Genomic DNA, 63,492 nt, shown 5'->3' with positions numbered 1-63,492 from the left:
CAAGTTCGACTTTTAGAATTCAAGTAAAATTCAAAATTTAAGCATTTGTTTAAGAATGGTTCAAAACAGCTTTTCAGCAATAGGTAGTCAAGTTTCTTCCTTTAGTTTGCTATTTTCTTGCTTAAACTTCCTCAATTCAAGGTACATTTTACTATCATTCTGTTATAGGTCGTTTTTGGTTAAGGCTTAGCTAAAATTTTCAGAAAAACTCAACAATACAATCGAAATCATCCAATCAACCCAATCTACCAAAACAGTTCTGCATGCTTGATTAGCTCCCCTTTTCTTTCTCTAAGATTCAATTATTTCCTCTCAAATCAGGACAATCACAATATTCAGAGTAAAACAGAGGAGTAGGGATGTTTTTATCAATATATGCATATATTCCAGGTTACAAGATGAAATTTAAGTTTGAGAAAACACAAGAGCATTCTTGGTTCAAATCTGGGATTTCCAGCCATATATCTTTACCAAAATTTCATTTAATGCATCAAACATTAACCAAATTTGACATGCATTCATCATTGAACATAATATATAATCCCTAGTAGGATTTCCATCAAGAAATTCACCAAAATCAACATTTAAAAGCTATCTAACTATCCAAGTTTCAACATAAGCAAAGCTGGAAGGAAATCCAGCAAACATTCGGTCCAAGTGAGGGATTTTCCCAACAAATTTTATCAAATCCATCCCAAATCGACATGCAATCTCATAACCACTGAAATGAGAACATGTAACTTCTAAATCGAGCAAAATTTTAGAGAAAAGAGCCAAAAATGGCAGCTTTTCTCTCGTTCTGTTGTCAAGAAAATTTTCCAGCTGAAGAAGCACTGAACTTCCCCGGACCAAGATGACCTGATGAGCTCGGCGCGCTGATGAGGAGCGCGTGTCCCAAGCCTGCAAAACAATCGAGAGGGTGATCTGATAGGGGAGCCCCGAGGGCACTCCGACGATCAAGTTAGTTTTCCGGTGGGTGAGATTCACGGGAAGTAAAGCAGTCGGGAGTAATTGGCGTATGGTGAGCGTACCTTGTGCAGTTGATGTGTGTTACCATTTATACCTGCTGGGAGTCCGACCTCCGTACGTTTCGGGACCTGCCCAGAATAGCCTCCATCCCGCACTGAGGGGGAGCAATCCCGACCTAGGCGGGATGGTTCTCTGGAGCCCCTTGGAGCCCTAGCGGCGGGGGGTCGCTTGGACGGTTCCCGTGTGTGACGGCCCCACCACCCCCTAAGGCGAACCAGAGGGTTCGGCGGGCCGCCTGCCCGGCTCTCGCCGGGACTCAGTCGTTCACTAAAGTCCTCAAATGAATTACAAGAATAAACCTCAAATATACATCACATGGTCCACAAATATACATCCAAGTCTCCAATAATTACATGTCACAATTGCAGCGGAAACAATTTCCAACTATAAATAAAATGATTCCAAATCCAAATTGTACAAAATAAAGGCCATCCATTCACGTGAATAAGCACAACAAGTCCTGCCTTCGCCTTGAGCCCTGTGGAGGGGAATAAAATATTTTTGGGGTGAGCTAGAAGCTCAGCGAGTAACCAGCAAAATCATTAAGCAAATATATTTCACAATGTTACATTTCGATGATGTCATGATTCAGAGATCAAATGTCCGTTTAGTGCTCTCGTGAGCCGGTGAAATCATAGCACTTGAACACCCAACGCTCAAATATTTCATTTAACATTAACTCACGAACTCACGAAAGTGGGAGCAACATCGGTGCTCCAGATAACCATGAACATGAACCATAACAAGGTGGATACGTTGGTGTCCAGCACAAGACTTTCCCAGAACTCATTGAAGCCAAATCATGTCATGAATTCACATGCAAGCACGCATGATATGCAATCGAATAATTAATGCAAGAAACATTTCACAAGTACTTTGGAAATAGTTTAGGGTCACTCACCTCCACGGCTCATAAACCATCCATCCAATATAGCCAATTCCATCATTCAAGTCCAAGCCTTTCACATGAAACTTAAGGTAACCAACGCTATTAAAAATCGGACAGAATTTCCCCATAAATTCATCCTTTCCATCCTACAATACCAAACAATCAATGCAATTAAACACAATTGCTCAAAACCAGAAAACAGTTTTGACGTCCTTTTGCGGTAATGGCACCAAAGGTACTACGAGTATCGGATGGAGGTCCAAGACCCACCGTTTCGAAGCTAAGAACCAGGGCTACAACAATGTAGAGGTCACTCAGTCCAAATCCTAGCACAACTAGGTCAAATATGCAGAATACCAAACCAGAATCGTAATTGCAGGTTCCCAAATCACACAATGCTGTAATTCGTCCAACTCAGTCTACACAGGTCCAAATGCATTGATTCCAAAGGCATATGATAGCTAAGGCATCAAGATACATTTCATCAGAAGACAAATCAGCAAATCAATAAATTCCAGTTCAAAATGCCACTAATCGAGTTTGACATTCTGAACGCAGAGCAGAACAGTAAAAAGACATAACTCACTCTACACTATAAATGCCTGAAAATTTGCAGGCACTTCAACTCTCAATACCTACAACTTTCATTTGAGACAAGGCATTGCTCTAATCATATGATAAAACGGGGACATGAAAAGGGTTGAAGAACCTTAATTTTTTTCAAATTCAATCCAACCAAAATTGGTTGCTTCTATCTTACATTCACTAGAGTATAGCTTATACAACCATATAAACACAAAGAATGATCAACATTAAATCAAAATTTCAAAAAATATAAAACTTTCACAATCATTCAAAAAGAAATCAATTTCAAACAAGCCCATTAGGCATAATTCAACATCATTAGGTGTAAGAGGATAGTCAATAACTATTATGATGAAACAAGAGAGAGGAAGTGGTAGAGTTGCTCTCCAAAACTCACTAAGCAACTCATAGCACTAATGAAAGCTTCTTATGGAGTAGAAACTATTGATGCAATTGGTTTGGAAGATGAGTAAATGGAAGCTTGAAATTTGAAGCAATTCTCTTCTTTTGAGCTTAAGAGGCCGGCATTGGAGAGTAAAATGAGTGAATTTTGAGCAATTTTTAAGATATTTAATTGGTCAAAAAGCAAAAAGTTGAAATAGTAAATCTTAAAATCCTATTCAAGATATGAACTTGCACTCATTATGCATTCCATCCTTTCTTTTCTCTTACATATCATTACACACTCTATTTATCCTTAAACCGATATTGTACACAGTATCGAAACTAACCTTATGCGAGTTTGATTTTGCACTAGTGGGTCCCACGGTCCGATATAGTTTATTTTTCAAACTAACGATACTAGAAAAATCATTTAATAAGTTTGCTCATAATTATTGGGATTTTTTAACAAGAAAATGTAAGAAAAGGGCGTAAAAAATAAACCCTAGAAAAGTAGAAAATTTCCGGGTTCTCAAACTCATTTTTTTTTTCGGGGCGTCACACCGTGGGCCTGAGGGTCTAAGCCCAGCTCAGGCACCCCTGGGCTGCCACGTGTGTGGGCCCAGGACGGGGCCTTTGCACTAGCCCCCTAGATTAGGTAGGGCTTCCAGGCCGACCTGATCTACATCCTTGCCACGTGGGAGCCCAGTTTCGCACTGCACTGCCGCGGTCACCTCCGGCACAGTGCTGTCATTGGAAAGCTGCGCCCGCGTCCTTTCAGTTGTCGCGTCCCCTTGGTCTTCGTACCGCTCTTAAATGCGTTCACATGGGGCGGTTCAAATTCAAGCAACCGTTTTCCCCCCATTCCACTCCCTATAAATAGGGATTCCCCAACTTTCTCAGACTCTATTTGCCATTTTTCCTCCCTTCGTGCATTTTCAATTCCCAGCAACAAGACTTCCGGCTTCCAGTACCCAGATTCCGGCGACTCCTTCATTCTTTTTTCCACCCCACTTACCAGTAAGTCTTCTTTTTCTCCTCCTTCGCATTTTCTTTTCCTCCTTTGCCATTTTCTGCATTTTATGTCAGATCGCTCCGGCGTTGCTTCCACCGCCTCCTAAATTCCGGCCCGTCGTAGAGCCCCCAGAATCCTCATTTCTTCTTCATCTCCGTCCTCATCTTCATCTTCACCTTCTCCTCCCCCTCTCTCTTCTTCCTCTGCTTCCAATCCCAACTTCTTCATCCTTGACTTGTTCGAACCCATTGACATCATGAGCTCTCCATCTGCCCATTCTCCTTCTGCCCGACTCCAGGAGGAGGTGGCCGAGCTTGATGCCTTCATCGAGCAGCAAGCCACTTCTATCCCCTCCCCCAAGTCTCCACATGACTCCCCTGACGGAGTCTAGGGGGGAGCTAGGGAGGACAGGGACTCCTCCGAGGGGACCCCCGCTTCCGAGCAGGGGGATGATTCTGAGTTCAACTACGGTCACCCCGATCGGGAGGAGGTCACCCTCTCACTCGGGGCGGTGGCCGAGCTGGCTGGGTCTTTTTCCATCCCTCCGGCCTTCGAGCCGCGAGCCGCCGGATCCACCGATCGAGCCTGCCGACCTCCCCCTGGCTTTGTAGCCATTTACAGGGAGCAGCTGCTCGCTGGGCTTCGGCTCCCCATTCCTCCAGCCTTGGCGGAGATCCTGAGCTACTGGGGACTCCGAATCACCCAAGTCCATCCCAACTCGATCAGGATCATCATTGGATTCCTGATCTACTGCCAAATCTGCTCCATCCCCTACTCACTTTCCCTCTTCCGGGCCTCTTACATCCTCAAGCTATCCCTCCCTGGGTGGTACTACTTCTCCCGCCGAGGGACTAGCAAAGTCCGGGGGGGAAAGGGCACCCAGGATCTATTCTATGGGGTCCCCTCTTCCATAAAAAATAGGAAGGGGGACTTCCTCTTTGTAAAATCCACGAGCTTTCCCCCGAACGTGTGGAAGGTCGGGGAGGTCGACTCCGACCCCTATCCGGAGGACCTGGACCCCGAGGCCCTTGGCCAGCTGATGAGCTCCAAGGTGAAACTCTTCGCCGCCAAGTTCTCCACCGAGCAGATCTCTGCGGCCGGGCTGATGGAGACGTTGTCCGGGTCCCCTGGAGAGGTGGTGGCCTCCCCTACTGACCCTGAAGCTTGTAACGTCGACTCTGTCCCTGTAGCTCGTTGTATTTGCATATATACTGCATTTCTTTCCTACTGACTTGCTTTGGTTGACCTGGCTATGTTTGTCGCAGTGAGGAAGCTCTCCAGGCTACTGGGCGCGCCAATCGAGGAGGCAGCTCCCACCAAGCAGCTTGAGGCAGCGACGAAGGCCTCCGAGGCCTCTCCGACCCCTGGGAGCAGTTCGGCCCCCCAGAAAGAGGCCTCCCAGTCTCAGTCCTCAGGCAGGCCGCGCAAAAAAGAAGGGCCAGCTGGAAAGAAGGCCAACGCAGCCAGCAAGCGCTCTCTGTTGACGTGGGGGGCCCTACCGGGGTTGGCTCGGGTAGGAGCACACTTGGGAGAGCGGTCGCGAGCTTGTGGACTTCCGCACGTGCCCCACTGAAGGGGGAAGCCCATCATGCACGACCTGCCTTCTGCCCGTTCTGGGAGCTCTCATCATGAGAGCCTGTTCCCGAGGGACTCGCGGAGTGGTATGGTTTAAAGTCTCCACGCTACAGAAAGTGGATGGAATGGCAGCCGCCAAGCTCAGAGTGTACTGTATCGCCCAAGCCCAAGTAAGCCCCTTTTCCGCTTAGGCCCCTTGGGTCCCTGTTCTTTCCCTTGATGAAGTGCTCATGTTTACTTTCTTTTCCTTAGACCAACGCCGCCGGTGTTGCCCTGGGGACCCGCTTCTCCGAACTGTCTCCTGATTTGGAGAAGTTGCAGAAGAAGCATCGGGAGACCGAGCAGAAGCTTGCCCAGGCCCTTAAGGGGCGGACTCCCTTAAGGCCAAACTGGGCAAGACCGAGAAAGGGCTGGAGGAGGCCCAGGTCCAGCTTGCTGCCACCCGGTCCGAGCTGGACCAGGAGAAGAAGGGCGTGGCGAAGTTGAGGGAGGACCACGCCATTGAGCTCTCCGGCACCATCAGCCGGGAGCGCAAGAAGGCTGTTCGGGAGTTCATCTCCTCTGACCAGTTCGCCGAGGACGTGGTTCTCAACAGCCACCTCTAGGTCGGCGTCAGCGGGCTCTGGCAGGTGAAGGGCCTCAACCTGCCTGGCTTCAACTTGGCTGACTTCAAGGACTACAACCCCGCAGTCGAGGGGAAGCTGGACTGGCTCTTCGACGGGTACTGCAAAGGGCATGCCCTGAAGGACCTGGTGGGCAGGAGCGATGTGGGGACCGAGCTGGCGGAGCTTCCCCTGGAGGAGGAGGAGACTCCTGGCAGGGCTTCCGGGAAGGAGCCAGTGGCTTAGGGCAGCGGCCACTCCAGAAACCCTTTCCATCCTCTTATAAGAATGTGGCCATGCCCTGCAGTTCATGATCCCCACAGATCCTTTTTAACAGCCTTCTCCACCTCCCAACATGCTTAAGGTGTACCTTCAACTCCTGCCTCAAGCAGGTCGCCAGCAAGATGAAAGCATACCCTTCACCATACGCCTCTCAACATGCTTAAGGTGTACCTTCAGCTCCTGCCTCAAGCAGGTCGCCAGCAAGATGAAAGCATAGCTAGGTTCCCCTTCCTTGTGTAGCTCGGTAGGCTTTGTAATAGATAGGGTCTGAATGAATATATGAGATGAATTTTGAATGGGGCTATCTGATATGCCTTTCAATTCCTTGTTCGCAGCGAACTCTAGTAACCGAAAAGGGACACCGACCTCCCGGGTCGAGCTCCAAATTGATCCACCAAGGCGGCGTGCCGACCTCTTGGGTCGAGCATCTATCGCCCTTTAAGCTAACGACTAAGTGTCAGGGACACCAAACCATCAGGCTGATTTAGTAATCGAATTCTAATAACCGGAGTGACGCGCCGACCTCCTAGGCCGAACACCACACCTCTAGGCTTTAAGTTACGCCGACCTCCTGGATCGAACGTCGATCCTGAGTCACTGGAGCAGCGTGCCGGCCTCTTGGGTCGAGCATCCGCCTAACCATAAGCCAACAAACAGTTTGCCAAAGGGCAGCAAACTGGGGTCCCATCAGACGACCAAGCTAAACTAACAACCAAATTCCAACAGCCTGGGCGGCGTGCCGACCTCCTGGGCCGAGTACCGGACCCAAGGCTCTTTTTAAGCTGCGCCGACCTCCTGGGTCGAGCGGTAAAATTCTAAAGCCAGCCCTGCAGACCTCCTGGGTCGAGCATCAATTCTCACACTCCAAAGGCCTTTCACTGATTCATCATCTAAATTCATCCCTTAGCCAACGACCTCCTGGGTCGAGCACCAAAATTGGAAAGACAATCGTGTCGACCTCCTGGGTCGAGCGTCAAATTTGAAGGTAATCATGCCAACCTCTTGGGTCGAGCGTCAATTTCTCAGATTTGAAGGGCATTCCATCCGTTAGCATTCATGCCGACCTCCTGGGTCGAGCGGCAAATTTGAAGGTAATCATGCCAACCTCTTGGGTCGAGCGTCGATTTCGTAAAAATTCTAAAGATAATCGTGCCGACCTCCTGGGTCAAGCGTCGATCTCTCAGGGCCCCCTACTAGGACACTTAGCATTATCTGAGTGTGTTAGTGCAGAAGTGAAAAGTTAAACGGCATTGATAATGAGAATGGACTTAAACTGGAAAGCCGAACATTTATTTAATGATGAACTGGTACGAAGGTTCCAAAGAATACAGGAAGATACCCTGGACCAATCTATTCTACAAACAACCGCAAATTCGAGAAGTGCCAAGTGCGGGGTACCTCTTCACCATCTAATTTGGCAATCTTACAGTACCTAGCCCGGCTCGCCTCGAGGACCCTGTACGGCCCCTCCCAGTTCGGACCGAGCTTGTTGGAGCTCTGAGCTCGGTTGACTGAGTTCTTTCTTAGGACGAGGTCTCCCGGCTGGTACTGCGTATTCCTCACCCTCGCGTTATGATAACGGGCGAGTTGGCTTTTATACTTAGCCATCCGTATCACCGCTTCCTCACGCGTAGCTTCCAGCATGTCTAAGTTGCACCTCAGTTCTTCTTCGTTGGTTGACGCCACGAAGTTCTGTGTCCGAGGTGAGGGGAGACCGACCTCCGCGAGCACCACCGCCTCCGCGAGCACCACCGCCTCCGCCCCGTAAGTCAGGGAGAACGGAATCTCCTGAGTGGCTGTCCTTGGCGTAGTGCGGTAAGCCCAGAGGACGCTAGGGAGTTCATCTAGCCAGTTAGACTGGGCTAGTTCCAATCTAGTCTTAAGTCCTTGCAGAATGGTTCGATTAGCATTCTCTGCCTGACCGTTAGCCTGAGGATGTCCGACCGAGGTGAAGTGTTGGCTAATCCCGAGCTCGGCGCACCAGCTCCTGAAGGGATTTTCAGCAAACTGTCGCCCGTTGTCGGATATCAAGACATGTGGGATCCCGAAGCGGCAGACTATGTTCTTCCAGAAGAACTTTTGAATCGCCCTTCCGGAAATAGTGGCCAGGGGTTCGGCCTCCATCCACTTTGTGAAATAGTCGATGGCTACTACGAGGTGTTCGTACCTTCCAGGAGCTCGGGGGAAGGGACCCAGGAGGTCAATCCCCCACTGGGCAAAAGGCCAAGGACTGTGGATGGGGATCATCTCCCGAGTAGGTTGGCGGCGTAACGGGGCGTGCACCTGGCAGGCCCGCATTTCTGAATAAGAGCTGCGGCATCCCGAAACACCGAGGGCCAGTAGAAGTCTAGGAGCAGACATTTTTTGGCCAACACCCGGGACCCCCCATGTGCCGCGCACAGTCCTTCGTGAACCTCTCGGAGGACATAGTCACCCTCTTCGGGAGTTACGCACTTTAGTCAGGGGGATAAGTACGACCTCCTGTAGAGGATCCCCCCAGCGTAGGCGTACCTTGCAGCCCTGAGCTGGAGTCGGCGAGCCTAGGTATTGTTCACTGGGAGGGCACCCGAGCTGAGGAAGTCCACGAGGGGAGTCATCCAAGTGGCCGGGCTGTCTATAGCCAGAACCTAGACCTGGCCAATGCTCTTCTGCTTAACTACCTCCACTAAGACTTCCTTGCTCAGGTGGGCAAACGAGGAGGACGCCAGTTTCGACAGAGCGTCCGCTCGCTTGTTTTGTGACCTTGGTACCTGTTCGATCTCGAAGAGGTCGAACAGCTTTATAGCCTCCTGCACCTTAGCCAAATACTGTTTTCATGACATTTCTTGGCTGTATCCCCGGGAATTGGTAGACTACGAGTTAAATGCTCCGTACTGATCGCGTTATACCCTCTGGCTGGGCATATGCCCGCAAACCCATGTCAATAGAGCTGATCAGCATCATTGGTGAGGTGCGGGACCGTTCAATTGAGGCATGAGGTCAGTTCTCCGGTGGGCGAATAGCGCAAGCAACTCCGCTCCTCTTATTCAGGAGCCCGTCTATCGATATAGTACCCACGGCTCTCCGGCAGGCACCTTGCAAGAGCTGTGTCAGCATCCATGACAAATGTCCTCGGGGAGGAAGTCATCAGGGCATTGAGCTTTGATAGCGGTGCGAGGCTGATAGCCGATGTCGTGCTCAGTTATTTCGACGGCCCATTTGGTCATTCTGCCCGAGACCTCCGATTTTGTGAGTATCTGCCGCAAGGGTTGATCTGTCAGGACGGTAATGCTGTGGGTTTGGAAGTAAGGTCGGAGCTTCCGGGCGGCGTGCACCAAGGCGAGGACCAATTTTTCCGCCGGCGTGTACCGCGTCTCCGGCCCTTGTAAAGCTCGGCTAACATAGTATATTGGCCGTTGAGCCCCCCTGTCCTCCCGCACAAAAACCGCGCTAAAGGCCTCGTTGCAAGCAGACAAGTATAGGAACAGGGTCTTTCCCTGCTCCGGGGCGGTCAGAGCTGGCAGCCCGGCCAAGTATGCTTTTAGGTCGGTGAAGGCTGTTTGGCACTCCTCCGTCCATTGGAAGTCCTTTGGTGCTTTCAGGATTCGAAAGAAGGGCAGCCCCCTCACCGCCGAGCGTGAGAGGAACCTGTTCAGGACGGCCATTCTCCCCGCGAGCCGTTGGACCTCCTTGACGCTCCTCGTGGGGGCCATGTCCATGATGGCCTGGAGCTTATCCAGGTTGGCCCGGATCCCCTCTCGGGAGACCAGGAAGCCCAGGAACTTTTCCGACCTGACCCCAAAAGTACATTTCTTTGGGTTCAGTCGCATCCGACTTTCCCGCAGAATGTTCAAGATTCCCCTAAGGTCGGGGACGAGCTGCCGACCAGTCCGGCTCTTGACGATCATATCGTCCACGTAGACCACCATACTCTTGCCGATCTGATCCTGGAACAGTTTGTTGACCAGACGTTGGTAGGTAGCTCCAGCGTTTTTTAACCCAAACGGCATGGTCCGGTAGCAGTAAGTTCCTTCCTCGGGGATGAAGGAGATCTTCTCCCGGTCTTTTTCGGCCATTTCTATCTGGTGGTATCCCTTGAAAGCATTCAGGAAACACAAAACGTCAAAACCAACAGTAGAGTCTACTAACCTGTCGATCCTCGGCAGGGGGAAACAGTCATTCGGGCAGGCTTTATTGAGATCCGTGAAGTCCACGCACATCCTCCAGGACTGGTTCTCCTTCTTCACCAGAACGGGGTTGGCTAACCAGGTCGGGTAGTACACCTCCAGGATGATTTTGGATTCCAACAACTTGCCCACCTCCTTCGATCACTCGATCTCTCTGGGGCGAAACTCCTCTTCTTCTGCTTCACTGGCTTGAAGTTGGGGTCTACGTTGAGGTGGTGGACAGCCAGGTCGGTAGGAATCCCAGGCATGTCCTCTACCGTCCACACGAAGACCTGGGCGTACTCCTTTAGTAGGGGCTTCAAGCCCTCCTTCTCTTCGAGGGGTAGCGACGCACCGACGCGGAGGACCTGGTCAGGCCTGTCCTCTCTCAATGGGAACTCCTCGATCTGGTCCTGGGTGCCCAGCTGCCGGGCCTCCTCCCCCGGGATGTAAGGCTCCAAACTGGTTGTTTGGGCGACCACCTTCTCCTGTCCCCGGAGCACGGCCAGGTAGCAAGCTCTGGCCACCTCTGGATCCCCATGCACCTCAACTATTCCTCCCGGGGTGGGGAATTTGACGCTGAGGTGCAGAGACGAGGGGATACCTCGGAGGGCATTCAAGGCGGGTCGTCCCAAGAACACGTTGTACGGGGATTGTTGTTTGACCACCACGAAGTTGACGGGGATGGTCCGGCATTTGGGCGCCTGCCCTACCGTGACCATCAGTGTGATCATCCCCTCCGGAGTGATGGGCGGTCCGGTGAAGCCCACCAGGGGTGTCCGAACCGGGGTTAGCTGTCCGTCCTCCAAGTCGAGCTCCTTGAACACCCGGTAAAACATGATGTCCACCGCGCTCCCCTGGTCAACGTACACTTTTTTCACCCGGTAGTTATTAGTCACGGCGTCTATCACGATGGTCTCGTGGTTTCCAGAAGCCAGGGGAACAGCGTCCCTTGGTCCGAAGGTGATTTTTTCGTCCATACGCAGGCGCTTCAAGGAGTCATCCCGCTCCGGAGGAGGTCGCCTGTTCTTCCGAGCTGTATGGCTGTCCCCTCCCGTGGGGCCCCCAGCGATGGTGTTTATTACCCCTGCCAAGTTCTGGGATGTCACGCCGCTCGGGGCGGTCGCCACGCTGGCCCTCGCCCCTGTCTCCGCGGTAGGTGCGCCCCGACTCCTGGCCTGGTCGACCTTGCTGCACGAATCGCCCCAGGAAGCCGCGCTGGATCAGATCCTCTATCTCCTTTCGTAGGGCAGCATCCTCGTACATGCGCGATCAGTGACGGGTGGAGAGGCACAGACCGGTCCTGGTTCCCCGTTGTATCAGGATGTCCATATAGGGGCCGCCCCACTAGGCCATCCGCCTCCATAACGGCCAGAACTTGGGCTCTGGGCCGAGTTAGGGGGGGTGTAGCCATTTTCTGGAAGCGGCGGCCGAGCGGGGGCTTTATCCTTCGCGAGCCGGTCGAACACATTCTTCTTGGCCGGGCCGTCCTTATTCTCGGATGGGTTTACCCGTTCTCTCCGATCTCCGAGCTCCCGATCTGACTCTCTTTTCAGGCGTGCAGCCTCCTCCGCATTAGCGGTTGCGTGCGCCCTAGTCAAGAGCTCTTCCAGGTCTCTGGGAGCTTCTTGGCGAGCTTGAGAAAGAGTTTTTCCACCCCGAGCCCGTTCATGAAGACGCCCATGACCACCTTTTCATTCTTGTCCCTGATCTGCAAGCTCTCCGTGTTGAAGCGGGTCATGAAGTTCCTCAGGGACTCGTCCGGCTTCTGCCTGATTGCCATCAGATGAGTCACATTTTTCGAGTAAGTCTTCGAGGAGACAAACTGGGCGGAGAACTGCCTGGCCAGCTCGGGAAAACTCCGAATGGACCCCGGCGCCAGATCTTGGAACCAGAGCCGGGCCTTTCCCTTCAGGAACATGGGGAAGGTTTTGCAGCGGAGCCCATCCGCGGCGATTTGCAGGCGCATATGCGTCAGGAAGACCGAAAGGTGATCCTCCGGATCGGTCGAACCATCGTACAGTTCGATGTTCGGGATCTTGAACCTCCGGGGTAGTGGGTAGTCCTCTATCTCCCGGGTAAAGGGCGAGGTGGTGTAGTTGTCCTCGTACAACTGCGGCCGCAAGATCTGCTCAAGCTCGTCCCGGACAGGCCTCAACTGGGGGTGGTCCCGTGGCCGGCTCTTGATAGATCGGGCGGGGGAGCTCTCAGGCTCCTTCCGCGCAAGCTTCCACGAGGAGGGATTCCTTGGTCGGCCCCCAGCGGACCGATCGCGAGAGTACCCCTCGCTGTCCCCGACCACCGAGGCCCGCGGCCGAGGGAGAGTTCGTTGCCGTTTCCTCCTGTGGGGCTGGTCCCGTGACTCATCCTCCGAGGGAACGGGAGGTGATTCCCTCTCCTTCCCCTTCACCTTGGAGGTTTGGGCGCCCCCGGCTTCACCCCCCACCTTTGCTTGCCGAATTATGTCTTCTAGCATGGGAAGGTTCTCCGTCATGAACTGAAAAATCTGCTGTCTCCGTTCCCCTGAAAGGGCTGAGCCCCCGGCGCCCCGAGCCGCCTCGGTCTCCACCCGCCGGGACCCCTCGCCGGCTCCGGGATCGGTGTTCTCTACGGTTCGCTTTGAATGCGTTCTCGCCATCAACACAACTACTCGTACTTTTCTTCGTTCCCACAGACGGCGCCAACTGAAGAAACACTGAACTTCCCCGGACCGAGCTGACCTGATGAGCTCGGCGCGCTGATGAGGAGTGCATGTCCCAAGCCTGCAAAACAAGCGAGAGGGTGATCTGACAGGGGAGCCCCGAGGTCGTCCCCGAGGGCACTCCGACGATCAAGTTAGTTTTCCGGTAGGTGAGATTCACGGGAAGTAAAGCAGTCGGGAGTAATTGGCGTATGGTGAGCGTACCTTGTGCAGTTGATGTGTGTTACCATTTATACCTGCTTGGGAGTCCGACCTCCGTACGTTTCGGGACCTGCCCAGAATAGCCTCCATCCCGCACTGAGGGGGAGCAATCCCGACCTAGGCGGGATGGTTCTCTGGAGCCCCTTGGAGCCCTAGCGGCGGGGGGTCGAGTGGACGGTTCCCGTGGGCCTGAGGGTCTAAGCCCAGCTCAGGCACCCCTGGGCTGCCACGTGTGTGGGCCCAGGACGGGGCCTCTGCACCAGCCTTGCTTTTGCTCACATATCGATCTTTTCCTTGCTTTAACCTCTTAAAAGTCACATGCATGTTAAGGTTAATGTGTTATAAGGTGTTTTGAACTACCGTATGAAAGCTTGCAGCCAAATTCATAGAGAAAAACTGAAAATTTCTTCCTTTCGCTCTCTCGGACATGTCATCAAATTTCTAGCAGCTTCTTTCAACAATTTCAGCCAAGTTTGTCAATGATTCACTAGTTTCAAAACAAATATCTTATAAGCCATGAGATTAAACATATATCATACATTTTTAGTGAAATTTCCTCCAAGTTTTCGAATGGACAGTTGTGAACTTCAACTCTCCTACCATTGGCCAAGTCAAACTTTCCAGAAACGAATCAGTTTTCACACAAGATTTCCTTCAGCAAAACTCACTTTTCTTGGCTAAAAACTATCATGCAACATGAGAAATCAAGAGTGCTAGAAGATTGAGAGGTTTATTACAATGTTACCTCCCTTTTACAGACAATCTCAGCTGGAAAAATGTGGACAGTTTCCTCCCTCTGCTCCTCAAAGAATCGCACCAGATTTCTCTCTTCTTGCTCCCCCCACTGCCTCTAGTTTGCACGCCAAACAGCTGCAGTCCTTCCCCCCTCTCAACTCTCCGTTGGTTGGCGTGGTAATAGGAAATGATTCACTCTTTCTCCCTTACTCTCTCCTGGGTGCAGACTTGGAGCAATGAAGAACCAGAAATGTTTCTCACTCGGTGGTGTTTTGGAATGAATGGTTATGACCGAAACTCTCTCTCTCTCGGTTTTGTTTCTACTGCTTGGTTGATAAGAAGAGAATTCGACTTATTTCCTTCACTCAGCCGACCACTCAAGCTTCCTCATTCGGTGCTAATCAATCCAAACTCTCATTCGGTCACTGCCTACTCAACAATTTTGGTGGCAAGTTCATCTGGCTGCTGTCCAAATAACAATTATGCACCGCCCAACTATCACACAAATTCCACTCCTTTTCTTTTCCACCATTTAGACAGCAGCTCCATACGGATCCAAGCGCTCCACTTATACGTCTCCCTTTCAGTTTTATTTTATGAAGTACCGTTAGCTGGTTTCTTGGCTGCATGGAAAATTAACCAAAACTTTAAGGTTGGTTTGGTCTTCTTTTTTTAATTTTTTGTTCATTTGTTTGTCATGAGTTCGTGATTTTATTGCCTCATGCATTGCCCCAAAATTTTTCGTTTGTTCTAATTTGTATGTACCTTGAGAAATTTTCCTTATATCGATCCAGTAAATTTTCACATATTTAGGTTTTAAGGAAAATTAATTAGGCATGTATTTTTTCAACTATATAATGAATTAAGAAGTCACAATTTGCAATATGTCTATCATTTGTTTATTTGATTCCTAAAATTTTCTACACCATTCTAGGATATTTCTAAATTCTCAATTTTTATATAAATTCAATTAGCCATTTAATTTAACCATTTATTCGTTATAATATTTCTAATAACAAAGTAAATAAAACAAAATAAATTCAAGGCATACACATAACTCTTTTTTTTTTCTTGAGTTCTCACATCTTAGCTATGGGGGGAGCTAATATAGACTTATTAGAAGGGAAATTGATTTTAAGGGTTGGTAAGGAAAAGAAAGAATTTAATGCTTTTGAACCCCTAAATTACCCTTCTTATGAATCTTGTTCATATCTTAACATTACTGACGATTTATCAGGTGAGAAGTATGTTACAAAGCAAGGCTTGGAATTGGTGCTCGGACTAAATCATCGCCAGTATTCCTCTTGGGTGGTTCGAAAGCAATTTTTTGATTATCAATGTTACGAAAAATCTCATGTGCATGCGCTGAATGGAGTGGAATGATCTGAGCCATTTCATCCGCCATAATCATATCGGTCCCGTCTAGCTGAAGACGTTAAATTTAGCGTTTCGTGGGAGGCAACCCGACTTCTTTCTAATTTTATTTAATATTTTCTTTTGTTTGGGATTAATAGTGGTGTTTATTTCCTTACAATTTTATTGGTTTCTAGTTTGGATTATTTGGTGGTGTATTTAACTACTATTTATAATATTTTCTTGTCTTTTTATAGGTTGGTAGGATGACTTACTGAGTATGACCATTGGATGGTAACGACAACTTCTCTTACTCTACTTGATCATTGGCACTCCATTGGTTATTAGGGGAGTTTCACTTTTAGCTCTTTTCATGTTATTATTATTTTTATTTTATCCCCAACATTGAGGACAATGTTGTCTCAAGTGTGGGGGAGGAGTAAATGGGTTTAGGTTAAAATTTTTCAAATTTTTGTTGCTAATTCCCTGAAAGGCAATGTCTTATATTTCGAGTATTATTATTGTTAAAGCAATATGTGTATGAATGTGTTAAATGTTAAATGGTGTTGCTTTAGGGTGCGTCTTTGGTGAATATTTGATATTTTGAAACTTTTTCAATTTTTGGCTAATTTTTCTAGGCATTGTAAATATTTTTCTAACATTTTTCTAGTGAATTTGGCCTAATTATTAATTTTAGTTCTACATATTATTGGGATATGAAACAGGCTTTTGTGTTCTTATTTGTACTTATATGCTTATTTTATTAATTTAACTGTACTCCGTTGGTTGTCATTGTCTAGTAACCAGAGGTTTTTACCTAAAAGTGTCAACTATCACATCAAAAAGTGACAATAACTATGAGTATGTTATTCTTAAGTGGTAAAAGCTGAGTAATCAGGCTCTTTCATTTAGGAGATGTTGGAGTTCACGTCAAAAGAGTTGAACGGCTGAGAATTAAGTATATTCCCCTTGTTAAAATGTGAAAAGCTTAAGTGTGAGGGAATTTGAAGAAAACAAAGAGAAAAATATGAAAAAAAAGAAACAAAAATATGTGGATTATAATAATAGTCTGTAGATCCATATAGTTATATGTTTGAGATTTTGCATAATAGTTGGGCCATCTCCGAGGAAATGCTTGTTAAATATTTATATTCCTAATTTAGTTAGCCGGAGTTGAAAGGGTCGATGGTGTTAAATGCTAATCGAAGAAGTATCTCTTTGATTTTTACTATTAGTACTTAACACTTGTTTAGAATGGTTGCTCTAATAATGATAACCTTGATATAGTCATTGTTTGTATTTAATTGATTTTGTTTTTGTGCTTGAGAATAAGCACAGACTAAGTATGGGGGAGTTTAATAGGGTGTATATTATAATGCATTTATAGGCATAAGTTGCTAATTAACCATGTTATGGGAAATTTATCTTGAGTAGAAATTACTTAATTTTGCTTGTATATTATTCTAATAGGTCAAGAGCTCAATTGGAGAGAAAATGGACTAAAAACATGGCATAAAGAAGCAATGAAAGAGGATAAAGTCAAGAGAAAGAGGTTTCACAGGAATGACATATTTCAATATTTTGGCGATAACTTGAGCTTCACAAATCAGATTGAGATGTCCTTGATTCAATTCAAAGCTCAGAAAATACTCTACAACTTTTATGAGATATTAAAGTTTGGTTCTCATATTTTCATGGTCAAAAGTTCAAATTACTGAAGTATAGTTGCGCTGCAATGCTCTTACGACCAAGTCTTAGTATTTTAGGCATATCGCAGTGTCCAGACATCCAAGGAAAGCTTATTCAAAGGGTTACAATTTCTTTGTTTTGAGAAATAACTGATTCAGCCTATTTGATGGACTTTTTGGGATTCAAAATCAATCCACACGTGGATCCGTATTGATCCGCGGATGGATCCATGACAGGCACTGGACATCACAAATGACTTCGCGCTGAACATCTCCAAATTCTTTTGCATTCTGAGCTTGGCCCGATGACCAATGCCGGTCATTGGGCTGGTCTTCATCGGAAAAATGTGCGGAAACAGGATTTTTTGAGTCCAATAAAGCCTATTTCTACCATGTTTAGGATATATCTTCAAGAAACCATAAATAGGAGTCATTTAGGTTGGTTTTTAGGGGGAAAAAAGTAGTCTAATCTAGTTTTAACATCTTTTCATAGTTTGTTCTTGAGACATCAAGATCAAATGGAGGCGAATCAAAGAGTGTGCAAGGAGAAGATTGGAGCAAGCAATTGAGAAATTTTCTTACTCTTTTTCTTATCTTTGTAGCAACTCTTTGAATTCATGGTTTTAATTTCCAAATCTTGTTGAACTAAATTGTTGCTAGGGTTAGGGTTTTTGTGACGGAATTTGATTAATTTTTCTAGTTTGATTTCTTGCCTTTTGTTATGATTTATCTATCTTGATTTAATTACGTGTTCATACTCGACCACCATAGACATACTTTTAGGATTTGTATTGAAGTGAGAAGGGATATACAGCTGTGCACTAGATAGATAAATATATTTAGTCTGATCACGATAGTAGGTTAGGATTTTTATGACGTACTTATATCACCAAAATTCTTAAAAGGTTTAATTGAATACTTGTGATCTCGAGAAAGATGTAGGATTTAATTAGACACACTTTAGATGTATCGAGAGATAATCTAAAATATAATTGTGTGATGCATCGTTCATAGTTTGTTAAGAAATTAACTAAATAATTGACTCAAATTTTGGATTAAAACCTGAAACCCTAGACTTTGGTCTATTGTTTTCTCACCACTGCTTTAATTGAATTGATTAGTCTTTGATTGCTTAGTTAGAAAATACAACTTCATGAATTTAAATTTTGTTATTTTAGAATAATTAAAGTAGAAAATTAACTCATCCCTGTGGGTTCGACCCTGGAATACTCCAAGTAATTTATTACCACGATTGATCCTCTACGCTTATAGGAATTCGTTGATCATTGGGTAAACTTTCAGTTGTAATTAATTGAGGGTTAACTAGGAGAGTTGTAATACTTCTTGACTCAACTAAAAGCTTTTAGGGTGAAGGAGTGAGCCTTCACTTGTACAAGTTGGTTAGTGTCGCCATCAATTAAAGAAGCTACTTAATTGATTCAACTCCAAGTTTGGAAGAAATTTGTGTGTGTGATTAGTTTGCAATTCTTTTACTTTATTGTTCTCTTTTTATTATTTGTTTGTGTGGCTTAATTTGCTTACATCTCTTATTATTGTGTTTGTTTGAGTGCTTGTTTATTTAAACTATTTTGGTTGAATAATTGAGTGAAAATGTGGCCTTTACTTGTTTTAATTTTTATCAATCTAATTTATCTCCCTCTTAAGTTACTTGGGGTTTACAGAAAGATATCCCTTGAAAAATCATATTGTGTTATAACCTAAAATTCATAATTGCCTTTTGAAAATGATTCATGATCACATAACCACTAATAGCAGAAGCAAAAGTAACTATAACATCTTTCTTTTCATATTGGTTTGATTGTGTCTTAATGTTCAACAGTATATTTTTGATGGTCAATGTTTTTTAAACTAAACTAGATTAGCCTTAAAAAGGGAGGGGGAAAGGACGGCGAATAGTGGGAGCAAGAGTGAGATGGTCAAAAGAGTGTCATCTTTTCAATCTATCAAATAGTGGGAAACATTTGTGGCTTCCCCCAACCACTATTTGTGGCTTCCCCCTCCCCATTCCCCTAGATTAGGCTAAAATAAGTTATACAAACTGTTATCATTGTTGGGGAAAAAAAAATAGTGGGAAACATAGATGATGGATATCAAGTCCAAGCACTCCACTTGTTGACTAACCAAAGAAAAATAAGAATTTAGATAAGGAGAGTACATAATTAACTATTTATTTTTTATTCTCAATTGCTTTTTAAAACCTATTTTCAAAATTTTAGAGACAAAAGGCTAAAAGTCAAAATGCAATAAAATAGGTGCTATTGGATTTTTATTTTGCTTTTGAGAATAATAAAAAAACAACTGAAAACAAGCCCTGATCATGAATAAAAATTCCTGCAATGTCATGCTATTGGATCAAGGCCATTATTTTTTAATTTTTGAAAGCTACAAGCTAAATTCTATTGGATTTTTGCAGTTTTATATTTTCTTTCTTTCTTGTTGCAAATGCCTAACCTTGGGGATTTTTCTTTTGTTCTATTTTGTTTAAAGCCTAATCACGTAAGCTTTCAAATAAATGATTGGTGGTGACAAAATGGCAAGACAAAAAAGTGCAAGAAAGCTTTCACTTTGCATAATGATTAATTGCGTATGAAATCAAGCTTTCACTTTGCAAGTTTATTTAATGAGGATATTGATAGGTACTTTAATAAGATCTCTAACTTTGAAATGCTTCCTTTTCCTTTTTATTTTATGTAAGGTTTGAAGTCTCCCTTAAATTTCCCAAAAAAATTGGAAGAAACGCTAATGATGAAGTTCCTTATTGGACTTTCAAACGCTTCTCTTCCCCCTTCTCCTTTTTAAGGTTTGGCGTCTCCCTTGAAAAAGCAAAAAGGAAAAAAAAGATTATGATACAAAGTATAAATTAAGAAAATGATGCCAAAAAATGCCCTTTTATATTCCAATTCAGACGGTTTAGATTCAAATCTGATTGTACATACAATTTTATCTGTACTTCTTATTATACAATACAAAATTGATAAACAATATTGAAATGGCTTTTTTTGATTCCCAATTTCCCATACATCTGAAACTTTCTCTAGATTACCCTTCGATCATGCATCTCTTTCCTCAATCAATGCCGCCTTCATTCCTCATCTTCTTTTACAATTTCTATAATCCAATGCAGAGATAAATTTCTGCCTAGTATTAAATCATCTGGTAGTCCCATCAAGCTTCCAGCTGTTTGACTACAATTTATCCTGATAAAATTCCCAAGAAATTGCTAGAAAAATTCTCAGCAATCAAGAATCCAATCTGCCAGCCGTGAAGGATGAAAGAAGTCCAGCAGCCTGCGCAGGTAACATGTCACCAAACCTGCCAACTTGCCCATCTGTAAGAATGGATCCCAGTCTGAGAGTGCTCTCCCCAAATCTGCTGCCAACCTGCAATTTGCATTAAGGAATGATTGCTCAGATATGAGGAATATTTTAACACGGTTTATCACAATGATCTATTCTACAATCTGCTCTGCAGACATAAACAGATCGAATCAGTAAATTGCTCTCTCCAAAAGCAGTAACAGCTTTACAAGCTGAAAACCAGCTCAAGTACTGGTTGAACAAGTGCGCAAAGATCCAGTTTTCTCAACCACCTAAACATGGATACAATTTATTCATTAAAGAAAGGTTTCAGGCCTCAAAAAAAATAAATTTCCTGTTATGTTTGACCTTTAAACTAGCATTAACTGTCTGGTTTTTGTCCTCTGAATCTCGATAAGTAAGCTTTACTGCTGATTGAACAGCAGATTTCAAATTTACTCTCTCTCTCTCTCTACATTCGATACTGAAACTAGCACATGGCAACGCTTTTGGCCTTTCCCTTGAATCTGGATGAGGAAGCTTCAGTACTATTAAAAAAGTTGATGTCAAATTTCCACACACAGTATCTGTCTTGTCATGTCCAAACACCCTCCACCTCTCTCTCTCTCTCTCTCTCTCTCTCTCTCTTACACAGACCTCTCTCCCCAACTAGTTTGAACACAAACTGAACCATACGAGGAAAGTATCACTAGTAGCATCTTCTGTACACCAGTCAAAATTACACCCAAAAATTCATGTATTTACGCAGACAACTGGGGATATATAGAGTTTTCAAATAAATAGAAGCAAAAAATTTTCTTCATATGTTACCTGGCCCCAAGCAAAGGAATTTTTGAACAGCATTAGATTAAGAAGTTCCTCAAACATTATTTTAGTAGAAGAGTTTAAGATTTTTCCCCTCTCTTCGAAATGATATGACATCTCTCCAATTTGAAGGTTGAATTCCTAGTATTTGCATGTATGTCTACATGACAAATTATGAAGATGTCTAGTGGAAAGCACTTATGCTTGCTGATGTTAACAAGCAAAACAATTTGTTGAAAATAAATAGAACTAATGTTTTCACAAGAGCAATGACTAGCTCAAGTGGTAAGAACACACTTCTCACCAACAGAATGCCAGGGTTTGACTCTCATCGCAATGAATACAACACCAGATTCCCACTTCCCCTTAGATTAGATAATGAATGGGAAATTTTACCTGCATGAAGGACCTCAAGAAAGGCGCTGCCATCCCTAAACTTGAGTTATCATCATAATCAATGTTCCGTGAGAGCTCATCAGTTGTATAGCTGTTCCGAGAACTTCTAGAAGAAACATCATCCATAGATGTTGAAGCTGATGGCCTGGCTGGTCCTCTCGAAGACAATGCTGGAGCACTGAATAGCCAAATATAGAATTAGCAGCATTAGTTGAAAATTAACATAAACTACAACAAATAATATAAAACCCTTCTTGAAGTATGCTCATTTTGCTAAAATTAACTGCTTTTAAAGCTCAAGTCTATCCCTTACTATAAGAAATTACATACGCCCACCCATGAGAGTATCAATGACAAGAAAAGTAGGAAAAGAAGATAACTTTTAAGTGCACAAGTTAGTTAACTGGAATAACAATATCAACCTGATGGGAAGATACTTGAAGCGAGGCACATCAGAGCATCGCATGATATTTGATTCAGAATTACTAGGCAACTTTTGCGCTGTGTCCGTATACAGTCTATTAAGTTGGACAAAGAATCCAAAAAGCACAGCATGCCTCAAGTATGATTGCTTCCCATTCTCCCGCAGGTATGGCTCATAGCTGAATTAAATCAAAATCATCAGAGAAAATAGCAATCAGGAGGAACCTTGTGTTTATATAACTTCTGCAACAACAAAACCTCAAGATGTAATGTTGAATCAAGAGAAATTGACAAGTCTTAGATTTGATTGGATAAGAATTGACCACATGTAAACCTCTCAATAAGTCCCTCAACACCAAGTCCCCATATACTGCAATGCTAATAATATTTTAATTTTCCTTTCTTGAAACAGAGAACAGCCACAATCTTCCAAGCATATTGAACAAAGTCTACTTGAAGAAGCTTACGTGAGCCAGTCTATAGGATCCAGTCTTTGTGAAAGGTGAGATACCAAGCCATCAAGACGCTCTCTAATCACTGACTTGGTTTCATGGATGTCCTGCTTGATTCTGAATGGAAGCTTTACCTTTGGTACTTTTGAAGGCACAGTATTAGAACTAACATCACCGCCAGATAAAACATCAGCAACAAATCTTAAATCCAACAAGATTTGCAGAATTCCCTTTTCAGACACTTGAGATCCATGACATTCAAGGAAAGCTACATAAATACCAATAACCTGCAGATGCAAATAAATAAGATGAAGACACCATCCCCAAATAAATTCCTACTGCATTGACAAATGACATAGAATAGAAGAGTATGTCAAGAATCAAACTTAATAGGCACACTTAATCATGTATATGATTACCATTATTATCTTAAGAGCAGATTGTGCATAGGACAAGAGCCATCTTTATACACAGAAACAATGATATCAAATCAGGCAACAGGCTAAAATTCTTAATGGGTCCATGTTGTTCCATTGAAATCTGAGACATCGCAGAACGAATTTGGCTTGAAATTGAAGTCTTGTTAGGTTAGTCGAGAGATGTATAGTCCATACATCATACCTCAAAATCAAGATTCCCTAATAGGAGGTCTTACCAGACCAGTTGAGTGAATATATACTATAATTCAAAAAATAGAGTCAAGAATGAGAATTAAGTTAACTGCATGGATATCAGGTTAAGTGGTTTTTCTTTCTTTTCCTACTTTCCATTTTCTTTCCTATTACTTATTTCAAGATCACCATCACCAAAACTGGTGCCTAACTGTTCCCAGTCATTCAAAATTTTAATCAGCTCAATGTGAAGCTTCAGAAACTAAGTTAATGTTTATGTATTATCAGAGAACAATACATAATAAATTCCACCTTATTTTGATATAAAGTTACCAATCTATAACACTACAAATCCTGGTGCTCTCTACAAAGTTAATGTTTATGTATTATCAGAGAACAATACATAATAAATTCCACCTTATTTTGACATAAAGTTACCAAACTATAACACTACAAATCCTGGTGCTCTCTATTGGAACAGTAAACAACCTCATCAATTCACATGAAAAAAATTTTGAAGGATAATGAAGGGACAAGAGTTGGGACAAATTTATATACTGACAGGCATACATTTATACATACATAGGTAGCTTCCCATAACAATTGTGAGAAGAAAACTTTATATCTGAACGCAATTCAAAATACCATCAGCAACAAGTACATGCAGTTCCGTGGACCAAAGTCCCATTTTGTCAGTGCAAGTTCAATTATGAGGTTGAACCACACCAGTATGTTAAACTAACTAGGTCCAGGAATAAACTTAAAGAGCATGTAACAATTTGCACATCTTTTTCCCTGACATAGCCTTGAATTCTTTGTTAAATTGAGGGAGAATGCCCAAGTGTTGTGTGTGTTATCAACAACTTTTCATATTAAGGATCCACTTTTGCATGTTATTGATAAAAGGATAAAAACAACTTCTGAAGACCACTTAACCAAAACCCCAATGGTATATAAGTTTTATCACAAGTTACTTCCAAGTAGGCATTCTTAAAAATAAATGACGGGTATGTAGACATCACATTACATGCTATACCTAATTGATTAAAGTCGAAAAAAGTTTATCACACACCTTTTCCAGTAGTCTTGAAGCAAAATCTTGTAGGATAGGCTTGTCAAGTACATGACCACCAACTTGATGAATTTCTTCGCACGCTTGAAACAGGAATGAGTTGATATAAATAGAAGGCATAGATGGAAGCAAAATTTGCATTTCCGATTCACCTTCATTCAGCTGCTCTTGCTTGACTGCAATCTTCTCCCATCCCTGACCAATAATTAGAAAGAGTTACTAAGGTTCAATGTCAGATACAACAATCTGGCATAACATCATCACAAAGAACAGATGACGTCCTCCAAATTATTAATGATTATAAAAGCAAATGCAACGCCTATTACCACGAGTAAAATAACAGAACAGTGCAAAAGGGAAAGGAGGATAAATAACAAAGGTTTCACAAATTGACTCAGAACCTTATAAGTCTACCTACCCCGCAGAAAGTCATAAGCTTCTCAGCAAACACATAGGATATATTGTTGACTGCATCTTCTTGAAGTTTGAAAAAAGTAAGAGTTTAAGGATAAACAAACAATGAATTTTAATGGAACACATGAATACTAACCATATTATAATATTTTGCAGAGACTGTGGAGTAATCAATCAGGATATTGTTTCTTAAACTAAATGCCAATTGGATTATGCTAGTTTTCTATCAGAAAAGAAACTGCAGCAGCTATAGCTCCATGACTCTCCTAACCGAGCAGCATAAGGAAGCATCAAAGGTCCACTGAGACATTATTATGACACCAAGAAATGCTACACTCTAGCCAATTATGAACCGAAAAAACGGTAGCCAAAGAGTGATGGACCATTGATAACCTTACTAATATGATTCAAACCCTTTTACTATCACAAACAAATGTTTTACAGAATTAAGTGAATACAGGTAAAGAAAGACTTTTTCAACAAATTGAAGGATCATCTCTTTCTAAAAATACATCCACTAGCATTGTTAAACAAAGAAACGAGAAGTTTCTATGACCTCGAGAAATCATTGTTATCTATTGTTTTTATGAGTGTCAATTAGTTGCATGGTATAGAAAATTCTATCCTTATGTACCACCTTTTATGCTAGTTAGTGACACAGAACCCTGCTTCTGCTCCCTGACGCATTCAATCCTGTCTTCCAGGTAAAATATAATTGAACCTACTTCTACCATACAACTGCTAGCACCAAAAAGTGAAAAAATAAAAAGGAGTTAGAAAGAGAACTAGAAGAACAGCAACTCTGTAATTTGAAGAATTGTAGTACAAGATGAAGAATTTGGAAAGCAATGCACTATTCGACATGCATGCACTGCACATTGTCAAAAATCTCAGCCCAACTATAAGGTAAGTATTAGCATGTTAACAACCAGGATGCCCTCTTAAGTGAAACATTCCAAATAGCACAAGCGAAGAGCATTTACTAAAATAAATGAAAAAACCAGTCATTGTATTCTTATTCACGGTTGAAAGAATGAAAAAGCAAAATAAAAGCTGAATGCTTAACAGCTTAAGTATTCTTTTCTCACAGATGACACCATCATAGGAGTATCATAAATTGGCAAGGCTCAGAAAGTAGGATTTGTCATCAGCTTGAGATTGGTTATTTCATTTCTAGCCTGCATATAAGTCTCTAATAGCATGCTATGGTTTCCTAGCCTTGATATAAAAGGTGCTTTTTACCTCTTGTCATAAACTACTTCACCTCTTATAAGCAGAATCTCACTGCCAGGACATATGGGGCGAGAACAGCAGTATACTTTTTCCAGTCTAACAAGGCTCGTCCAAAATCTTTACCACAGAAGTTACTTCATCCAAGTTGTACCTTTTCTAGTAATTATGACTTGTACATCAGAGCAACCATTTACCAATTTCATAACTACTCAAGTTCGGCCTAACTATAATTAGCCATCAGAGGTATAATAATGAGCTAAAGCAGAATGAAAGTACTTTACATATACAAATAATTATAATAGAGGAGATTTGGTGGCAACATGATAAAATGGAGAAGAAAATAGGAAAAGAAATATAAAACAAAAAGTTTGGCAAGTTAATAGGGACTTAAATGTCACGGGCATTGAAGTTATAACATCATATTTTGATAGAAAACCAACCATATGACCTTGACTGTTAACCATAGGGTGCACAGTGTCGTTTAAAAAACTAAGAGAGGTACATCTTCGGTCATCTAATATGGTAAATATGCTATGAGTCAAAATTATTTTTCTCCCATGAATAATGGCTGAAAATAACCTCTTTCCCACTCATGAATTCTGTAGGTACAGTAGTCAAATAACTAATACAGAGTTGCAAAGTTAAATAGAGCTGACAAAAGTTTTATAAATCAAAATTTAAACTAACCACTGCAATCAAATTTCTATTGTATTCAACACAAGACATGCCCTGAACAAATTTCCTTGTATTCCATTTCTTTTCAAGGCAGAGGTCTCGTGCATTTTATTAGCTAAAAATGTAAGTACCTAACACACCAATCATATGAGGTACGTGTACTAATTCAGTTGATAGCTTGACATATCTCCTCATATTGTAGATCAAAATACACACTGTATAAAGCAAGCAAACACTTTGAAAAGAATTTATCACATTCAAGCAGAAAAAGAAAAGAAAAGAAATTCTACTGACGAACCAGCACCTAGAGGATCCCATTGTCCAACAAAATGTCGAGCACTTAAATAAGGCACTGTTCATAAATAAACAACAATTTCTTAATGATATCCATACTGTAGCAAAACTAATATTGCTATAGTTAAAGAGAAAAGCCACTTACTCTCAAGGGTGCAGCTGCTGATAAGGCATCATCTTTTTCAACATTCGCTGAGAGAATTCTTGATAGTTCATCAGAGACCCACGATATCCATATATTGTGCGCTCTAATGCAAAGATCTTGGGTTGTTCTGCTAAGTTCTTCAAGTTGTGGACTTGAATTGTCATCTATTCCAAACAAAGCAGATGCCGCCAATGAAGTTTGTCTTTTGGGGGAATCAAGCATTTTCTTTCCAGGACTATCACTCATAAAGGAGTCAAAAGATGATCTAGAATACCTCAAAGCAGCACGGGACTTGAGCGAGACACCAGCAAAAGTTTCATTCAACCACGATCTTGGTGAACCAAGAATTACGGGCACATGCCTAGAGTGCTTCTGGAAAGCAAACAATAGTCGACCAATAAATAGAGACCTCTCAACAATTATGGCAGCCAGAGGTGTGGATTCACCTTCCTGATCCACATTTTTCAGGTCAGCATCCAATAGGTCTAGCTCGCTCTTAAGATCTCTCAATATGGTTGACATGGTTGCGTAACATTTATTCTGCAAATATGGGGCCAAATCCTTCAACCTTACAGGTGCCTTTGGAGACTCGAGGAAAAAGAGGAGGTCCTCAAGGACAAGCTCACATCGGCTGTCAACGGCATCTCTGATTCGGCTAACTTCTGCCCCAAAGTAAGCATTGAGACAAGTACGAACATCATTCTGCTCAGTACACTGTGATGAACCAACTCTTTTAATATTTGGTTCCATGAACCAAACTCCACCAGCATTTGGAACTCTATTCGGGTAAGACTGGAAACCAACATCACTAGGTGTTTTCACAATAGTCCGGACTGACTCCACAACAGACACTGCTCCGCTCAACTCCTCAAATCTGGTATCAATAATTGCTTTCATCCTCTGAAGAAAAGCATCTTCAAATATGTCGTCCCAGAGATCAGAGTCATCACCCAACACAAGTTCACGTGTCCTTTTCCATGGCAATTCAATCTCAGAACCAAAAACACTCTTAAGCCACTCCAAACTCCCCTCCAAGACTTGTTTACTGTCCATGGTCTCTCTTATCAACTTCTCAGCCGAAGCAAGCTCTTTCCCACTTGCAATCACATCAATCAAGTACCTCCCATTGATGTTGTTCACAATCTCCTTCCCACAATTCCTCAACCAATCAGAACAAGTCCTCGCAAGAAAATCTCTGTCTAACGTTACCATGGTAGACTCCAGTTTATCCCTAAATGCAGTCCATAACCTCACTTCCTCGTCAGGATTTGGAATCCCCCCAAACAACTGAGAAGCCGGGGGTGAACCCAAAATAGTCTTATAAAACAAAGGCATATCATTCAGTACCTGCAAAAACAACTCCCCAACTTGCCCTACACTAACCTGAATTATCCTCAACACTTGACAGAACACTGAAATCACATCAGAACTATCAGCATTAACATTACTAGAACAAGCACTCAATTTCTGTAAAATACAAGACTTTCGTGAATCCAAAAACAAACTCAGAATCTGTTTCGGATCAAGCTCATCAATAATCGCAACAGCAGCAAGAGCATCAGCATAAGCATTGATCCCAAGCTCAAGAAGAAGGGCTTGATCCAACAACCTCTCACGACTCCTCTGCGAGATCTGAGCCTTAAAACTCTCCACTATCTGCCACTGATGCTGAAGCAACGGAAATTTCGACAACACATTGTAACTACCACCATTCCTAATACCGACACTATCGTTATTCATAACAATTAGGTAATCATGAACATGTTTTGCACGGATATATCTAGCTGAAGCTTCCATAAACATAGATTCATCAAGACAACCCCAAATATTTTCTGGGGTATCTACAAGATACTTAACCCGGCAAGCAATGCCATAAATCCGGGCCCTGTTGGAATTGGCATTGGAATTGACTGTCCTAGGACTATCAATTGATGAAGAAAGATTGCTGACTATAGAATGATGAATAGCTGAAATGTTAGTAGAGATAAACTCACAAGTGGACTTCATTTGAACAATGGAATCGGCTGAATCTATAAGATCTCTGTATCTATTGCCCACAAGTTGCCTCAACTCCTCGCTCTTGTCCTCGATCTCTTTCCTCGTGGTTGCCTCTACTTTTCGGATGTCTGAGATGGGCTTCGTTCGAAATAGCAATTCTGCATCTTGGTTTCTGTAACCACCGCCACCACCGCCACCGCCGGGGGTGGGAGCGGCGGTGGTGGAAGGGGACTGAGGAGGTGGCGGCGTTACGATTCTCATAATTTTCTATTTTCACCCTTCTAGGAGTCAAGTGAGGAATGGTTTGATTATAATTAGACCAAATTGGAGTTCGATCGGGTATCACAGGTACTGTTAGTTTGAGGTGGAAGGAGAAGTACAACAGAAGAAGCTATTCTATTTCCGTTGGTTCTGCAACTTGGGACACCATTTATTTAATTAATTGCAATTAGGGTCTTGAACCATTGCTAATTAGCATTTTGCACCTACACCTATCAATAGTGATTCTTTTTTTTAGTTTTTTTTTTTAATCCTTCCAACGCCTTTTTCACTCCCAAACTATCAAATATAAGATTCGAACCCAGAATCTGACAATGGAAAGAACTCTAAGAGTATTCCCCTAACCACTAATAGTGATTAGGGAATTTAAGTACTTTATGAAATTGGATATCAATTTGTATCAATTAATAGTACAAGTACTTCAATCAATTTGTATCACTTTACAGTACATTGACCAATTTGATTAAAAATTAGTAAATTTTCATAGTTATTTTAAAATTGGAAAAAATTGGTACTCTTAAATGGATGAAGCTAGATATGTGAGGATTAATTTCTAATCTTGCATTATGTGTACCTTTCTTCCCAAAATTTAAAAAAGAAAGAAAGAAAGAAATGAAGCTTGACACGTTATGATTTTATCAAAATGGTTTTATGATTTTTCCAAATAAATATGCGTTTTTAATTGATAAGAAATATGAATAACTTGTCTAATTTGAGTTGTTACAAATTCATGTAAAATACTTTAATTATTTCGGTGCCCAAATTTAAGTCAAAATTTAAGTTTGGATTGACTAGCAAGATATTCATATTTATCATTCTTGATGTAAAAAATATTTTTATTTCTAAAGTGTATTCAGGAGGTTTAATATTTATTGATAAGGTACTAAGTAGGTTTGAATATCTTTCATAAAATTTTTCAAGAGAATAGAGTGTAAATCATATCAAGACTAACAATTTTTTATTAACAAAAGAAAAGGGTCCAATGCGTTTCTATACCTTAGATTTGATTTTTGATCGACAAACTTCCAACCACCAGGGCAATTTCCTTTAAGGGCCACTTAAGAGTCTTGCAATACAACTTAGTTTCGTTTCCTACTTCTAAGTGTATTCAGATGTAAATATGGAAAGTTGTGAAGAAACTTGCTTCTTTTATTAATAAAAAAAAAAAAGTTTTAGTACAAGATATAAGCTTAGCACACTACTCTCTCTCTCTCTCTCTCTCTCTCTATTTACTAAACATGAGAGAAAATTTTCAAGACAATCGGTAAGATTGAGTTGCCAAAGTTGAACTCTTGATTACTTCCAATTCTTCAATTGCCTTCTTCATATGGCATCTACCTCTTTATATAGGTGTTAGGTAGATTTCAATGCTGGATTTGAATTGATATTTCCATGGATTTCAGCTGGTTTCAATCCTGTAGACGGACTTCAATTGGTTTCAATCCGGCAGATTTGAGCAAAATATTTTGGATTTCAAGAGTGACGTAAGTGCTTACGTCTTATTCCATACTTTGACTACTTGATGCTGTGTCCTTATCCTCTTTTTTGGTACAAGTTGGACATGTGTTATTTTTGTACTTTCTCATTCTGTACAAAGTTCTGATAGTTTTATTGTTGGATTTTATTCGACTGCTTTCCAATAGGCTTATTTTCCAATTCAAATAATTCATTGTTGCTTCAAGTCCTTCTTGCATATGTAGTCTAATTGAAAAAAATGTCCATTTCCTCCATATGTACGAAATTCTTGCTTGGGGGTATTTTCAAGATTTTGCAAAACAATCCTTATCCCAAGAAGTTTTCGATAATGTATTTTATTTTCAGAAAAATATTCATTTTCCTTCCTTTGAGGGTAGACCTTTATCTCCAACTCATCAAATTTCATAACTTTGATATGATGAAAGGCATCATATCTATTTGAATCTTCAAAATCTGGTCAAATTGAAATAATCTTGAGTATTAAAATGTCTTTGGGACCATATATAGGACTATTTTGATAAATATGCCTAACTCCTTCTTGAATCCACCGAGGGAGTTTGAAAATTTCAGGAAAAGTAGGAGTAGTCATGTAGATAGTATTGATTACTCCAAAATTGTACCACTTTTGAATAAAATTGTTATCACATCCCTGCACACAATTTATTCAAGGATAGATCCCTGTGAAATCCATATAATATGTTTTTGTATTTTGTAAGGCATATAATACTCTCATGAGAGAGTTGTATTCAGAGACAAACGGGTGCTCATTAATTATATTATCCATCATGGGTATCCCTTGAAATGTCTGTACATGGCTAAAATCCAATTTCAAAGATATCCCATCATTGAGAGAATTTATTTCAAATCTCTCAATCTATTGACAACCATCTTGTTCCGGTAAAGAGGAAAGATTTTATATTTTATCCTTTTTGAATAGGTCATATAATAATTTTTCAACTTTATTGTAAAGGCTGGCTGTATTCTGACCTTTTTCGACATGCTTGATAAGAAATTCAGAAACTTCTTTTATTTATATCTTGATAATTCACAATATCCATTATGTCATTGAATGACGTCTGCAATTGAGAAATTTGTTCAGATAATTCCGAGACCTTATCCAAGAGGATAGTTTGCTTATTCATTTGGCCTTCCATCTCTAGTGAAAAAATCTGCAAGACAATTCTCATCAGATTTTATTAGTTTAATTTCAATCATGAACTCAGATAATGTCATTTGCTATTTAATTAATCTTTTATTTTGAGACAAAGGTTTAACATTATTCTTAATAAATGCTCTCACTTGAGAATTATTCGTTCGCAACTTAAATTTTTTAGGTAGTAAAAAGTAGTAAAATTTATAACATCTTCTTATTACTACAAGCAATTCTTTTTCATTTATGTGGTATCTTTTTTTCTGTATCTGAGAACATTCCAGATGCATATCTATATAATAGATTATTTTTTGTTTTAAAACTATACTCCATACTTCCTCAAAAACATTGGTTTCTAATATAAGATTTTCTTTATCAAATGGTACAGCTAAAAATGATAAATTTTTACATTGTTCTTTTAATTTTTTTTACGAGAGCTATATGATTTTCAGAGAATTCATATTTATTATTTTTCTTTAATAATTTTGTAACTCTTTCCTCTCTTCTGCTAAGTTGCAGATAAAATCATATGCATAATTTAATGTTCTTAAAAATTTTTGTAATTGTTTTTTATCTTCTAGTTTATCTAAAAATGCTTGTAATTTTTCTAAAATATGCGGTTGCATTTTTATTCCTTCACCATTTATTTCTACACTTAAAAATTCAATTTCTATTATCCTATTTTTGCTTTCTTTTCTGATAATCCAATTTCATGTTTTAGACATAAATTAGAGAATATATTTAAATGCTCTAAATATTTTTCTATTGAATCTAATGCTATTAAGATATTATCAATATATACATATAAGAAAGGATAATCTTTGAAGATTTAATCCATTTTTTTAAATATATTTGAGGAATATTTTTTAATCCAAACGGCATAACTAGTCATTTATATTCTCCTTGAGGAGTACTAAATGTTGTGTATTTAATACTATCAGGATGCATTTTTATTTACTAAAAGCCACTTTTACAATCAAACTTAGAATATATTTTCTTTCTTTTACTCATATTTATGAGAGTTTCTTTATGTGGTAAAAAGTATCCATCAAATATGATTTCATTATATCCATCAAATATGGTTTCATTATTTAATTATTTATAATTAACAACCATTCTAGAAATTTTTTTTTGGCCAAAACCCCGATCATGGGAGGGGGTGCCAGTCCCTTATTTATATTATAACTGAAGAAAGTTACAGACTCGCGCACAGACGAACGTGTGGGAAACTCCTGCTATCTAGAAGTAGAGATGTTCTAACCGACAGAGGGAGGTGCAGGTAGGAGGGGAAGAAAGTATCCTGCGGCAGCCGTAGACCTGCTAGGCTGTCTGTTGTACCATTAATCTCCCAATACACGTGCCTTATTGAAGAAGAGGAATCGAAAAGCAGTCCATGTATTCTTCTGAGAACATTGCAGAGAGGCCACCTGCCTACCATCCTTGATAGGAGTAAACGAACAAGAGTCTCTGAGTCAGCCACGGATTTAAGGAGGGGCTGGTGGGGGCTTAAGCCCCCCCAAGCCGCCGGAAAACCCCCTATATATAGGGGATTCCGGCGGCCAGCCCAGCCCTAATGCAGCACGTACGTTCTTGGTAATGAGTATAGCTTTTTATTGATTTCTTGTCTTCCTTAGTGTACTGGTTGGACCCGTGTGCTAGGTGGGTATCTTCTTCAAAGGTAAGTTTTTTTTTTTGCCCCCTACTCATTTCTTGTCTTCCTTAATATACTGGTTAGAACCGTACGTTTGTGATTGAGCTTTTTATCATAGTTGCGCCGTGGGCATACCATGTGTTTGTAACATTATCCATGTGATTATTACATTAATATCTTGAGAGGAGATGCTTGGTTTGCTGCTGCTGTTGTGTTAAGCCGGAGTTAGTGAATTTGGACTGCCCCATTCAGTTCACTGAACGGTGAAGGGACAATGCTTAGTTGGCCTTTACTCATTAATTGTTTTCAATGTGATGTCACGTACTGATGAGAAAGATATGAACAAATGCAAGGTGTGCGAACATAACTTTTATCTTTCTTTTAATTGAAAATAGTTATATTTATATTGCATAGTTATATTTTTGTTTTTGCACAAGTGACGTATTGGATCATTTTCTCATAATGTACAATTTGGATAGTTTGTAATGTTATAAGATATTTAATCAAAGGTTATTTCTTGTTCTAATTTTTGTTATGACTATGCTGCATATTTATGAAATAGACATACCTTTATAATTAAATTTAATATTTGATATTTTAAGATGTCATATATTTAAATCAATGAAAATTATTTTGAATATAACATATTAAGATAATTTTGTTCAAAAAAATTTTGGCCCCCCTCCCAAGGAAAAAATCCTTAATTCGTTCTATAGTCTATAGAATGGACATTTTCAATTATGAAGATAATCAAAACAAAATTCCAAAACAAGATAAAAGATAATTTCTTGAATGATTGTCTAACAATGTACATAAAAAAAGGAAGTTGTTCGAAAATTTACCATTGATTCAATTATAGATGAATTTAGTTCTATGAAAGAACGTAAAGCTCAATTTACGTTTAATAAAAGAGGATGAAATTTCAAGACATGTTAACATAATTTTTATCTCTTTTTAATTGAAAATAGTTATATTTATATTGCATAGTTATATTTTTGTTTTTGCACAAGTGACATATTGGAGCATCTTCTCATAATGTGCAACTTAGGTGGTTTGTGATGTTATAAGATATTTAATCAAATGTTATTTCTTGTCTTAATTTTAGTTATGACTATGCTACATATTTATGAAATAGACATATCTTTATAATTAAAGTTAATATTTGATCATATATTTAAATAGATGAAAATTATTTTGAACATAACATATTAAAATAATTTTGTTCGAAAAAATTTTGGCCCCCCCAAAGAAAAAATCCTGGCTCCGTCACTGCTCTGAGTCAACCTCCACCAACAAGTTTTGGGCCTGTCTCTCCGAGCATAACAGGAGATCATGCATTAGTGACAGACTTTCAGCCATTAGAACATCTGACTCCCCAAATTCCTTATAAAAGGCGAAAACCAGGTTCCCATCCATATTGCGAAGGAGACCTCCTCCCGACGCACGCCCCTGGTAAACACTGGCATCCGTGTTGAGTTTATAGTAGTGCGGAGAGGGTCTCTGCCAGGAAACAGTCCGACATTCAACCCGTCTTGCTTGCCTACCAACCCAAGCAGCCCACGGGTTGTTTCCATCCCCTCTAAAGTGCGTGGCATTAAGGATCCTAGCAGCCCCCAACTGATCAACAAACACATTAACCATGACAATGACCTGTTGAGCACTGAAGGCTAGATTTTCGAACCTAGCATGATTTCTTAGCTTCCATAAAGACCATAATATCAGAGTCGGCACGACCGTACGAATATGGTCCACCTGGCCTGGTGATACTGAATCAAACCATGACATCCATACCGACGCTAGTGAGTAACGCACCACATCCAATATGCCAAACCGTCGTCCAAAGTGCTCCCACACTCTTGAAGCAACTGGCCCCTTGAGAAACAGGTGGTTGAGTGACTCCTCCTCCTGGTGGCAACAAAGGCAACGAGACACTAGCACAACCCCCTTATTCCGCAGCATTACATCCAGAGGTAGCCAATTGCATAAAACCCTCCAGGCAAAAAAGGAGACCTTGAGTGGAAGAATATCATTCCAGAGGAGGCGAAATAGCATTGAGGAACCTTTCCTTTGCCGAAGACCCTCCTAGGCCGATTTAACAGAAAAATGCCCAGAAGTCGAGGGGATCCAAACCATTTCATTAGCAAGCTCGGGAAACAGCTGCCGCTGGCAAATCTGCACAACCAAGTAATCCGGGATCCATTGCTTGAGCTTACCACTATTCCAACCCGTGTTCGAAAAAAATTCTGCCACCAGCATATGTGGAGGGTTATCCACCTCTAGCATAGCGGCTAGTGGCGTATCCCCTAGCCATCTATCGTACCAGAAATCGACGAAGCCCTTCCCCGAGCACCAACGGATATGACTCTCAGCACCAACGGATACGACGCCAGGAGGCTGGTGGTCTAGGGACCATAGCTTGAGATGGATGCACACCCTTGATGTACTTGGCATGCATAAATGACGACCAAACTGAATTGTTTAATCGTAAGCGCCACCAGAGCTTGCATGCAAATGCCTTACAAACATCAGCAAAAGAGCGAAACCCCAGACCGCCCTCCGTAGGCGGGAAACAACCATTCTAGACTTATTTCTTATTATCTCAGCACGGTTTCTTACCATAAATGCTGGAAAGGAATGAGAAGAATTACTTTCTCTTATTAAATGTATTTCTAGAAATTCTTTAATTTATTTTTTGAATTCATCTTGATCAATAGGATTATACCTCATGGGTTTAACTCCAAATATTTTATTTTCATCTTTGAATTTTATTTCAATATAATATTGGTTTTTATCCCAAAACTTTAGAGGATTTTCTGTATAACTTAATCGTAACTTTTCTTTTATGTTTTCTGGGGTAGTAGATATGGTTTTTAATTGTAGTTGTTTTAAATGTAATTGTCTTTCAAATTTTAACATAGGACTTCCTTTTGGTATTTTTGATTTTTTTGAATATTCAATATCACCATGTTGACCTACGCGAGGATGAAAGGTTATAAAAATTTTATGGGTATAAGCATGTTTAAGACGAAAAACTACGATCCAATGGCTACAAGAAATTTTAAAATATATTTGAGATTGTAAAGTATCAAATAAAACTTTATGAAATAATTGAAGAAAATTATTTCCTAAGAGTATATCTAATCCTGTATTAAAGAAGTAAAATGGAGGACATTTAACAAGGAATGAACCAAGCAATATTTGAGATTTAGCTATTCCAGAATTTAAAGTAATAGGGTTATTAAAAATATCAATACCTGTTCGATCAGATAAGGTTTCATGATATTGTGGTGGAAAATATGTAAGTTTACATAAACATGTTCCTGATCCACTATCAATATAGGCTGCAAAGTATTCAACTTTATAGTCTTTATAGGTCATTCTTATAGGTATATAAATACTATATTGACTCATTATTTTCTTTCAACATATAATTTTTTTATCGTTATGGGTAATGACTATTCCACTAGTAGTTATGCAATATAGTGATACTGAATCTAAAGGTTTGTTCCCAATATTATTTCAAGAGTATCATTAAATCCTTTATTTTCAACTAAAAGTTGAATAGGAATTTGATTACCGGTTAATTTAATTTCTGTTTCCATAGTCTCCTTTATTTCGTGAGTTTCTCCATTAAAATTTGTGTTTTGATAAGGATCTTGTAATTGAAAAATGGGAAAGTGCTCAACCAATTTGTGAGATATATAATTTTCATTAACTTCTGTATCTATTAAAACATTCCAGTTTGTCATATTTTTTCCATTGCAGTATCTAGCTTCTATGCTATAATTTGTCGTTATTTTTTTTATTAGTATTCATATTTGGAAAATGGTGAGAACTACTTATAACCATATTTCCTGTATATAATAATTTGGGTAACAATGTATTTGACTTGTCTAATAGGGGTTTTTGACTTATATCTAAATGGAAATTTTCATTTAATCTGTATTAGTAATTTCTAGAGAATATTTTTCCTACTTCAGAAAATAATTTAGGGAGATCTATGAACTTAGTATTTGAAAAGTGTTCAGTATGATGAGTATTTGATAGAGTATAAGAAATCATATATGTAACAGAATATTGTGAGGTTTCGAAATTTTACTTGTCTTTATAGTTCTTATTTGAACTTACTTGCCTTAAATTCTTGGTTGCTTTAATGGTTCAATCATAATTTTTCTTCCATTATATTATTCAACTTGGTGCATACTTAATTGGATGCATGTTAAGTTTCATAGTGCACGGTATCGGTGTAACCGACAAGTAAGATATGCACGATAAATTTGGTGGATTTCTTGGTTAAGAATCATGCTAGATGTCTCTTCATATGATAAAGAAGAAGGATTAGGTACATTTCATGAAAACCTTAGTAGCTTGATGGATAGATTTATGGTGAGTTTGATCTATACTTCTATGTGGAAATATTAGTCATTTTATGGTGATTTTGTCAAGGTTTTTTTTTAAGATACTTTGTTAAACCTTAATCTTCATATGTATGTTGAATTTGAGCCAAGGGAGTGAATTTTGTTAAGAAAAGTTTCATTTTCTCAAGTTGTTAGAAAATCTGAAAATTTTCGCAGGAGGCTCTGCGCAGCTTTGGAAAATTGGCTATAATTTCGTATAGGAAAGTTGAAATTGAGTTTTGTTTGTTGCGTTTGAAACTAGATTCATAGGGTTTCCTACGGTATAAAATTCAGAGTTTGACTCAATTTCTATAAATACCAAAAAAATTGGGAAAGTTGACTGAAAATTCTGCCCTGCACAAGTAAAAATAGGAATGTTATAGTAGCTTACAACTCAATTTGGACTAACTTATGAACTGAATCTCTTTGAGTTGTTTTCTAAAGATTATTAGTGTTTCAAGTCTAGCTTTTAACAGGTCAAGTTGTATGAATTTTTGACATTTATAATTTAAGTTATGATTTTTCTAAAGGAATAGCATAAGTTAGGGTTTTTTGTGCATTTTGGTAGTGTGATCACTTAGTGAGGTGCGTGTACTAAATTTGGTGGATAAGAGTGGGTATTAAGTAAGAGAAAATATGTGATTAGAAGTGCTAAAAATAAGTTAATGAATCATAAGTTAAAACAAAAGTACAAGAGAGTTAAGAAAGTAGGGTTGAACCAACGTGCGCCATTTGTTATCGGTTTAGTACCCCACTTGACCAATACTTTCTTATCCTAATCTCCTTGATTTTATTTCATTTAATCCTCCCTTAATCTAACCCTAAATCTGGCTGAAATTGTTGACTAAGAAAAGGAAAGAAAGGAAAAAAAACTTGGTTGCCAAGTGTTGGCAATCCAAGACAAGTTTGACCAAAGTAACTTTCTTTCCTTCTTATCTTTCGTTTGGCCAATTTTCCTCCATTTCTTCTTGTCATGGCCGAACCACTAGGAGAGAAAAGAGAGGAGAAAAACTTCCATTTCCATCTTGATTCTTGTCTTGTTTAAGTTAGAATCACAAAACCAAACCGAACAAATTCGCACCAAGGAAGCAAGGAAGCTTGTAGCGGAGAGTTTTTGGAGAGGAAGCCTTGGTTTCTTCATTTTCTTCAAGGGGTGAAGGTATAAGATGAATAACTTCCTTTCTCTTTCTTATTCTTGTAAAATATGGTGAAGATGACTTGAAACTTGAAATTTTATGGATGATAATCTAGATTTGGTGAAGATTAGTGAAAAATCAGCCTAGGGTTTATGATTTTCAGCCTTGATTTATGTTGTTTATCCATCATATGTTGGTATTGAACTTGATTGTGGACTTGTGTGATGATTGGTGGTCTTATTGTGACTTTTTAGCTTTTAAATAGGAAATTCCAGCTTTATTAGAGATTTTTCAGTTTTGATATTGTGATGTATATATGCTAGAAGTGAACTTTAACTGGAAGGTTTATGGCCTAGATTAAGAGCTGCTTTTATCTTATTACTTGTGGTGGTGATTTGGGGCTGATTTGGGATAAAATGTAGCCTTGAAATGGCTGAAAAATTAGGTAAACACAAAGAAAATGCTGGCCAATTTTCCTCTCGTGGGATAAGTGAGTGAAAGCGGAAATAAGGATGTGACTTGTACTCGATTCGGGACTTAGTTATGTAGGGATGCTTAGGTTGACCTTGTGCGTGACTTATAAGCTAAAATTTTGCTCAAAAGTGTATATTTTTCAAAGACAAAGTAACAACCACTTTAAACAAGATTTCCTAGTTTCTTATACCAAGTTGGGAACTTAAAAGTTTTAACCACTTCTTTATCGAAACCAAAAGAACGAGCATGAATTTTCTACGGTTTAATAAGTAAAATGAGTACTACTTAAATGAGTTCTACTTGGTTTTCTTTAAGCGAAACTCCTATATTTTGAAACCCTAATTGATTGCAAACTGTTAAACGGTATTTTACTGCAGATTTGGGCTCCAACCAGGGAGTTGAACCTGAGCTTGGATTTAGAAAGTAATAAATCATTGGTGAGTGTTTTCCAGTGTATGATTGAACTTGATCCTTAAATGAAATGATTTGCTAATGCGATTGAATAATACTTGACTTGCTTGGTCGGGCAAGAGTGTACTTTATTGCACTTGCCCTAATGTGACTTATTACTATGCATTGGTTACAATTGACTTAATATACATGTATATGATTTGAATACTGTCTGGAATTCCAAAAACCCTGTGACTAGTTAATCGAATCGAGCCGGCAAGAACTTGGTCGATTAGATAACGAACCCTGGGTCTCCTGTTCTGTCGAGTAGAGTGTTATCTTCTTGACTAATTGGTATGCTCGAGTATTACCACCACTGTTTATATTGGAATTCAGGCCCGGTAGGGGGTGGATGGTGAATGGAGATTGGAGTTAAGTGGTGCTCTACTGGACTGGTTACATTATTTTGAAAGTTGATGGAGTGTCAACTACTTCCTGGCAAGCTACGGCCGAGTTAGCTCGCAAAAGCGACTGTATCCTTATACTTGAAAATGTTGGATATTTATCTAATTTGCTACTTGAAGTGTTATTGCTCACTTTTATAAACTTTTATGCTCGCTACTTTGATATTTCAAATTTTATACAATGGTTAACTTGCTACTTGGGTTTGCATGATGTTTTGGAATCTCACTGAGTTTTGGCTCACCCTATTAGTTTTATTTTCCTTACAGGGGGTACGAGCATAGGCGTGAGGCTGGTACAGGCTGGTGATGTCTAGTTTTTGACTTTTGTGATTGTACTTGCGCTAGTACTCAATTAGGGTTGAAAGTTATCTAGAACTTGAATCTTTTATTATATTGGAAAATGTATGAATGTTTGAGATAGAACTGGGTATAAATGTACATTCTAAATTTGGGAAACTGTTGTTTCATTTACTTTTGAATTTGTAACTTGTTTTATTGAAATGAGTGAGCGAGTCCTGGCGAGAGTTGGGCAAGCGATTCGCCAAACCCTTGGATTTGCTCTAAGGGGAGGTGGGTCGTCACAATTATGATCTATTTCCATTGTAAAAGAAATCCTTTCTTTTGAAATATTGTATTAACGAAAGTGTTCTATCAAAATTTTTATCTTATATGTTATAACAAATTTTTGGATATATATTAAAATTAGCTTTTGATATTTAAGATTTCCTCTAAGGATGCCAACAGTTGTTTCTTGTCTATTTTTTATTCGATTATCAACTACAGCAAGATTTATAGGAGTATTTAGTCCCTCTCAAAATGTAGATCTAATAATCATTTGGATAGAACCTATATGAATCCATCCTATAGATTCTCTTATTTTTCTGATATTTTCTCTAATTTGCTGTAAATATCCTTTTTAGATATTAATGGGATCATTATTTTATTAGTAGTAAGGCTATATTCTAGTGCTTTTTCTTTGACATTTATTCCATAGAGCATATAGTATTTTTTTAGATAAAACTTTATCTTTTCTAATGCAGGTACATTAAATCCGCTATAAGAGTTTGTTGAAAAATTACTTTTTAAAATTTTTGCTAATATTTTTCTATCTATAAGTGTTTCTTGGCTATATTAACCTAATTTTTCTAAATGAATATCTATTATTTCAGAAGAATTATTTTTTTCTTCTTCTATTTCACTCATCTTCACTGCTTATTTCATATTCTGTATCTGTAAAGATAAATATATTTTCATTGGAAGAAATTTCCTCTATTTCTGCAAATCTATTTATTTCTATTAATTCATTATTATTAATCAACTCGTCAATATCATTATCCACTTCAATCTCTTTTTATTAAATTTTTTAGGACATTGATTTGCTTTCTTTTTTTTTTTTAGGACATTGATTTGCTAAGTGTCCTTTTCTTTACAAAAATAACATTGACAATCTGTTATATTTCTTTTCTTTTTTGGAAACTTTTCTCTACGTTTGTAGTATTTAGCCTTTCTTCTTTTCATATATTTTCTTTTAAAATACTTTCATTTTTTATATCTATTTTTCATCTTATGATAATAATATGGAGTGTCGCATCCTATTTGGGTAGGCATATTAATATTATTATAACATAGTCTTAATAGATATTTTAAATTATGTGTCTTTCTAAAGAGTATGGATTCTTCACACCATTTACTTAGTTTATCTAGTGTATGAAATATTCTTTTTTCTAGAGTATTTTTAGTTCCAAGATTATATTTTTTTCTTAATTTCTTACTCCATGGGTCAGGAATTTTTGAAAAAAATATTTCTAAATATGTTTCTCTTTTATTTGAATCTGTTCTATAATAATAATAATAATCTTGAAAAACACAGATTTTATCTATTTCACACATATCACAGAGTGTTAATTTAAGTAATGCATCGGTATATTTTTCAACTGAATTAGTATCTTTAAAATAACTTCCTTCACCAGCAAATTCAAGACGAATTAATTCAAGTGCTCTAGTTATCATATCATTTGTATCTTGTTCTTCTCCATATATTATTGCTTTAGTCTCTTATGGTAATGTCTTCCAATATCGAGAGACCCTATTTACTAGAGATCTTTCTAAAAATCCTTTTGACTCTTCATATGATAATTTATTTATAGAAACAGCTAATTTTAATCCAATTTTTCATTTATCTATCACTTCTTCTGTATTTTTTACTCAGTCTAAATCTAAAAATGTTACAAAAGGAAATATAGTTTCAGGTGTGGTCCTATCTATAAGTGTATAGCCTTTATTGTCTGAGTAGCTTTTTTGCTTTGTTATATTCATTAGTGATGAAATGAAAGAATTTTCTGAACCAGGTTTATGCCTAGCATATAAGGAGGCGGGTCTACTGGATAATGGTATATTATTTATATTTGGGTTTATTTCTGGTATCATATCCGATTTTATATTTATCATCAGATTATTAAGTTTGTTATTTATATTTTCTATTTCAGAATTTGCGAGCTAAGTAAAGTTATCTTCGGATTCAATCATTTTATTTTAGCAATATATTTTAGCAATATGTTCTGTTAGGTATTTCGTAGTGGTTTTATTTCTTTTTCCGGTAATCTTTTCTTTTGAATTTATTTTTTTCTAATTTTTCTTTAATTATTTGAATTTCTTTCTTTAGATCTTTATATATGTATTGTGACGCCCCCACTTCTCCCTAAGGCGAACCAAAGGGTATCCGCGGGACGCCTGCCCAGCTCTCGCCAGGGCTCACTATAATCCACAATTCACAAGCCCGGAATACTTCAATAATATTTCAAATAACTCCAATACATAATAAAAGTACTCCAAAATATCTCACACTTACAATTAATCAGCTCTCAAGCTTAATACAACCCAAAAGAATATTTACTACAGCCATCTGCTGTAATACAACTTATAGTCTTCAAGAGAAAGCAATCTAGTACTATTCACGAGCACTCTTGGTCTCGAACCCTGTTAAAGAAACCCAAAACGTGGGATGAGTTACACAGCCCAGTGAGGTTCCAAGACACTCTTGCAGTTCTAATAAATCAAGTAATTGAGCATACTGCATGTATGGTTCAAGGTTGCACATTGGCATATTAACATGAGACAATAATCATTGTACGAGTAATTTCAGCATATCACAGGTATGGCACATTTGCATGAAACGGTTATCATTATGTAAAATAAACACACATTGAAGGATACGGTGTTCCATTGGAACCATTTCGGTCAACTGCACCTTATAACTTCCGGTCCCCACGGTACTGTCTGGTCATCGCCTTATCCCTCCAGTGGTAATACTCGAGTATACCGAAACGGTGGCCCAGGGTTCCAACCTACCCGACCGAGCCTAGTCCTGGCTCGAGTAGGTCAGTAACCAAGGGCAGGGCCCAAGTTCAGCTTAGAGCTTACAACATGCACAAGTAATCAAATAACTTGGCTAACGGTAAAAATTTATTCTTTTGGTAGGTCGAGTGAGATAAAGTACACATTCGCCTTAAAGTGGTGGACAATTTCATATGAGCAATTGCTAGCAACAATTAACACATAAACACATAAGCAATATTTGATAATTTCATGTGAACATGTAATTTACGGTAATCAAATAATCAAGTACCAGGTAATCAAGTAGATAGGAAACGGTAAGAAATTACGGTAAACAGTAACGGTTGACGGTTAACGGTTAACGGTTGACGGTTAACGGTAGTAATCACGGTTAATTTGTAGACATTAGTCATTTTAATAGGCCGCCATTGGCCGTTTCCCACTTTTACCACTTAAGAGTCGAGGAGATTCACTCCAACCTACTTATGCAGCCATAGCATAATTAATCATTTAAACACATCACATAAATATGCAATTCAAGTATTTCATATCGAGTAATTCAAGTATACATTACTTAAATATGCATGAGTGTGGTAAATACTTAACATGTAGCACTTAACACTTAATGATCATGGATTAAGCATGATGGACTTATTCAAATTACGTACTCCTATATGGAACACTCACCTATTGCAACAAAAGAGTAAGTGCGTATACAATCCTTCAGGTGTTCCCCTCGAGATCCTCTTGAAGGTCTCCTTGAGCACCTGAGCAAACAATAGTTGTCTATTACACACCATCGCTTAAAATCCCTTACTTATCGTGAAGGTTGTACTAGTGTTTATTCTAAGGAGAATTCATGAATTGAGCCTTAATTATTTATAGTCGAGGCTTGGAAGTGGGTTTTAAAAACACAAGAGAAATTTGATTCTCGCCTTTGAAATCAAGTGTAAAACGGTCTAGCAATATCAGAGTAAAATGGAGAGTTTGAAACCCTCAATTTCCTTTAAGTTCGGAAATTTCAGATTCGGCAAGCAAACTTTGAAAAATTAGATCTCACTCTCTATGAGTCCAAAATTGGAAAACTTGATACCGTTGGAAACTACTTCCAAAGTACTAAAATTTTCTAGAAGAAACTTTTCCATGATTCCAAATGGAAGGTATTCAAAAATTGGCTCAAAATTGCTGTTTTGAACATGAAGACAGCTTTCGCGGTTGGTTTTTGGCCAACTTTGGAAATTCGGAAAAATTCACTCAATTTGAACTAGCCTTTGAAATTTGGAACTCTATTAGAGTTGCAATCAAAGTTTAAAATGGAGCTTACAGAATGAGAATTGAAGTTTTGAGCACCATGATATGGTAGTTCAAAGTTACCCAAATTTCTTTGTTAAACAAGGGTTTTTCCAAAATCAAGTCACGAACTTTGGAAGTTTAGTTGAGAAATGAAACGGCCTCGGAATGACACAAAAATTAGCAGTGTAACACTACCATATAAGGTTTGTTCCTCTACCAAATTTCATGGAGAAATAAGCACAGAAAGTGGGTTAACAAAACCGTTGAAATCACAAGAAATTCTAAGGCTAAGCTGCCTTTGAACTTCCGTTTTGCCGTTTTCGAACATTTGGTCAAGGAACATCTCAAACATGGTTCATTCCAGTAGGAAATATCCAAAATATGTTCAAGGTACATTCGATAGATGATTTACAATAAGAAACTTTGGATAACAAGTCCCAAACCGTAGTTAGTTTCAAATCTGTCCAAAACACTATTTTCGTTCACAAAGTCAGTTTTGAATTTCGATCATAAATCACTCAATTCAACTCGGAATTGAGCCTGGTTGGTGGAGTTAGAAAATAAACTCATAAGGTTATATTTTCTCAGAAGAAACCATTTTCAAAATCTGTCCATAAACAGCTCATTCGTGAGCACCAATTTGCAACTTGTGTGCTGCCTTCCAAGAAGCAACGAAACAGGACAGTGGATTTCAAACGAATGGTTTGGCTCACTCAAATGGAACCAGAATGTGCATTTTATACCGTTAGAAATCTGGGAATGTCTAGTTTCTAGTTCCACAAACGGCACTCGATTCCGACATCGGAGTAAAACGATATAGCCGAAACAAATACACTGCCTGGGTGAATACGGGATAAATTTCCAGATTGCTAAGCTGTCATAAATCCAACATTTGGGTGACCAAATCAAGTTAATTTTCAATGAAAATTTTTACACAACCAATATAACATGTAAAAAACATAATCAAGCCATTAGAATCTAAAAATTTTGCACAAAAGTGGTCGGACAAGGCAGGGGTAAAATGGTCACTTTTGTTCCAAGCACCTCCTTTGATTTTCTACCAACAATTCAACGTTAATCCACTAATATAAGCACTAAACCACCATTAATTTCATCATCAATCATCAAATTGGGAGTTCATAGAGCCCACTCACCAATTTTACAACAATTTAAAGCTACCCATGAGAATCCAAGAGCTCATGAGTGTAATCTAACTTCCATAAATCTAGAATTAAGAGGTTGATCGTTCATTACCTCTCTTGATGACTAAATCAGAATTTTTGGTCACTTTGAAGCTCAAGAAAATCGTGGAAATGAAGCCCCTTTTCTAGCTTAAGATGATCACCAAGTGTTTAGCTAGGTGTGTTTCAATTTTGGTTTGATTTGGTGAAAGTTTGGTGAGGATTTGATGAAGAAAATGAAGAACTTTGGTGTTGTTTTCTTCTCTTGATGCACGGCTGTTTTGGGAGCAAAGAGGAAGAGTGTTGCACGCCACTTTTGGGTGATGAATTGAAGGGTTTTGATCTAGTGTGATGCTCCCACGAGAAGCTCAATAATGTGTGGCCCAAAATACTCCAAAAGTCAACTAAGGATACGCGTGCTTCGTGCTCGATTCCTCTGGGGTTTATTTCACTAGTGCTCTAAACCTCTAATGCACTTATATTCATACTATTATTATTCACTCTTAATAATATAGAAATAAATTTCTTAAGTTCCTCAAGTAAATCGCGCGTGTGAAAACGCGTATTTCCAATTTGTGCGCGATAGAGTGAAATCTCCAAGAAATTCCTATAACGATTGTACCACTAACTAATACTTGAATACTTAAACATGAAAATATTTATTTTTAAGACTAATGTATAAGTATCCAATTTTTTTCGAATTTATTGTATCATCAAATCGGTCACTGTCTTTAAACGCGTATTCACTATTTTCACTAAACGAACTTCCAAAAATTAATTTTCACAACAAGTCATTTTAAAAATATAAGAAAGTCATAGTTCCATGTAATTGGGTCTAAAAAGAGGTTAGAAAATAATATTCGGAGTAAACTGGCAATTAAATATTTAAATAAGCTCGTACTAGGAGTTTAAAATAAATAAATTTTTGCGAGTCCTCACGACTTTTCTTAATCTACTATTGATCATTCTTATTTTTCCAAAATTAATACACTCTCAATTAAAATATAGTCTCGAAAAATATGTATTCATTATTCCGGACTAAACGAGTTTTCGAAAAGTAATTTTTTTTCTAATAAAACGCTTTAAAAATATAAGAGATGCGCTTTTCCATATAAATGGATTTTAAATAGTCGAATTAAATAATTAATTAAGCCAGTAAAATAAATTAAATTAAGAAAATTTTCGGGTCCTCACATGTATAATATTATTTTTTATATTTCAAATAGGTCTTTCTCTATTTTTAAATTTTCAGGTTCTATTATTTTGTAATTGTTCCAATTCATGTATGAGTTCTTACTAAATGTAAATTTCGATTTGAAACAATCTTTTCTAAGTTTCTTTTTTCAATATCTGGTAATATATTTAATGCTTCTAATATTATTTCTTTAGAGGAATATTTAACAATAAGATGTTTTACCTTATTTACTTTAGCTTTGACTGCTAGGTCTTTACTAATAATTTTTTGCTATTCTTGGCAATATGTTATTCTTTCGTAAGAATTCATGATGGATTTAAATGATTTTCTCTATAATGATCAGTAGAATCTTTATTTAGTTCTGCATATTTATTAGTTATTAAATATTTTCATGTTCAGTTTCTTTTAAAATCTTGTATCTATCATCACAGGTAATTGTATTATAATTATACAAAGTGACATAATCCCACCTTTCTTCATGATATCAAAGTTATGAAATTTGATGAATTGGAGATAAAGGTTTACCCTCAAAAGAAGGAATATGAATTTTTTTTAAAAATAAAATACATTATTGAAAAACTCTTGGGGTAAGGATTGTTTTGCAAAATCTTGAAAATATCCCCAAACAAGATTAAGTACATATGGAGGAAATGGAGCATTTTCTTCAATTATGACTACATATGTAGGAAGGACCCCTGAAGTAACAATGAATTATTTGAATTAGAAAATAAACTGACTGAAAAGCAGTCGAATAAAAGACAGCAACAAAGGTATCAAAATTTTGTGTAGGATGAGAAAATACAAAAATAACACATGTTCAACTTGTACCAAAAAAGAGCATATGGACACGGCATCAAGCAGTCAAAGCATGGAATAAGACGTAAGCACTTAGTCACTTTCGGAATCCAAAATATTTTGCTCAAATTCGTGGGATTAAAACCAGTTGAAGTCTATCTGTAGGATTGAAGCCAGTTGAAGTCCGTGAAAATATCAATTCAAATCCAGCATTGAAGTCCGCCAAACACCTATATAAATAGGTAGACACCATATGAAGAAGGCAATTAAAGAATTGAAGAATTGGAAGGAATCAATAGTTCAACTTTGGCAACTCAACCTTACCGATTCTCTGGAAAATTTTCTCTCATATTTAGTAAATGAAGAGAGAGAGAGAGAGAGAGAGAGAGGAGTGTGCTAAACCTATATCTTGTACTAAACTTTCTTCATTAATAAAAGAAGCAAGTTTTTTCACAACTTTTCATATTTACATCTGAGTACACTTAGAGGTAGGAAACGAAACTAAGTTGTGTTGCAAGACTCTGAAGCGGCCCTTAAAGGAAATCGCCCTAGTGGTTAGAGGCTGCAACGTCTAAGAAAGAAGTTCTCAGGGAGGTAGTCGGAGTTTTGTTGATCAAAAATTAGATCTAAGGTATAGAAACGCGTTGGACCCTTTTCTTTTGTTAATAAGAAATTGTTAGTCTTGATATGATTTGCACTCTATTCTCTTGAAAAATTTTATGGACGATATTTCAAACCTACTTAGTACCTTATCAATAAATATTACACCTCCTGAATACACTTTAGAAATAAAATATTTTTTACATCAAGAATGATAAATATGAATATCTTGCTATCGAACCCAAACTTAAATTTTGACTTAAATTTGGGTACTAAAGAAAGTTTCTGTGGCAACCCCTATTATTAAGTCTAAACTCTAGTACTACTCGGCAATCTGCCCTTTATGATGCTACAATTCTACCAAAACGAGTGAAAGGCATCTCATGTTTGGATATTAGACAGTTCTCTTATTTTGTTCAAGACATTGTGTGTAAAGAAGTAGTACTCCTTTTTTATTTCGTTCTAACACTACTCTATAGCCTTATCACGCTAAATTCACAAATTGGTGCGGACACCCCACCTCGTGTATGGGGTTAGCCAATAAAAAATGTCTAAAATCTAGTACTTTATGCAAAAAGTATCAACTATGGAACGAAAAAAGCAAAATATACAATATTATAACTTCTCTAAATACAAAATCTAGTGGGAAATAGAATCAAACCAAATCTTTATAATTTGACTTCAATATCAAGAGTAACAATGTGATGACCCCACCTCCTCCTAGGGCGTACCCAAGGATTTGGTGGACCGCATGCCCAACTCTCGCCAGGACTTACTACATTCATTCCAATAAATTCTCAAGATATCCGTTCAAGCCTCCAAAATAACATTTGAGTTCTACGATTCAATCAAAATTCAAACTTATTTACCACTCAAAAATGAAATGTAAGATACAACATCAAATATCCAAAATACAGTCTATTCACCAAAAGTACAAGTACAAGAGGGTTATACACGCTAGTTCATACTTATTTGCTCCAGACTTCCACTCCTGTAAGGAAAACAAACTAAATGAATGAGCTAAAAACCTAGTAAGGTTCCCAAACAAGCAGCCAAGTAGGTAACGCACGGAAATATTACATTTAACACTTCACACACTTGGTACAGTAATAAGCAGTCATTCAAGAAGCAAACATTCAATCATTGAAAGGATATGTGCTCCTTTGGAGCCATTCATTTAGTCATTTAGTCATTCAGTTGCCGTCCATTTCATCTTATACCTCCGACATTTGAAAACATTTAAAAGTGAAAACTCCTTCGGTGATCATTTCATTTGGTCATTTATATTAGTCATTGTATTTTATTCACTGGCCAGTACTCTATCCGATTTCGTGGTCATACTCGAGTATACCAAACACTGTCCCAGGGTCACCAGCCTCCCGACCGAATCTGCTTTTGGCTCGAGTTGACTGGCAATGAAGAGCAAAGGGCCAATTCAACCAATGCGGTACAGTACAGTATACATGGCTTACATTCATGCACAAGTAATGTTCAATCAGTCGATCATTGGAAATCCACTTTCGCTTCGATTGAGTGCGATAAAGTACACACTCGCCTATTGAAAATCCATTTAACAATCATTGGAAAGCATTTAACACTCAAACAAACATACACAACATTCCACATAGTCATTTATAGCACAAACATGCAAGGAACACTCACCACTTGACTACAATCATTTCACTTCAACATTGGTTTGTCCTCTTGGACACTTTGAAGTCCTGTGATCATGTAATCCATCAAGAGTCTAGCCACTTAAAGCCAAGATGATGAGAAAATATGAGATTCGGATCTTCACTTGGCAACTACAAAGCTTATGATTGATGTGAATTTGTTTACATATCATTGTCGTTTGAAGGAAGTTTGCAATGTCCCACATTTGTTAGTCAAGAATTAAAGTCACTAATTGAAATTTATAACTTCCTAATGTCTCAAATATTGTAACAAAATTGAGAATAATAATACATGATACATTTGAATGTAGAATGTTAGTTCAATTTTGTTATCTAACCCTAGTAATGATTACTAATTGCATTGTCCATAGAGGATTAATTTTTTGAAATTAGTATTTAAAGTTGAATTGAATTTTAGTTGTAGTGAGTTTGTACAATAATATAAACTTAATTTAAGTGGAGTAGCTAATTGATAGCACTTGCAAATCCTAATTGTTCTTCAAAAGTGAAGCCTGTTCATTCTATTTTTCTTGAACAAAATTCTGCAAATTGACCTTTTGATCATCAAACCTTCAAGAAAAAAATGTGAGAACAAGATTTGGAAACAAAACTCAACAATTTGTGTGTGAGGACCCAAAATTTTCATACCTTTCATTTTGGCTTACTTGTTTGTATATATAGAGCGAATGATAACGGACAGTTGTACCTCATTGCTTTTTTTAATTGATTGCGTAACATTTTGTGGCATGAGATATTTATGGCAAGAAAGAGATTTTAATACAAGAGATTTCAAACCCTAGCTTTGACCAAGAAAAAAAAGGTTTCGTTCATTTTTGCTCACTTTTAGATGTTTGCAAGTTGTGTTGTGATCCGATAGTTAGTTACATATTTTCTTTGATTTCATTTACTTGCCTTGAATTCTTAGTTGTTTTATTAGTTGAATCATGATTTTAACTTATTTTCTTATTTTACTTGGTGCATTTTTCGTGTGATAGATGTTAAGTCTCATAGTACATAATACTAGTGTGACCAATTAGTAAAGTGTGTATCATAAATTTGGAAGATTAGAAGGAGTTTTAGGTAAAAAAAAAATTATGTGACAAGAGTTGTTACAAGCTAATTGGAGCATTTGGATGTTAGGAGGCTAAATGGATAGATATTACTCCTTTTCTTGCTAAATGTCCATCATCCATGGAAAGTTGACCAAGACCAAGTCTTTATATGACCAACCAAGTTTTATATCATCAAAATCATCTTCTTTTTTTGCTTGTCTTGGCCAAAAACGTGAGAAGAGAAAGGGAGAGAAAAGCTCCAAATTCAAGCCTTGATTTTTGTCCAATTAGTGAGGGAAAACAAGAGAAAACTCAAATCTACTCGGACAAATCTTGTATCAAGTTTCAAAGTGAGCTTGTGGTGAAGTTATTTGAGGAAGAAACCTCTTGTGTTGCATCCTATATTGGGGTTTTGAGGAAGAAACTCCTCTTTTTCTTCTTACTTTGCAATTTAATCTACATATGACTTGATATTAGAGGATTTCATGAAAGATCCATGGTGGATTTGAAATTTTTATGAAAATTTTGGTACAAGAAGCTTGATAGTCTCTTGTATGTTTGAATCTTGAAAATTTTGGCCAAAAATTTGTGGAATGTTGTTTCTTGATATGCAAGGGTTAATGATTGATGAAACCCTCGAGGATTTGAGTTATATTTCTAGTGATTTGTTGGTGAAAATGGAAGAAATCTCTATGTCCACCAAGTGTTTGATCTTTTGTTAAGGGTTGTTTATGTGCAAATTTTCATGATTTTTCTTGCTAACAATATTGGCTATATATTGTTTGATATGTTCATGGATTTGTTATGGGAAAATTGGGAAGATTTGATAGATAAATATTTGAAAAATTCTTGTGGGAAAATTCTACCTTTGCTGTCCAAAACAGGGGAAGATATTCTAGTCTTGATTTCACTTTTTCTTAATAATTGTGGGCAAGTTCTTGTTTAAGAAATTTGTTAACACATCACTCTTTACTTGTATGTTGAATTTGAACCAAAACTATGAATTTCTTCCTTATTTTCTTGTTGGAAAGTTGCAAAATGGACTGAAACTCAGAGAGCATTTTCAGTCAACTTGTTAGATTTTATGGTGTTAATTGAAAATGAATTAGAGTCTACATTTTATACCGTTGGAAAGCCCTTTGAGTCTAGTTTCAAACGCAACCAACGACATTCGATTTCGATTTTTCTACATTGAGTTATAGCCATTTTCCTGAGACTGCTCAAATGCCCTGATATGACGCGACAGCTTTCTTGTGCCTCTGTGATTGCTATTTTTTACTGCAAAAATGCATGAACTGAATTTGATATCTTCATAAGAAATGTAGATCTATGTATTAGCTTCAAAACTCCATAAAATTCATCTCAATCCGATAAGTGTACCTCTAGTTATGATCAAAATACCGAGAGGTGTCAAAGCTATCACTTTGATTCTTCTCCTTTGCACTCTTTCCTTCACTTTTCTTGGTTCAATTTAACATTTTTTACTCCATATTATACCTGAACCATTGACCTAACATGTACATGGATTTTTCCTTTGAATTGAGCTTGAAAACATGTGTTTGGGAAGACTTTTAAGGACGTAAAAATATGAAAATCTTGAGGAACATCTTGGGACTTCTAAGTTGGGACTTGGGAATAGTTTTGATTAAATGGTTGTTTGGAGTAGTGAATCTTATTGTACTCTAATTACTTGGTTCTAGGACTTGGAAGTGAACACAAGATTTACACCCGAGGCGGACGTTTGAGCTTTGCTTTATATTATGAGTGTCAAGTGCATGTTTCTTGATATCTTGATTTGAATGATACATGTTGCCACGTGTTATGTGTTGAATATTGAATTTGATGAGGCAAGAGTGTATTTTATCACACTCGTTCTTCCCTTCTTGAATGATCTTGTATTTGCTTGAATTTGATTGACCTGTACTTGTGTTTGTGCTTGTGCTTGACTTGTAAATGCTGAGCGGCAGCATGTACCACACTCAATCCGAGTAGGAGGTGCCTCTCATCCTGTCTCAGTACTTTTTTCTGACTAAGTCGATTAGAAAGTTATCTCGTCGACCTAGTGCTAAGCGGTAACATGTACCACACTCAATCCGAGTGAGAGGTGCCTCTCATCCCGTCTCAATACCTGTATCTTGATTAAGTCGATTGGAGTGTTATCTCATCGACCATACTTGTTCTTGTTTGGGTATATTCGAGTATTAGCACCACTATTTCTATTTGGTGTTTGGATCCGGTAAGGGGTATGTTTGGTGGACAAAAAATTGGTGTAAAATGGAGATCTACGGTCATTGTTTTTACTTCTTTAAACATTGACGGAGTGTCAACGGATTTGGATCAAGCTACTGCAACAGGGACATTGGCTCCTGAGAGCTGCTGTATCCTCTTAATGAACGTGTTTTAGTCTTTTTGTGGCTTTACATAAAACCATTGTTATTATTCTGTACATGTGCAACTTGAGTTGAATTATGGTAATTGCTCTACTTGCTTGCTTGATTTCTTGGCCTCATTGAGCGTCCACTCATTCCTTTAAGTTGGTTCTTTAACAGGAATTTGAAGTGAAGAATTAGAGGTGCTAGACTAGCCAACTTTTGTCCAGAGTTAGTGTGACTCCCTGAACGACTTTTGGACAATTGCAGTGTAGATTTCATTTGTATTTGAAATATTATGATTATAATAGTTAACGCTATTGTGAGGACTCGAAAAATTTTCTTATTTTATATAATTTTATTTTATTTATTCGAATACATTTTCTATATGTAGACACCAAATTTTTTATTTAGAACTTTTTTTATTTAATTAATCTAATTTTAGCTTTATTTGCTCCAATTTTAGGTTTATTTTATTTTATTTTTTTATTTTTTTATTTATTTTTGCCTTCATACTAAATCTCAGAAAAGGAAAAAAGAGAAAGAAAAATAATGAAAATGGCAAGTGGGGGGCATGCATTGGGACAAGTGTCCCTCTGTATTTTGGACAACACATTACCTAGAAGGTGAGGTGTCTAGACACTTGTAGTGTTAGGATCAATTGGGAAATAAAAGAAATTCAAAAGGAAAAAAGAAAAGAAAGGACGGCTAGGGGTTTTGGAGAGGGGGACAGCCAAGAGAAAGAAACCAAGAAAAAAAAAGGAGAATAAGGGGGCGGTGGACAAGGCAAAAAGGGATGGAACAAGGAAAAATCTGGGCGAGAAATGGAGAACCTTGTCTGAGAGCAAGGGAGGAAAGGAAAAACAGGGGAGACTGAGAGAAACCAGAAAGCAAGAGGTAGAGAAAAGATGAGTGGCGGCCGAAGAAAGAAATCTGAAAGAAAAACCAGGAAAAGGGAGAAAATTGAAAAATGGGAAGGGAGCTTCGGCTATAAAGAAAAAAGGAGAAAACAGAGAGAGAGGTTTTAGGCTGCGCAAAGAAAAACAGAGGAAGAAGAGGATAGAAACAAGAATAGGGAGAAACATCTGGGGGAAATTGGAAGGGAGATTTCGAGTGAGTCAAAACGTGAGAAGGAGGCCGCGGCTGAAAACGGAAACAGAAGAGGAAAACCAGAAAAACAGATCGAAAATGGGGGAGAAAATCTGAAAATTGAGAGGAGAGGGCAAAAGAAAGCTCAGGAGCAGGGGGAAGAATCAGAATTGTCACCAAATTCGTCGGAATCCGCCACTGCTGCCCGCAAATTGTCACCGTGAGAAGCCAATGGAAGGTAACCTTTTCCTTTACACTTCAGTTTTCTGTCAAAGCATGTCTTCCCTGAAGTTGTTATTTCAATTTTTATGCTGATTGTCCATGGATTTTGGTACATACACGCTTTCTGTGTTGACTGGATTGAAATTTCTATGTTTTTGACAATTTTGGGGCAGATTATAGACTCAATTTAGCAAAGAGGGCAGTGAAATTTTAATGTCCATTTAATGTTCGACGAAATGCCGGATTGGAAATTCTTCCTGAAAAATGATTCATCTGCATTTTTGTGAGAAGGCGGATAAGTTCGTGAACTCACTTCCTTGCATTTGAGAAATCTTGATGAATTGATGTTTTGTTTTTTTTCCTCTGTTTCTTGCTCCAATCCGAATCAATGATAGGAGATGGATTTTGTTTTTGTTTGTTCTGGGTGAATTTCGTTGATTTGGAATTGAAACAAATCTCTGGTATTGTTGATCAACAAGAACGGAAGTGCTAACTGATGATTGCTTCAGTTTCTCCGTGAAGAAGATGATAACATTCAAAAATTACAATTTAGCCCCAAAGTTCTGGAAAATCATGATCAGGCCCTAAAAACTTTCTAATATTTTACAGTTGGGTCCTTGGCCGCTCTAATTTGGCAACTCCATTGCTTGTTTACTTCAATTAGCCACCATCCTTTGTTTGAATTGCATTTAATTCATAATTTTAAGGGCTTTCTGACCAAGTGAGTTTGTGTTTGCAAACTTTCTTTGATTTTCTCAATTAAAATTGTACCTTGACATTTTTATTATTTTGGAGGGTAAATATGTCATTTCACTTCATTAGGGGCCTCAACTCAAGGGAGGTACACCCTGACCCTTATTTCTCACTTTATTTGACCCTATGTGCCCTATGTGACTTTACGTGTTTAAAATTGCATGCCTCTTGAATATTTTTTTTATTTATTTGCTTTATTGGTTTTATTTTATTTCAATTTTGATCATTTGAAAGGCACTTAAATGCCAAATTTGTAATAGTTAGGTATTTATTTTAATTATTTATTTTATTTCATTCCCCCTTCTAGATTGTTTAGGCCTCCCCAATGTAATAGATAGGGCTCATTTGATTGTTTTGCTTCGTTTTGCTTGTGTGTTTGCTTGCCTATGTGTTTAATTGCTTTCCTTAGGTTTCTGCATCTAGATAAGCATGCTTATGTGCTACGTGCTATGTGAAAATATGTGCCCTGCATATCTATTTGCTTTTATTATTATATCTGATTATGTAGATGGAATGCACGTTACCGTGGCTAGTCCAATACTAGTCATGGTCTTCCCCTCGAGCTCTCACAAGTCTAATGCTTGTGAGAGAGCGTTAGTAAAGGGCTAGTCCAATGCTAGACCCAATAGGGCTGTCCCTCGCTAGTACATACTTGCATGCCCTCACTACATTTTCATGCATTTGTTAGTATTTTTACATTTTTGCATGATCCTTTCCCTTTTCTCACATTCAAAGTATGATCTTTAGGATTTTGCATTTCACTCTAGTCATTAGAGTCATTTGCCTGATTAGGTTAGGGAGTTACTCTTTTGGTAAGGGGGATGGACGAGTTTGGCTACACATAACCTTAGCACGCTCATTCTTTTTCTAACCAAAAGGAAAAGCAAAAGTCACGATTTAGGGTCTCCCCGTACCCGTCTTGCTTGCATTCCTTTAGGATTCATGCATTTCATTTAGTCACCATCACTTTGCACTATCACTTCATACACTATCCTTTTTTCCACATTTCCACTTCACACAAGTCTTATTTTACACATTCTCACTCTACCACTAGCACTTTACATACTACCACTGAGCACATATACACTTCACACTATCACTTTACATATCTCACCTTGCACCCCCCTTTGCACACTCTCACTTACACACTATTATTTTTATTATTACTTTTTTCCACTTCACACAAGCTCATGTTTTCACATTGCATACATTCATTCCATTCATTTTTTCATCATTAGCATTACTCGTGACCTCTTGGAGGGCTTATCCTTGGCTATCACAACTCATGTGATTTAGTCCGATCGAGCCTCTAAGAGATATCTGTCCCTTTCGATTCCTCATTAGGTTTAGGATTGCATTCATCTTAGTTACATCCAAATGCGATACATCTTTTGGCTAGAAATTAGGCAAATCATGACTAAATCACGCAACTAGTTTAGGCTAGGTTGAGAGGGTGCCTTAGACATTGTCTTTGCCTTCCCTCTCTTCAATTGTGACCCCCGAACCATTTTTCTCTGATTTATCGTAGATTTTGGAGTCAATCTAAAAAGGTTTTACATGTAAATCCATATATTTTGGGTGACTTGGTACACCCTAATTCAATACCAAGTGGCGACTCCTACATTTTACCAAAACCTTTTTAGATTGCTATTTTTGGCCAAAACGTCGTATTTCAAAAGTCCCATGGCCTTTCCCTTTCATTTTCACACACATCACTATTTTTCAAACCATACCTCACTCACTTATTGTACTATTTTATTATTAAAAAATGGGGCGCGACAGCTTGACGACTCCACTGGGGACTTCCTAAGTGGGTCCGAGCACTTGATTTAGTTATTCTTTTCCTTTTCTACCCTTTTCATGTTTTACATTTGGATATTTAGGGTTGCATTTTTCCTTTTTTAGGATTTTTGCATTTTGCGCGTATCAACTCACTCCCTTCCCCTTTTGCGTACAATTGATTTGATGGATGGATGGTTTATTTATGTTATCTCGCGCTTTGCATTGCATTTGGGTGGGGGAATATTACCCTAGAGCCTCACATCGGTTCTCGATCCCTCCCCTTCAAAAAGGAGCACTAGCATACGTGCATACGCTTTATTATTTATCCCTCCTTTATTTTTCTTTTAGTGGCTTGTCACGCCACTCCACCCTATTAGGATTAGGCGACCCACTTGGACGTGTGATCGCGACACGACGTGTGCGTAGCATGATTTGAGGGGTCACTCAATCTTCCGCTTTAAGCTTTGGGTTAATAGCCTTTAGCTTTTAGTCGAAAGTTGAGAATTTTTGATAGATTCACTCAGACATGTAGCCGTGACACGACGTGTGCGTAGCAGTGTCTGGGGAATCGCTCGAGCCACCGACAAAGAACCTTGGGATTGATGACCTTTGGTTTCCAAGTCTGAAGGCTCGGGGACCTCAAACCTATCGAGTTTAGATGCATTAGTGAGCCAATACCTCATGCATCCATGATAGTTTACCTAGTGTAGAGTCTGTCTCACCTTATTAGAGACACTATCCACGAGGGGAGAGATCCAACCCTTCTTTTCCTTTTATTATTTTATCTCTTTATATTGCTTTGCTATAATGTGTTATGTGTATTTATCTGATTGAACTAACTTTTCTTGGTTTTTGCCTCCATTGCATTTATAAGCCCTAGAAAATAAGAGTCCTGGCATGGTACTCTCTAAGAGCCTACCCTATTTGATGTGACACGTTTAAATTCAATGCTTCGCATTTGCAGAATAAATACATTTCACTTTAGACTCACCCCGGCATACAAAAAGGGGTTCCTTTAGGTCACGTTTCATTTGTGTACTGCATATTTACTCGCTTTGATAAAATGACATCATGCATAAATCATAGAAGGGAATGCCATTTAGGGGATCCCACGATAGGAATAAACCACCTTATGTCTCGGACAAGTAGTCCAATGAGACTTGCATGTTTATGTTTCTTGTACCTTCCGAAGGGGTGGTGCACAAGGTAAGGTAGGATCCGATCTTCTTCCATAATCATATAACAAATTTTGCATATCAGAATATGAACATCTAACAATCATTTTTTGGCCATTTATCAAAAACTGGTAAAAATCCCTTGCGTAAAGGACATTAATTTGAGGAAATTTACAAATGGTCCTTCTTTGTTGAGACGATAAACATATTGAGGCCAAATCTTGATTTTAGAATACTCATAGACTAATGCATCGCAATGATTTTTTGAAACCACCAATGGCCGGACAATTCAATCGATCCATTTTGTCAGTTTTGAATAAATTATCAATTGCATTCGTTTGACCAATTTACCCTTTTAGGGTGATCTGATCAATTTTGAATAAATCATCAATTCCATTCAATTCATTTGACCAATTTATCTATTTTAGGGTGATCTAGTCAATTTTGAATAAATCATCAATTTCATCCTATTCATTTGACCCGCTTATTCCCTTTTAATTCTAAGGTTCACTGAATAAATTAGTCGAGACATTGCAATCCTTTCAAGAGCAGGCTCTTTTGCACATCATGCGTTGATCAAAGTGATCAATCCATTTGGACGTTGTCCTCATTTTGACAAATGTCTCTCGTCACTCCAATTGACCAAATTTTTTTAAATTATTTTTCACTCAATAAGTTGATCGGATCCATCAAGTATTGTATAGTGCCTACCCTAGAGGATTGCATTTTCATGATAGGCCAACCCTTGGGGCAAAAGGGCTCCCCCATAGGACACGCATACCGATTTTACAATTTTGCTTACTAACTCTGGGTATTTTTTCTTTTATTTTCCCCCTCCCTTGCATTTTTAAAAGAGGTTTCAATAAGGTAAAATTATTTTTTCTACATCTGATGATGATTTTGAGTATTACTTGATTTTTGGGCGGCCCTTACAATGATTACATGAAGGATCTATCTGGAAGCGCTAGACTAAAGCATCTAAGAGACTTCATAATTGTTTGTCAAAGAAAAATTATGTTTATCTGATTTTTAATACATTGTTGTTCCAAAAGAAAAGGAGACAAAAGTGTATATATGGAGCTCTTTAGAGATTTTTCAGCAATAAAGTTTTTCATTTAGACAATTGTTGTTTTGTATATATTCATGTATATTTCATTCTTTATTTTGCTCATTGGAGATTTCATGATGAATTTTAAGAAATAAGACTAAATTGAGATTCTTTCAACCTCTTGCCTGAAAACTCACAAATGTATACACCAGATTGGTGATCCGAGTTATGCAATAAGAGTGCTCAGAACTAAAAGAGGTCACTCAAAAGACCTAATACGATACCTTTTTCTCCTTCACTGCACAATTCATATTTTGCCTACTTCTATTAGCCCCCCAATAAATCAGTCACGTTGATTGATAAATTGTAAATTGGGGCAATCTTTGTTTAAAAATGTCCATTGTGTCTAATCCGGTTCAATTCACATCTAAGTGAAAGCAAAAATGTACATTATTCTTGTTTGTTTTGAAAATTTGGAATGATACTTCAAGCGTTCGTTTCTCTATCTATACAGATTTTTATCATTTGCTCTCCCATTTGAGCCTTTAAAAGAATAATTTCGTTTCAAATAAGAGCCCTAATGATCACTACCCTACATTGAAAGATTTTCAAAAGGGAGTGGACTTTCAATGAGCAATTCGTTTACTTTGGTTGTCATGAGGCGTAAGAATGATACTTTGGCCATCGTTTCTACAACCTAAACACTGCTTATCCCTTGCATCCTCATTTGAGCTAAAATGGGTGGTTCTTTTCAAATGCACTTATGATCGCACTCCACAATGGGGAAGGAGATTGGAAAATTTGGAAAAAGAGGAAGAAAAAGCATAAATGCTAAAATTAAATTGGGAAAACTTGATTCTACCATTATTATCTGAGCTTCAATTTCGACGGAAAAGAAAAAGGAAGAGTTTTGTCCGACGAACCACTTATGGATGAACAAGAGTCTTCCTCAGTCAATTAATTCAGATACATGCAAGAAATTTCGCATTAATGAAAGTTTTCTTTCAAGGTCAATGTGAGGAATGGAACGAAAGTCAGGCCGTCTTCCTTTCCAATCAAACATTTTATCCCTAATTATCCCTTTTGAACCTTCAGAATAAACTATTTCGTTTGGCAACCCCTGAGAATCGCAAACCCCACATCGGGGTAAATTGAGTTTTGAAAAAAAGGAAAAAGAAAAATCCCAAACTGGGGCAAATTTAATTTTTGAAGGAAGGCCGAAAGAAAGGAAAATGAAAGAAAAGAAAACCTCGGTGAATGAAACGACCGAAGGCCAGAAAAGAGAAGAAAGAAAAGAAAAGAAAAGGAGGAAAATGAAGGAAAAGCCTCAATGGAGAATGAACTGGGGCAAGTTTTGATTTAATCCTAAAATAGGGTTGCGCAACAATGCGATCTCAAATCACTTAAACCATTTTTGAAATCTACCTTCAAGCCTTAACTTTTCTAAACATCCCACCAGATCCCATTACAAAAGTCGAAAGTCCTGACTTCTGTTCTTTGCCATGACCCTGTCAAGAAAATTTCTGATGCCAGAAAATTTTAGCTGTATTTCTGAATTGCTTGGGTATAAGGTTGACACTACGCACCATGTGAAAACCCACCAGGTCGAGGAAAAGAAAAAAAGAAGCGAAAAGCAAAGCAAGAAAAGCAAATGCAAGAAAAATGTAAAAAAAAAAAAAAATTTTCGACGCTGAAGTCCCTGGTGAATGATGAGAAAAATGCAAACAAAGACCGAGATCTTTGAGTACGAAATGAGAGCAATTTGGAGAAAAATGTGATCTTCAGTGCAATGTCCTTGAAAATCTTATTTCTTTAACTATCGCTTTCAAGCCACATTACAAGCTCATAAAGTCCATCGCTGACTTATCCTTCACGACAACCCAAAGTGAGGATTATACTCATCAGAAATCCATCAATCATTTGTGATCATAAGGGTATAACCAGTTTTCACATGTTTAGCTATCGTTTCTACCCATATGTTGCAAGCTTAAAGCTTATATGTTGACTAAGTTTTCTTAAGAAATGAGGGTGATAAACTATTTGCTTTCACTAAGATGTGATATTGAAGGGATTACATACAATTTGGGCACAAGAATAAGACAAATCCTGACCCCTCATTTTCCTTAGCCACCTCAAAATCAGAAATAACACCTACTCGATTGGTCCTGAAAGACAAGCTAACAAGAAGTGGTGACCTATTACCCTAAGCATCGATGCTAAAGTGAGGAAGAAATCATCATGAAATTTGTTGTATGAGTTTAAGCAAGGCTTTTTCTTCACATTATATGTGATTATTTCCAAGATTTTAGAAAACGCCGTTTCTTATTTTTTTTTCAGATAAATGGAGAGTCATCCAAACAAATTTTTGCAATCAAATGGGCCCACACTGGAAAAATTTTTATTTGTGAGATTTCGCAAAATAAGCCTACACTGGGACAAATTTTTGTAACACATTTGAGGATTTTGTCCAAGAGTCGAGCAAGATATTTTTGAATCAATCATGCTGCTCTTCACATGAGTAGTAGGTGCATCAATAAAATAAGAAATTTTAAGTGCATGTTATACTTTGGTAAGCCCCCTGTGCAGGAATTCATGGCTGAAATAGATGAAGAAACAACTAGTGATGTGGAAGGCCGATACCAAAAAAAAGAGAAGAAAGAAGAAGGAAAAAGGGCCCTACACTGGGGCAAATTATTTTTGAAAAGATTCTCTCGAACAAAAAAGCAAAAGTCAAAAGATCAAAAAAATCAAAAAAAAAAAAATCAGAAAAGTCAAAAATCAAAAAATCAACTATAACTTCTTGTTTCTCGACAAATCAAATTTAATTTCTTGTTTTTTTTTTTGAAAGATCACGTTGGGCCTGGATTTTGTGCCGCCAACATCACAAAGATCACATTGGGCCTGGATTTTGTGCCACCAACATCACAAAAATCACGTTGGGCTTGGATTTCGTGCCACCAACATCACAAACGTCACGTTGGATTTGGATTTTGTACCACCAACTAAGGCAGGCTCGGGTTTAATCCCACTGACCAATTCATCACATTGGGGCAAATCTTTGGATAATTTTCCAAACAAATCTTATACAGTTTCTTCAAACATACCAGCATTTTCATTTTCACTGCCACTAGCCGTGGGTCAGTCCCATTAGTGAGCATTTTCATTTGCATTGTCACTAGCCGTGGGTCAGTCCCACTAGTGAACACTTTATTTACATTATCGTTAGACGCGGGTCAGTCCCACGTTTTAAATTTCTCGTTCGGGTCAGTCCCATGTTTAAATTCCTTGTTCGGGTCAGTCCCACGATTTAAATTCCTTGTTCGGGTCAGTCCCATGATTTAAATTTTTGTTCGGATTAGTTCCATGTTTTAAATTTCTCGTTCGGGTCAATCCCATGTTCTAAACTTTTGTTCGGGTCAGTCCCATGATTTTAAAGCTTGTTCGGGTCAGTCCCATGATTTAAATTTTATTCGGGTCAG

General features: G+C 38.5%; 2 protein-coding genes across 2 annotated transcripts; both read right to left on the bottom strand.

The window, feature by feature from the left end:
- Window positions 1–20,074: 20,074 nt before the first annotated feature.
- Window positions 20,075–29,404, bottom strand: LOC113775367 (conserved oligomeric Golgi complex subunit 1). Its single transcript, XM_027320207.1, has 6 exons — window positions 27,039–29,404; window positions 24,278–24,472; window positions 22,610–22,881; window positions 22,142–22,321; window positions 21,720–21,897; window positions 20,075–20,582 (listed from the first exon to the last, which is right to left on the bottom strand). The coding sequence occupies exons 1-6, from the start codon at window positions 29,295–29,297 to the stop codon at window positions 20,442–20,444; spliced, it is 3,225 nt and encodes a 1,074-aa protein (XP_027176008.1). The 5' UTR covers window positions 29,298–29,404; the 3' UTR covers window positions 20,075–20,441.
- Window positions 29,405–34,858: 5,454 nt separating this feature from the next.
- On the bottom strand, window positions 34,859–36,043 carry LOC113774088. The gene is made up of 2 exons (XM_027318655.1): window positions 35,723–36,043; window positions 34,859–35,674 (listed from the first exon to the last, which is right to left on the bottom strand). The coding sequence occupies exons 1-2, from the start codon at window positions 36,041–36,043 to the stop codon at window positions 34,859–34,861; spliced, it is 1,137 nt and encodes a 378-aa protein (XP_027174456.1).
- Window positions 36,044–63,492: the final 27,449 nt, after the last annotated feature.

The sequence above is a fragment of the Coffea eugenioides genome, chromosome 6, assembly GCF_003713205.1.
Source record: "Coffea eugenioides isolate CCC68of chromosome 6, Ceug_1.0, whole genome shotgun sequence".
Classification (NCBI taxonomy): domain Eukaryota; kingdom Viridiplantae; phylum Streptophyta; class Magnoliopsida; order Gentianales; family Rubiaceae; genus Coffea; species Coffea eugenioides.
The sequence above is the reverse complement of the archived record's forward strand: the minus strand, read 5'-3'. Positions and strand labels throughout refer to the sequence as shown.

Excerpts from the sequence above, each read along its gene's own strand:
- LOC113775367 (XM_027320207.1), bottom strand. The coding sequence starts at position 29,297 with ATGAGAATCGTAACGCCGCCACCTCCTCAGTCCCCTTCCACCACCGCC. Across the intron at positions 22,882-24,277 it reads CTTCAAGACTACTGGAAAAG|GTTATTGGTATTTATGTAGC; the intron begins GTGTGTGATAAA and ends TTGCATCTGCAG. Across the intron at positions 21,898-22,141 it reads TTCAAGTATCTTCCCATCAG|TGCTCCAGCATTGTCTTCGA; the intron begins GTTGATATTGTT and ends TTGGCTATTCAG.
- LOC113774088 (XM_027318655.1), bottom strand. The coding sequence starts at position 36,043 with ATGCCAAGTACATCAAGGGTGTGCATCCATCTCAAGCTATGGTCCCTA. Across the intron at positions 35,675-35,722 it reads CCGAGCTTGCTAATGAAATG|GAGGGTCTTCGGCAAAGGAA; the intron begins GTTTGGATCCCC and ends AAATCGGCCTAG.